This window comes from Bidens hawaiensis, unplaced genomic scaffold (genome assembly GCF_021521415.1).
Source record: "Bidens hawaiensis isolate Kalapana, Puna unplaced genomic scaffold, B.hawaiensis_p1.1 tig00022662_1, whole genome shotgun sequence".
Classification (NCBI taxonomy): Eukaryota; Viridiplantae; Streptophyta; class Magnoliopsida; order Asterales; family Asteraceae; genus Bidens; species Bidens hawaiensis.
Window position 1 is genome coordinate 93628 of NW_027493530.1, and position 72089 is coordinate 165716.

Here is a 72089-nt window from a genome sequence, read left to right on the forward strand (position 1 = left end):
TTTTCAAAGTTGGAACATAACCTGAATGACCGCCCACCGCCGAAGAATGAAATAATTCCAAAATATCTTTCTTTAACTGGTTGTCATTGCCAATCCACAACTTATTCTTTCTTCTTAGCAGACTATCAGTCCAAGTAACATGAAGCATTGATTGTCCCTGCACCAATTTCTTAATAATGGCTTGAAGGTGTGTATCATGTTCCCAAGAAGTTTTAATCCTCTGTAACAACATAGGATCAATAGTACTCATACCCAATTCAAATAAGGCCAACCCCTGCATTCTGGATAAGCCATCAGCCACTAAATTTTCGGTTCCTTTTTTATACACTATATCATAAGTGTAACCCATTAATTTGGCTAACCAAGACTGTTGAATTGGAGTAGTAATTTTCTGGGTTAATAAGAACTTTAAGCTCTTATGATCAGTTTTAATTAAAGACCTTTTAGCAATAATGATGCCACTGCTTAACAACCATCATAATTGCTAAGAGTTCTTTCTCATAAACTAAAAGAGTAAGCTGTCTTACAGAGAATGCCTTGCTAATAAAGGCAATGGGATGACCTTCCTGCATAAGAACCGCATCCATACCCTTGGAGGAAGCATCGGTTTCAATCACAAATGTCTTTGTGAAGTCAGGAAGAGCTAGAACTGGTGCAGAAGTTAAGGCAAGTTTTAATTGATCAAATGCTTCTTGTGCAGTAATAGTCCATATAAAAGATTCATCCTTTTTCAATAATTCAGTCAAAGGTCTTGCAAAAATGCCAAAACTTTTGATAAACCTTCTATAATAGCCAGCTAGTCCCAAAAAACCTCTTAATTGTTTGAGAGTTTGAGGAACAGGCCATTCCTTAATGGCTAAAATTTTCTTGGGATCAGTTTGTACACCTTGGCCAGAAATAATGTGACCCAAATACTCAACTGTAGCCCCCCAAATGAACACTTGGACTGCTTGGCCATTAATGAATGTTTTCTCATAAGGCTTAGAACTTGTTCAAGATCGATTACATGTTGAGACATAGTGGGACTGTACACCAATATGTCATCAAAGAAAACCAGTGTGGTTTTCCTTAATCAAGGCTTGAAGATTTCATTCATTAAAGACTGAAATGTTGCAGGAGCGTTGGTCAACCCAAATGGCATTACCATAAACTCAAACAACCCTTGGTGTGTTCTAAAGGCTGTTTTATGGATGTCCTTTTCATCCATTCTTATTTGATGGTAGCTAGCCCTTAAATCTAGCTTAGAGAACACGATAGCGCCCCCTAATTCATCCAATAATTCTTCAATTAATGGAATAGGGAACCTGTTTTTAACAGTAGCTTCATTAAGTTGCCTGTAATCAACACAAAAACGCCAACTGCCATCTTTCCTTTTTACTAAGACCACTGGTGAGGCAAATGTACTCTGACTGTTCCTAATTGTACCAGCATATAATAACTCATGAGTCAATTTTTCTAACACATCTTTTTGACCAGCAGGATATCTATAAGCTCTTTGATTTATTGTGACATTTTCATCTTTTAACAATATTCTATGATCACAGTTTCTTTTAGGTGGTAATGTAGTTGGTACCTCAAACATATCTTGAAACTGTTTCAATAGAGTGTCCAACTGAATGTCATGGGTAATTTGGGAAATGGTGGTGTCATGTTGAAAAGAATCACCGCCCACAGTTTGCAAGCTGTATAATTGTGCAGAAGCCACCCCTTATGCCAATAAACTTTTTATTTTCTCAGAAGAACAAAGTTGCATACCATTAGAATCTATGCCTTTTAACTCAAACATCTGATCAACCACCTTAAATTTCATAGTCAACTCTTTGAAATTCCACATAATGTGATTGAGAGTTTGCAGCCATTGTACTCCCAAGACCATGTCATAGTTGCTCAGTGAAATCAACATGACATCAGTGGTGAACCAGTTACCTTGCATACACCATTTAAAGTTTTCACATAAATGAGTGCAGGGTAATTTGTTGCCATCAGCTATGGTGATGCTCAGTTCTTTAATAGATTTGACAGGGCATTTCAACTTAGTAGCCAAGCCACTATTTAAGAAATTATGTGTAGAACCTGAATCTATAAGGATTTGTAAGGGTTTTGTGCCAGTTGACCCTTTTACTCTCATGGTAGAAAAAGAATTCATTCCCATGATAGCATTTAAATAAATGCAAGGATCTTGTAATTCTTGTCTTAATATTTCCACAGGATCATTATACTCCACCTCCTCCATTTCCACTATTTCGATAGAGAACAACTGTTTATTTTTACAAATGTGAGTTGGAGTGTACTTTTCTGTACATCCAAAACACTCACCCTTAGCCCTTTTTTCTTCAATTTCTTTATGGCTTAATTTCCTAGCATTAGGAAGTTTAGACTTCAAAGATGGAGTAGGTAACAAAGGTAAATTCACACCATCACCACTTCTATTGCCATAATCTGTGGTTCTATAATTTGGTAAAGAATTGGATGGCTTAAAAGATCTAATGGGTTGTACTAGAGACATATTATTATCATTTTGTACCCTTGCCAACATGTAAGCCTCTGGTAAAGTTCTTGGCCTAATCAACTTCATAGGATTTCCAATCTCTGGCTTAGTGGCTCTTAAGAACATGCTCACAGCATATTCATCACAAATATCAACCCTAGTCAAAGCTAGATCAAACTCTTTACAGAATTCTTCACGAGATTGATTAGTTTGTTTCAAATCTGCTAAAGAACCCATAGCATACTGATTTAAGCCTAAACCAAATCTGGAAACAATAAATCCTTTGTATTCATACTACAACATTCCTTCAATACTACCACCCTAGATCTAACATGTGACAATCGTCAATTTCAGGTTAACTCCGTTAACTCAACTCCGTCAACTCAAACTTAAAGATCACTGAATCTATAACGTACACCTCATTACATTTAAACTAGGGTTTAAATGACGCTTGACACTTACTACATGTGTAGTCTTTCGGGATTTGCACCGAAACGCAAACGAGTTGACGCAAACAATTGATGAATAAACGAAAAACGTCAAAACAATAATTATGTGATAATTATGTGTTAGACTTATGTGTTATGTGATAACATTGTTATAAACGTTAACTCAATGTGCTAGAACTAGTTAATTAAGCTAGAAAAGTAACATTTGAAAGTTAAGGGACCAAAGTGTATTATATTATTATTATTAATAATAATCACCAAACCCTAACACTCCCTCTTTCCCTCACCTAAGTCGACGGCAGCCCCCCCCTTGCTTCCCTCTTGCGATCGGCCATTCACACACACATACAATCAATTTTCAAGCTTTTCAATTGAAGATTAAGGTGCTAGGAAGGTATAAACGACTATCCTATGCATACTTTATGCTTAATTTCGATTTTAATGGGTTAATTATAAACCCTAGGTCCGATTTTTATATGTGATTGTGTTCATGTGTCTTGTTTTGATAGAAAGATGTATTGATTGTTGAATTGATAGCTAGTATTGGTGTTATTGCATGTTAATCGTTTGTTCTTGATTTTGAATTCAAATAAAACCCTAACCATGGATGTAATGTGCAATTGATGTGCATGGATAGTGATTATGGTGTCTAGGATGTTATATGAAGGAATTATGGTTTATAAATGGCTAATATGTTGAGTTTTGTTGCAAACAGTTTCTGGACAGATTGTGTTGTTGATGTTCAATTGACTGTATCGGGGTGTAAATCTGAAAATTGGTTGAGATTATTGATACTACTGTAAACTAGGTTGAGTCTAGTTTCTAAAGAATATAAATTTGCAATTTTTGGATGTGTAAAAGTTAACCTTTATGATTTTACAAAAACGTTGTGCAAAGCTGAGTTGTTAGACCTGCTGTTAGGTTGTTTTGTAAATGTTATATCTCATGAACAACGAGACCAATTGGGTTGGTTCCATTTCTGGAAGTTGACTTATTGAGTCAGGAACCTAACCCAAGTGGTCTTGCATTTGTTGGATTTTTCATTTAACGGGAATTGCAAATAACATTATGTTGCGCATGAATTTGACTGTTATGAGTTTGCTTTAATGATTTGATTATTGTGAGAAACCTAGGTGGAATAAAAATATAATAAAATATGTTCTGGAAACCTAATACATACATGCTTTTGTGATGATTTTTGGTAAATTAATTGAGATGCTATGATCGGTGGAATAGTACAATCTTTCAAGTAGAATTTCTGTCTCGGTGAAACTAGCTGCTGAATTTTGTGAAAATGCATGAAACATGATAATTGCTAGTTAATTGTTATGTTTTGACCAAATTGCCCCTGCGGGCAATAGTTGCTAGTGATGTACATTATTAATACATGACACGTAAACGATTGTTCACACACGTAGCGTATCACAAATGTGCTTGTTAAGTCACACACGATTCACAAACAAACACGAAACGTGATATTTGCATAGGTACTACATGCCGGGTCTAGAGACTCGTTAATAGTTCCGACACTTAGAAAATCTCTTTGTTGTTTTAGAACGCTAGAGAGAGTTTTTCTGTGACGCGCATCCTTTGGTGATTTATTTTGGGAATTCTTCGCAAACAGTGAGTTTCACTTACCCCTTTAAACTGTTTTAAACGCTTTTCACTTGGGGGAGATAACATACTCCGATAAACGCATTTAAGATTTTGTTAGTAAATTATATATCACTTGTAAAGGCTAAGTGGCAAACGAAACATTTGAAGTCCTACACATCGAACCCGTTAATATTTGGAATAGCGAGTCACTGTTGAGTAGTACTACTGGGTTTGACAAACCCCACCCAACGCTAAACTCGACTGGAGGTCGAACGGGTGTAATTTTGGCTAACGCGTACCATGGTCTGGATGACCTGGTGACAAGGCACTTGATAAACAGTCAACTTCGGTGTCGAACACTTAGTAATACTTGTTGTATAGGCTAGCTACCTATCGATATATAATTGATTTAACACTATCTGGTAACGCAAAACGCTGAACGCAAAACGCTAAACGCAAAACGCTGAACGCAAACGCTAAACGCTTTACTTTATATAAACTTGTGAACTCACCAACCTTGTGTTGACACTTTTAGTATGTTATTCTCAGGTAGCCGAGGCGGGCGCGCGGTATAGGATCATGCATTGCTTGAAAACGCTTTTGTTATGCAAACTATTTTAAAACTGTTATCATTGGGTTTAAGTCGTCCTACGTGACGCAACATTTATTTTATGGTTTTTACGCTTCCGCATTTAATTACTCGTAAACGTTTTTATGGTTTAATTATAACTAATGAATCCGATCCTGTTAGTTCACACCCTCTGACGGTAAAACTCCGTTAGTGGATTTTGAGGGTGTGACATAACAAATGATTGGAGCCAAAGTAAAGCTGCATCCTCTAAATGAACTACAGCATAACGAACCTTGAGGTTTTCAGGAGTGGCATTGATTTCAAAGAAGTGTTCTGCTCTACATAACCACCCTTCTATGTTTTCACCATTGAACTTCAGAAAATCTATCTTGGTCAGACGAATATGGCTGCTATGGAAAGCATGTAGATGTGAATTTTCAGGCTGTTGATTCACACCAGCTCCATGGTTATGATGACTACTGTTTTGATTATTGTTCAACGCCTGGATACTTTGGATGAGCTCGTTCATTTGATTTTCCATTTGTGTCTTCATTGAAGCAATATTCTCGGCGTTCTTCGTGATAGCCGATTCCATGCGATTCAAGACTACATCGTGTTCTTGTACTCGTTGATCCATTGACATATTACGAGTGGTCATGGCTAATTGAAACAAAATTGAATTTAGGGCAAAATTGATTGAAATTGGGGAAATTTGAATTGATTGAACAATTGATCAATTCCTGAAAATTTGAAATGAAATTGGACAGATTTGAATGTAACGAAGATTGAATATTGGTCAAACAATGATCAATTTCAAAGAATTGAAACAGAAAGAAAGAACGGATTGAAGGATTGATGGATATGATGATGAAATCAAACGTTTTCCAAGGAAAAACTGCTTTGATACCAATTTGTTAGCTAAAAATCGAGATAGAGAATCAAGAGAGAAGAATAAACCACAATCAGTAGCTACCTTTCATTTACAGTTATACAACGAACTCAACAAACTAACAACTCACCCAACTATTACAACTATTTACAGTTCAGTCCTTTAACTATTGAACAATGACCAAATGAACCTGGAACATCTATTTTTATACTAACAGAGTTTGATCAACTTCATCGACTCTTTTTCATTAACTCAAATAAAGGAAAATATAAGAGTTTAAATAACCAACATAACTTGACCCTCAAGGAACTAATCTCTAATTTGAAAACGAAATCAAAGACAGAAATAAAAATATAATTAAAGACAAATATAAACTAAATACTTGACCACCAAGTAAACGAATTTATCTTTAGCCCCTTAATTTGATCTCCTCCAAATCGATCTTTCAGATCGAACCGTACCACCATTCTCACCCGACTCTAACCGGTATTGCTAATTTCACACTTGCTCTCAATAATGAGTCGATTCATTCCAGTGATCGAACACATATGATGAAGCTTTGCCTTTGTCATTCCATTTGTTAACATGTCATCCAGCTGCTCGTTGGTATTGCCTTTAAGTACCTTCTCCCGGAAAAAATGATAGTGCACTTTAATATGTTCTGTTCGTACATGGAATGTCGGATTCTCCACCAACTGTATAGCCGACTTATTATCACACCTTAGTCTCACCCCATGGTCAACATCTTGGTTTAACTCTTTCAACAACCGAACTAACCAAACTAACTATTCTGCCGTGATGGCCGAGGCTCGATATTCGGATTCCATAGTAGATAAAGAATGTTGGTTGTCTCTTACTGCACCAAGACACCAAACTTGACCCGATTAGGAAAACATTCCCGGTTGTCGACCGACGACTACTTGGGTCTCCCGCTTAATCCGCATCACAATAACCATGCAATTCAATTTGTTGCTCTTTCATAAATTCAACACCCATTCCCAATGTTGTTGCAACATACCTCAATACTCGTTTGGCTGCATATAAATGCGATTTTCTTGGATTTTGCATGTATCGGCTCAACACTCCCACACCGAATGCGATATCGGGTCGCGTTAAATTTAAGTATATGAGACTACATACTCTTTGTCTATACTATGTTGGATCCTCGACTTCCTTTCCTTCATCCGGGTACAGTTTGGTATTCACATCATTTGGAGTAACTGCTAATATTTTCGGTTTTGCGCCCAACATGTCAAACTTAAAAAACATGTCAGTCGAATATTTTCACTGATGTAATACCATATTTACCAAATCTTAAGCTGGGATATTTGATCGATCGAACTCTGAATTGAGAAAATGCTTAAGTAGTCCCAATTCTTTCATTTTAAACCTCGTGTTAAGATTTTTCTTAAGCCGGGATATTTCGTCTATCAAGTCTCTCGTAATGATTAAATTATTTACATATACGATTACAACAACCCCTTTCATTCATTTAAGTTTAACTAACAAACTCGCATCACGTTGTTCCTACGAATTCATTGTACTGGAGAAACTCATAAATCTTCCTATACCAAGCTCTTGGAGATTACTTTAGCCTATATAAAGCTTTCTTTAGCTTACACGCATACTCGGGTCGAGAGCGTTCCTCGAAACCCGACGGTTGTTCCATGTAAATTGCTCGATCTAGATCTCCATAGAAAAATGCATTATTGGCATCCATTTGCCATAAGTCCAATTTTTACTTGCTGCAATGGCAATAAGGACCCGTACGGAAGTTAATTTTGAAACCTATCTCGTCATAATCAAGACCATATTTTTGAGAAAAACTGCGTGCTACAAGACGAGATTTATACCTCTCGACTGACCCGTCTGATCGTTTATTGACTTTGTAGACCCACCGACATGACAGGGCCTCACGTCTTTAGGTTTTGGCACTATTTCCCAAGTTTCATTCTGGACTACTGCATTAATTTCCAGATTCATGTCTTCGACCATTCAACTCGGTCACAAGCTTTTTTAAATGAACCCGGCTCTACATCATCTTCAATAACAGTGGCCATATTTGCATACCTAGGATTATGTTTTCTTTCTCTTGATGACCGTCGCAGGTTAGTCGTTCGAACAAAACTTGGTGGCTGATGTTCGGTTTCATTACTATTGCTCTCTACTTGTTCAGCCTCTTCATCTGGGTCCGAGTCATTCACAGTTTCAAGTTGCAACTTAACACTTGATGTTTCGAGTTGTTCTTTCAGGCTTTTGGTGTCCGGCAATTGCTGATTTTCGTTAGACCACCATGAAGAATTTTCATCGAACACTACATGACGAGAAACATGGCACTTTCCGGTGTTCAGCTAACAACACTTCCATCCTTTGTGTGGCTAAAAATACATTGAATTGCTTTCTTGTCTAACTTTTGCCTTAAATGACTCGGGACAAACACGTAACAAAAGCACCCAAAAAAGCGAAGATTGTTAACGTTCGGTTTCTTTTTAAACAGTAACTCGAAGGGAGATTTGTACTCAAACCCTGTTGTGGGGTTCGGTTAATTACATATGCCGATGCCTTCATCGATTTAGTCCAAAACGCTCTGGGCATTCTTGCTATGACGCTAACATACTAACACTTCTTGTTTGTGACGATTCTTTCTGTCTGACACACCGTTTTGTTGTGGTGTGTTCGAACACGTTAATTTCCTTCCAATATTACACGCCTTTAGGAAGCCATTAAATTCTCGGCTCGTGTATTCTCCCCTATTATCAAACCAAAGGGTTCGAATTGATTTATCGGTAATTCATTCGGCTTCCATGCAGAATTATTTAAATTTTTTGAAAGCCTCCCTCATCTATTTCATAAACACCCCCAAAGAAAACACGTGTAATCGTCAATAAACATAATTATATACTCTGAGCCGCCAAGAGACTTTTTTTTCATCGGACCACAAACATCCGTATGAACCAACTCGAGTGGCTCATGAGTCTTGTAACTGTCACACCCCAACCTACGGCGTAACATGCCGGGGCACGACAATAATGTATCGTAGCTCAAAAGACACTAATTGCATTACACGTGTCAATATCTAAATTATTAATTTCATAAATCAAGTATGCAAAGCACAAACATTGTTTCAATGAGAATGAAAATCAATAAAAGTAAAGTGAACAATATAGAAGTCTTTTTCTTCTTGCGACTTAAGGTCCATACTACTATCTTCATCCAATATAGCTACTTGCATCATGCGTGAAAATATATATATTTGTCAACATAATGTTGAGCAAGTAACTCACACTTTTTGTTTATATATAATATCAAAAATTACAATTCTTTTGCGATAATATGAAATATTACAACTAGCCTAACAATAATAAATAAAGGCTTTTTCACTCGTCCCAACGGGCGTATGATCATACTAATGAGGATGAGGATGAGGATGAGAATGAGATACCAACAACCATATATCAAAAATAAACACATAGTCACATTCACACGTATAACTAATTGAGCAGTATCATATACACGCAAATAGTGGAATTGTAGTGAATATTATAAAGTTTAACTTGTGAACGCATTGTAACATCCGGCCCCTCGCACCACCAATATTTTCCGCTCTGCCCACGAAGAGCTCACGGATTTGTTTTTGGTTGCCCAAAACGCGTTGGTGATTGAAGAGGCAGGACATTTACTTATGAACCAAGGATCTCTCTTGTCCACGGCCGATGTTGGATTTGCCTAAGAGTGGGACGATGTTGTGTTTGCCAAGGGTGTTACAGACAACCCCCCTTTGGACTCATCGTCCTCGATGAGGCATGTCCCATCATCCCGAACGGCACAAGAGTGGATCTGATACCAACTGTAACATCCGGCCCCTCACACCACCAATATTGTCCGCTGCGCCCACGAAGAGCTCACGGATTTGTTTTTGGTTGCCCAAAACGCGTTGGTGATTGAAGAGGCAGGACATTTACTTATGAACCAAGGATCTCTCTTGGCCGATGTGGGATTTGCCTAAGAGTGGGACGATGTTGTGTTTGCCAAGGGTGTTACACGCATAACGCTCCCAAAAATGTAAAACGGTAAAAAAAGGGATGTGAATTTACTTACCTTAACAAGTGGATTATGTGGATGAGATAAAAATGAGAAAAAAATTATTAAGCTCCTCGGGATTCGCCGACAAGAATTCCTAGTTGTTAAATATATTATTAATTAATTATAAATAAAAAAATTAACAAGGATTACAATGGAATTGAGATTCGATTGGGTATTTAAATAAGTGGAAATATCATAATTAAGTATTACTATCATTATTATTAATTATTAAATATTACTTATTGATAAATAAGTAAAATAGTATTTAATACATATATATTAACGTGGAGGTGTAGAAGAAAATTTATTATGAACAATCTAAAGTCGTTTGGTTTATTAAGAAAACAGTAAAAAAACATTAATATCACCTTTATTATATGTATATTTATTTCTAAATATATATATAATTATATATAAATATAAATATATATATATAAACATATATATGTATACATACATATATATATATATTATAGATTAGTTAAAACATTTTAAGGTTCAAAAACAATAAACAGGGTTTGGTTTATCAAAATATTGTTTATTTAATATTGTATATATATAGTAAATGTAAAAATTTGATTAAAATGGATCTAAAAAAATAAACCTATAAAAACCGGGCCTGGGGGATTCGAATCCTCGCCCCAGGCCGGTTCAATACTTGAGAAAACACACATTGTCCATCATGCCAGCGCCTTAATTTGATTAATCAAGGGAACTGCAAATTTAAATACATTATATGCAGTTTATGTTCCTCCCTAAATCAAAACCTAGAATTTAAATCCGTTTAATTGTTTATCGTTGATTCAAATTGAGTTAGGTTTATCATTTATTGACTAAAAACGACTTAAATGCACGGATTAAACACCATAATTGATGACAAACTGTGTGTTTAACTTAGAGATATGCTCACGGCTCTAGTTGTTTTCAAAAACAAACCTGCACGACTTTATATGGTAAAATTAAGTTACGGTTTAGTGTCGAGATGATGAGGAGGTTGTGTGGCGGGGTTTAATTGAATTATAAATGAGTATTTAGAGTGTTATGAGGATGATTTAAGTCGCGGTTCGTTATGGTTGTAATTGGGAATCAATTGTAACATCTCGGTTTTTCGTTCAATCTATTCAAACCTAATACCCGAACCATTTAAGTTTTCGGGTACTTTTAATTAATAAATATAATATTCAATAAAATATCATTTTTTTATCTTCTTAACCCAACCCTAATTTGCGACTCGTTTAAACTTTCATGGACCACATTCATAGTACTATATTTGGAATCGATCTAGTTAAAACGTTGAGAAACCTAAAACCAGCCCAATCTAATACCAATTGGGCTTGTAAACTTCGTTATAATCCAATTAAAACGAGATATAGCATACATATAACCAGCCGAATCATAACCCTAAATTAATTGCTATCAATGCAACCCTAAACATGGTGTTCTTGAGTCGCAGCCGTCGCATCTGGGTTCATCATAAATCACCCTTAATTCGGCCATAATATGGTAATTTGATTACGTTTTTCTGGTCGTTTGTACGTGATTAATCAAAACCCTAATGTTAATTGTATTTACATAAGCCGTCTTATCGAACCCCGTTTGTTTTCTGGCCGACATCCCTAACTCGTCATGCGACATCGATTCAGTGTGGTTTAAGGTAATTAGTTTATGGATTCTTGTCGTTGTAGATCATTGATCAATAACCCTAATAATAATTTAACAAACAACAACTGGTTAATCGGATTGAAGATCTAGGGTTCTTGATCAATTAGGAAATTATGGGTTTATGTTTATAATGTTTGGTTTTCAGTCTATAAACATCTACTAGCTTAGCTCACTTGGTTGTTTGGTGTGTGGGTTAAACCTTTGAACCGGCCAGGGGCGCGGGTTCGAGCCCCCTGGACGCGGTTTAGTTCTTTTATTTCTTTTTATTGTGTAAAGTTTATTTTAATGAATTATGGATATATTATAATTAATAGTAAATATAAAATAAATGTTATTTTATTAGACCCTCATCCGTAAGCTTATGTTTTCCGCCAACTAATCCCGTTACAAGTATTTGTATATATGTATTTTAAGTATCTATTTATAATAAGTAAACATTAAATTATAAGAACCGGACACCAATATTTATGTTTCTCGTTATTGAATGTTTTTATAAATTTTGCTCATATTTTTTTATATAAATATATGGATTGTATTTATAAAGAACATATTAAATAGATTTTTTAAAGATTCAAGCGAAATATTTATTTCTATTCTACTACATATTTTATTTAATTAATAACACATTATTATTATGATTATCTATTTATTTATACATTAGTATTTTATTTACTCAAATAATCATAAGTATATATTAATAATAGACTTTAACTTATTTAAACCCGACATCATCATTTGGGATTCTTGTCATTGAGCGTCTTTATAAACTTATATTTATTTTATATAAACTAAACGTACTAAAAAGATTTTCCTTAAAAGATTTAAGACAAAATATTTATATCTTTCTACACATTATGATAACTATTTTATTTATTTATTTAAATATCATCATCATCATCATCATTATTATTATCTTAAATTATATTTAATTAAAATATTTATTTAATCATTTATCTATTTAGATTTTGTTATTTCATCTATATCTTATATTTTAATTATCTAAATTATTTAAGTATTTAATACTAAATCATGGGTAATTATTGAGAAATTTATAATTAATGAGACTGTTAATAACAAGCGTAGAGATTAATCGACCAATTAATAAACATCTTAATCCCAATCATAACTCAAATCACTTCGACACTTTAATTCATTATACGCGTTGTCTCATTATTAATTATATTCATACTAATATTATTTAACTAGGAATCATTGACGGTATATCCCGAAGGATTCATCTCTCGCACATCATCACTTGTTTCTTTCGTTCATCCGATCAGGTGAGTAATCACTCCCCTCTTTACTTATTTTTAATCTTTCTGGGGACATATGCGTATCGTATCATATTTATCTATTATCTAGTATTCAAAATCGCAACTGTTTAATCCTTGTGTGTATATCAGTTTATGCCTAACTTGCTATTTGCTTACTTGCTTTAATTGAACCGCATTCGGAGAGGTCCAACATATTCTCAGTCTAGTATGATCATACGACCGTCGTAGTGGCCGGCGTCCGACACATTCACAATGATTTCACCGACACCTCATTTTTGGTAACCAATGCCCATTCGCATGGCAATGGTTTAGCCCTTTCTTTATGGTTGATTGTTTGTGTATGTGCTATGGTTTAACTACTTATCTCACAGGAACAGTTTGTATCATTCTTTATTTACTATATATTATTACTGTTGTGTCTCAAACTGGTGTTTTACTCACTCAACATGTGTTGTTGACAAAAATATATTTTATACGCATTTGCAGGTTACCAGCTTGGATGTTTAGCAAGATGAAGATCACGTAGAGATGCCTTTTAGGATACAAACTTAATTAATCATTGTTACAGTTTCTTTATACTTTATGTACTTAATTGTAATTGTTTCATTTAAATAAATTAAATAGATATTGTCATTTAAATAATGTTGCATGATAGTAACATTTGAAAAGCTGTGAGCAATCAGTTCGCCCCGGCATTTCCGCCGTAGGTTGGGGTGTGACCGATTGGTATCAAAGCTAAAGGTTTAAGATAGGTCGTTAGTGGTGCCTTTGTAACATGCTTAGGAACCCCATACGTGCTTATTTGTTTACCTGATGTGTTCTATTTGATTGTTTACAGCTTATATAATTATTTGTTAGATTAAATACTTATTTAACTATTTAATTAATTGTTTATTTATATTGTCATGCACACACACACAACTCCGAAGCTATGCTTCTCCCTCAAAATATATTATTGCTCCGAGACTATGTCTCAACCTCAAAATATTTTTATAACTTCAAGGCTATGCCTCAAACTTAAAATATTTCTATTGAATTTTATTAGATTGCCTTTTATTGTCGGAAATTTTCTTGAAAATTTCCTAGCTTTGTTTTTTCTTTTTTTCACTTAAAACTAGGGAGCATGACAAGATTCCCCGCCATAGTGGAAATTGTCATGCGACCGCACTTTAAGCGTTTAACGTAATCAGCTAAACGGTTGCGCCCTTTACTGTGTTTTATTGTTTTTAAAATGTCTAGTCGGGTGTAAAACCCATGGGACGCCATGGACACGCCAACTGTACATTTGCAAAATTTGTTATATCTGCGATATTTTGTTGGAACATTATCATCCGTGGTGGTACACGAGATGTTTCAACTACTTATGTTTGAGTTCGTTTATTCGTTAATTAAGTTGGGCCATTCAAATTGCCATGTAATGCTCATGGGAGGCCAACTAACACATTTGTTTTGGTTTTGATATGCTAATAAGTTGGGGAAACAAAATGCCATGGAAAGCTCATGGGAAACCCAACACGTCGAAGAACATTCGTTATTTATTTAATTGTTTGTTTATTTGATTTTATTAGAAACGTTTTATGATTTAATGATTTAATGATTTTATTATTCAGTTATTCAATTACTTACTGCCTAAATCATTTTTGAATCAAGAATTATTGATTCGATCTATTCATACACTCAAAACATTTTTTTTATTCTCCTGATGGGATACAAATCATTCATTCATCAAGACTCGATTATCTCGAGCCAACCAAAACAATTTATACTCTATTATTAAAATTGGTTTTCACCTATTCATCTTATCACGTTATTGTAATATCAATACCTCAAGCGATTTAAATAATATAGCACAATTTAATACGCCTGATATCATATACATTAACCATTAAGCATATTTCGAGCATTCAACCTCAAATTCTAATTTGTTAAAAACATATCAAACATTGATAAAACTTTTTCTCTCATCAAATCAACTCATCAATTATCAATTTAGATTCTAACTTATCCTTATGTTATAAATAAGCATCAGCATAACATATCTAAGTTCGTTTTACACAGTAACCCATATGAAATCTACACAACTATCTAATCTTCTCATTAAATCACATCTTTATTAATCCTAGAATGTTTTCTCAACATTAAACCTCATCAATCATTTATTTTCTGTAGCCGCCTCATGGCCACATGTTAGTCAAGGAGATAGCTCTTGCGATCTCTAAAATATCAACTCAATTTCCAAAACATAAATGCAATCAAATCAATCTTGTTCATTAACTTTTGTGCTAATAAATTCAATTTATTTACCACTACTCATTCTCATAACCACAACAATAACAAACGCAAGTCTAAACATCAACTTCATGTTGTTAATCCAATCAACAATTAATCTCAAGGAAATCATAGTGTCCCAAACAAGAAACCTTACACCGAAATACGCTCGTTACGTCTTATTTATGACTTTCGTCATCCGACTCTATCCTTGTGTCATTCTTACACTCACTATAACTGTTATGGTTATCCCGTTAACACTTGCCGTACACTGCCTACGACACAAGACATCCCACAACGGTCTATGCCGTCGACTTAGCTTATTACACCTGCTACACCTTACCATACTACCCATGCTCCTTTAGCTTAAACCTACCAACTCTATGCCTCTCAGCTTTCTTCATGTAACAAGGTTGTTCTCACTTATTAGATTTTAGACCCACAAGACTTAATTTCATCAAGCCTACCTTAGTCAAACATCGTTTTCCCAAACCTATTCGAGGTGCCTCAACCTCAATTATTTAAGCTTTCATAAACTCAATTAACAAAGGTGTTTTGAATCAAACCAATCGTAGTTAAGTTTTCACACAGAAGATTTTTATCGTCTTCATCATTTTCTTCTAAACGTATTTTGTATTCAATTATACCTTAAATGATTATTTGTCTAAATTAGTTATTTTGGAACAAACCCAACCTGGAAAAATCCATCATTTTAAGTATCTTTTTTTCGCATACAATAATTTTTTTTTCTATCTTTCCAAAGATCAATATCGTTGGTTGTCGTACTTATCTACCTGCCTGGTTTTTATTTAATAAAAAAAAAAATCTTAGGAGTTGATTCGTTGACATTACGTCAGTTAATCAAAATATTTAGATTCTCATAAACTGAAACAAATCTTCAATTTTAAAAGACAAAATTTCGACAATCAGTTATTAGTCGATCATATTATTTAAATTGTCTTTTCTCATTTACTTTCTTATTTCTCAAATTATTGAAAGTGTGCCAAATTCTACCCTCAACCTCGATTATTAATATTTCTGGTACATCATATATTTATTGATATCATGTTACACAATTTATCTTTCATCTTATAAATTTTCGTCGTTGAAATATAACCGTTGTAGTTTTATTATAAATTGAATTCTTCATCATTTAACCAAAATTATCTCCATCATGGAACTTTTCTCTCTCAATATTTAATTAAATTTTCTTTATTAAAAGGAATTTTTCATTTAATTTCCGTGACCACTCATTTCATTTATTGACAATTTGTATACATAAATTGTTGCATTAATATTTTTGCATCCTCAAATTACTACCACCAGTACTTTAATAATTTAATTTACCTCATCTTAAATACACAATTGAGATATTTAAATGTTGTATAAAGTCTTCTTTATATTTCAAGATTTTCTCATTAACAAAACTAAATCCCTCAAAGTCTTCGTTTAACCTTGTTCAAATTTGTACTCACAGTCTTATGAATTCTACCTCGAATGTTGCAATATTTAAAATTTTCACAGGTTATTATTCGTCTACAATTATCAATTAATTCCTTCACAAACTTTTGTTGATGTCATCCTTGCAATCATAGAATTTTTGGTAAGTTTACGTAAATTTGTTAATTGGCTTGTATCCCCGCTCTCTTCACAATTGATCTTGTCGACGCATCATATATCTCAACTTCAATGTTTCCATTCCTCTTAACTTGTAAGTTACTTTAAATTTTTTCACTAATTTCATTAATCAAACTTGAAAGTTCACCTAAATTGCGTTATTAGAAATATTTTATAAAACCTTCTGATTATACACTTATAATAAATCAACTCCTAGTGGTCTTATAATATGTTAACACTTTTCTCATATTTATAATAAATTAATAACTTTTCTCACCAAATCATGTCTTTCAAATATTTTATAAACCCCATGATGGGATGAATTATGTGGACCATCCGACGACCTAAGTAATTATGGAGGCCTACATAATTATCGAAGTCCTCGCATGGAAATCATAATGCGAGCAATTGTGTGTCGTAATATAGAATCGAAAGTAGTATGGGATAACAGTACAAATGTAGAGATGATAAGGACATGGTGGATACGCCGCTGGTACATCCTATATATAAGTGCCCTTATCAGATTTTCATTTGGAGTGTTGTTTTGACTATTCAAAGTTTCCATGTTATGTTAAATTTTAAATTTTATTTAGAATTTTTTTCCTTTCCTTAAACTTTATTCTATCCAAAAACTAAATTTGTTTTGGTATTCTCTAATTTCGGGACGAAATTCCCAAAAGTAGGGGATACTGTAACATCTCGATTTTTTGTTCCATCTATTCAAACCTAATACCCAAACCGTTTATGTTTTCGGGTACTTTTAATTAATAAATATAATATTCAATAAAATATCATTTTTTATCTTCTTAACCCAACCCTAATTCATTAACTTGTATTCATGTCTAAACCGCGACTCGTTTAAACTTTCATGGACCACAATCATAGTACTATATTTGGAATCGATCTAGTTAAAACGTTGAGAAACCTAAAACTAGTCCAATCTAATACCAATTGGGCTTGTATACTTCGTTATAATCCAATTAAAACGAGATATAGCATACATATAACCATCCGACTCATAACCCTAACTTAATTGCTATCAACGCAACCCTAAACATGGTGTTCTTGAGTCGCAGCCGTCGCATCTGGGTTCATCATCAATCACCCTCAATTCGGCAATAATATGGTAATTTGAATACATTTTTCTGGTCGTTTGTACGTCCCTAATGTTAATTGTATTTACATCAACCGTCTTATCGAGCCCCGTTCGTTTTCTGGCCGACATCCCTAACCCGTCATGCGACATCGATTCAGTGTGGTTTAAGGTAATTAGTTTACGGATTCTTGTCGTTGTAGATCATTGATCAATAACCCTAATGATAATTTAACAAACACAACTGGTTAATCGGATTGAAGATCTAGGGTTCTTGATCAATTAGGAAATTCTGGGTTTATGTTTATATTGTTTGATTTTCAGTCTATAAACATCTTCTAGCTTAGCTCACTTGGTTGTTTGGTGTGTGGGTTAAACCTTTGAACCGGCCAGGGGCGCGGGTTCGAGCCCCCTTGGACGCGGTTTAGTTCTTTTATTTCTTTTTATTGTTTAAAGTTTATTTTAATGAATTATGGATATATTATAATTAATAATAAATATAAAATAAATGTTATTTTATTAGACCCTCATCCATAAGCTTATGTTTTCTGTCAACCAATCCCGTTACAAGTATTTGTAAATATGTATTTTAAGTATCTATTTATAATAAGTAAACATTATTTTATAAGAACCCGACGCCAATATTTATGTTTCTCGTCATTGAATGTTTTTATAAATTTTGCTCATATTTTTTTATATAAATATATGGATTGTATTTATAAAGAACATATTAAATAGATTTTTTAAAGATTCAAGCGAAATATTTATTTATATTCTACTTCATATTTTATTTAATTAATAACACATTATTATTACGATTATCTATTTATTTATACATTAGTATTTTATTTACTCAAATAATTATAAGTATATATTAATAATAGACTTTAACTTATTTAAACCCGACATCATCATTTGGGATTCTTGTCATTGAGCGTCTTTATAAACTTATATTTATTTTATATAAACTAAACGTACTAAACAGATTTTCCTTAAAAGATTTAAGACAAAATATTTATATCTTTCTACAACTTATGATAACTATTTTATTTATTTATTTAAATATCATCATCATCATCATCATCATTATTATTATTATTATTGTTATTATTATTATTATCTTAAATTATATTTAATTAAAATATTTATTTAATCATTTATCTATTTAGATTTTGTTATTTCAACCATATCTTATATCTTAATTATCTAAATTATTTAAGTATTTAATACTATATCATGGGTAATTATTGGGGAATTTATAATTAATGAGACTGTTAATAACAAGCGTAGAGATTAATCGATCAATTAATAAACATCTTAATCTCAATCATAACTCAAATCACTTCGACACTTTAATTCATTATACGCGTTGTCTCATTATTAATTATATTCATACTAATATTATTTAACTAGGAATCCTTGACGGTATATCCCGAAGGATTCATCTCTCGCACATCATCACTTGTTTCTTTCGTTCATCCGATCAGGTGAGTAATCACTCCCCTCTTTACTTATTTTTAATCTTTCTGGGGACATATGCGTATCGTATCATATTTATCTATTATCTAGTATTCAAAATCGCAACTGTTTAATCCTTGTGTGTATATCAGTTTATGCCTAACTTGCTATTTGCTTACTTGCTTTAATTGAACCGCATTCGGAGAGGTCCAACATATTCTCAGTCTAGTATGATCATACGACCGTCGTAGTGGCCGGCGTCCGACACATTCACAATGATTTCACCGACACCTCATTTTTGGTAACCAATGCCCATTCGCATGGCAATGGTTTAGCCCTTTCTTTATGGTTGATTGTTTGTGTATGTGCTATGGTTTAACTACTTATCTCACAGGAACAGTTTGTATCATTCTTTATTTACTATATATTATTACTGTTGTGTCTCAAACTGGTGTTTTACTCACTCAACATGTGTTGTTGACAAAAATATATTTTATACGCATTTGCAGGTTACCAGCTTGGATGTTTAGCAAGATGAAGATCACGTAGAGATGCCTTTTAGGATACAAACTTAATTAATCATTGTTACAGTTTCTTTATACTTTATGTACTTAATTGTAATTGTTTCATTTAAATAAATTAAGTAGATATTGTCATTTAAATAATGTTGCATGATAGTAACCTTTGAAAAGCTGTGAGCAATCATTTCGCCCCTGCTTTTTCGCCGTAGGTTGGGGTGTGACATCAATTAGTTGTCATACGTGATGTTTTACCACAATTAGAGTGTCGGTGTGACATGTTTAAGGTAACTAAACGATTTGGTAAGGTCGATTCCATTGATTTTGCCGATAAGTAAGGTTCAAGAAAGATGTGGGGGGTATCTGTTGTCGATGACAATTGGAGAAGGAGGGAAAGGAAGTTTTGGGTTACTATTGCTAGTTGGTTCTTGTAATTTGGGATTGGGTGCATAAGGGGATAATTTGTTTGTTAGGGGTTGATTTTGCCTATATCTCATAGTTTTAACAATAATTAAACATATAAGAGAAAATAATTATACTAAATGAGTGGGAGATTTTATAAATAAATGTTACCCAAATACGAACCGAGTCGGTTACGGTTATAAAATAAGAAAACGAATAACTGAAATGTTACAGCATTCCCTACTTTTGGGAATTTCGTCCCGAAATTAGAGATTAAGCCGTAAAGAAAAGGTGCGGGTACTTGGTCATCATTTGGTCTTCACGCAACCAAGTGAACTCGGGACAACGTTTAGATTCCCAACAAACTTTGACGAGCGGAATACGGATACACTTGGTTTCTTTGTCCATATGATCCACGATTTAATCATATTTCTCAATAGGGCGCATAGATTCATCAATTCAGACTTCGTCAAGAGGTATCGGAGATTCCCCTCAGCGAAACACTTCTTGAGATTGGAAACCTGAATTGTTGAATGAACATTTGAGAGCTCATTGGGTAGATCGAGACAAGCAACTCTACCAACCCTTTCAATGATATCAAATGGACCAACAAAACGGGGAGATAGTTTATTCCATTTACCAAAACGAACTACCCCTTTCCAAGGAGATAATTTAAGGAGAAATCGATCACCAACATTGAATCGAGAGGTTTACGACGCTTATCAGCGTAGATCTTTTGACAGCTATGAGTGGCAAGAATATTTTTACGAATACGAGCGATCCGATAGGAAGTTTCTTGAAAAAGCTCGGTTCAGTGACTTCCGATTCACCAACCTCGTTCCAAAAAATCGGGGAACCACATTTTCGGCCATAGAGAGCTTCAAAAGGTGCCATGCCAATACTAGTGTGAAAACTATTATTGTAGGAAAACTCTGCAAGTGGTAAGTGAATATCCCAATTTCCACCAAAATCAAGTAAGAGCGGAGCATATCTTCGAGAGTTTAAATTGTTTGATCCGACAGACCATCGGTTTGCGGGTGATAAGCGGTGCTTAGATCAATACGGGTACCCAAAGTGGTTTGCAACAATCCAAAACTGAGTTAGGTAAACCAACCATCACGATCAGAGATAATTGTTAAAGGTGTTCCATGGAGGCAATCGATGTTTTTGACATAGAGTGGAGCTAATTCGCTTACGGAGGACTTTGATCGGAATGTTATGAAGTGAGCCAACTTGGTCAAACGATCAACAATCACCCAAATACTATCATTGCGACCTTGAGTAGTGGGGAGTTTGGTAACGAAATCCAAGGCTATACCTTCCCATTTCCAAACGGGGTTTGGAGCTTTCTCGATCAAACCAAATTGCTTTTGAAGCTAGGATTTTACCTTAGGCCATGTGTAGTGGAGGGGCTATAATTGGGGGCGAATTGTGACACATGACACCTAGTCAGCAAGGAGTGGAAATTTGTTTTTGGGGTGTAATAGTGTAGGGTCTATAAGTTGGGCCCACAGTTTCTTTTTTTATTATTTTCTTTTTATAATAAACTAAACAAATAAAAACCAATTTATTTAAATAATTAAATAAAAATGCATTAAAATTAAAAAGAAATACAAAAAAAATTAAAAAACATAACTAATAATGCATTAAAATTAAAAAAAATACATAACTAAAAATATTAAAAAACATAACTAAATAAAATACTAATATCCATAATATTCGCGCATTTTTTCCATTAGTTGTCGTTGCAATAATGCGGCCTCTTCGTGTAACACGGCCGCTTTGAGGGTTTTGTATTCTTCACTCATTTCCCGCAATTCCAACATTTGGGCAATCTTTTCGTGTTGTTCGTCGGTTTCTCTCATGGCCTCGTTGAGTTCCTCGACACACTTTTTTTTTGTTTTTTGACGATTTCTCTCATGGTAGCGGCGAGTTCCACAAGTGTCGGTTGGTTCGGGTTGTTTGTAGGATTCATTTTGCTAAATTTTTTGAAGAATTTGGGTATGAAATGTGTATGAAATGGAGAAGAAGGTGTATGTATATATATATAAATAGTTTAAATTATTTTTTTTTTTAAAAATATTTGACCGTTTTACAATGGTCATATGAATATAATAATAATAATTTTTTCTCCACCCGGCGACAAACTAACCCCGCCCCCGCCCCTTTTCGCCCAAATATCTCCCCCGGGGGCGGTGTTCTAGCCCTTTGTCGCCCCAATTCGCCCCCAACTCTCGCCCACTACGTTTGGCCTTAGAACAAGTGAGGCATTTAGATACATACACCACGATATATTTCTTCATTCCGGGCCACCAAAATATTGAACGGAGATCGACAAACATTTTATCCGCACCGGGACGAATAGAGTATCATGACTTATGAGCTTCATCAAGGATGAACATTCGAAGACCATCACTATCGGGAATCCATAAACGATCCAAATAATAGAGTAAGCCATTACGTTTGGTTTCAAGTTGGATTCCGTTGCCACACGACATCTCGTTGTGTAGGTTACCCTTGGTGACGGAGATGTGTTGTGCGTTGATGATGTGGTATTGGAGGTCATATTGGATGGTAACATAATAGAGCAAGAAAGATTTAATATGACTCTTACAGCTAAGAGCATCGGCCACGACGTTCGCTTTCCAGGGGTGTAGCAAATTTCGCAATCGTAATCTCTTAACAATTCAGCCCATCGTCTTTGTCTCATATTGAGGTTCTTTTGGTAGTAAATGTGTTGTAAACTTTTATGATCAGTGAAGACCATACATTTCATGTTGTAAAGGTAGTGTCTCCAAATTTTCAAGGCAAGCACAACCGCACCAAGTTCGAGATCGTGCATCGTGTAATTTTTTTCGTGAACCTTGAGTTGACGCGAAGCGTAAGAAATGACCTTGTCTCTTTGCATAAGAACACAACCAAGACCTTGAATGGAAGCGTCACAAAATCACCGTTTCCATCTGGAAGAGAAAGGATTGGAGAATTGCAAAGCATGTTCTTAAGAGTTTGAAACGCTTACTCTTGATCAGAACCCCATTCATAAACTTTCCCTTTGTGGGTTAGTGCGGTAAGGGGTGAAGCAATCTTCGAAAATTTGTGGATAAAACGGCTATAATACCCAGCTAAACAAAGAAAAGAACGAAGCTCCGTTGGAGAGGACGGGGTCATCCAATTTTTAAGGGCCTCAATTTTAGCGGGATAGACGTTAATACCCTTTTCATTGATGATGTGGCCAAAAAATGAACTTGCTTTAGCCAAAATTCGCATTCAGAGAACTTAGGATAAAGTTGTTCCTTTAATAAAAGTCGAGAATGCGCGGAAATGGTCTTTGTGCTCAGTCTTGGATTCAGAATATATCAAGATATCGTCAATGAAAACAATCACGAACTTGTCTAGGTAAGGTTTAAAAAGAAGACTCATAAGGTACATGAAAACAACGGGAGCATTAGTCAACCCAAAAGGCATAACTCGGAACTCAAAGAGGCCATAATGAGTACAAAGGCAGTCTTGGGTATGTCATTTTCGAGTTCACAGAGTTGGTGATAACCCGAACGGAGATCAATCTTATAGAAACATGCGGCTCCTTGGAGTTAATCCAAAAGATCATCAATACGTGGAAGGGGATAACGTTTCTTGATAATAAGCTTGTTGAGCTCAAGGTACTCGATACACATATGAAGATTACCATCTTTCTTCTTATAAAAAATGACGGTGCGCTCATGGAGACTAACTTGGGCGAATGAAACCCTTGTCTGTGTGTTCTTAGATATGGTTAGAGAGTTCTTGCATTTTGGAAGGTGCAAGATGGTAAGGTGCTTTGGCTATGGGGTTTTTCTGGGTACGAGGTTAATACAGAACTCCACTTGACGAACGAGAGGGAGTCCAAAAACGTTATCGGGAAAGACTTTGTGGAAGTCGTAGACAATCGGAATGTCAGAAAGTTTCTTTTCTTCATCGGATTTTATGGTGACGTGGGCTAAGAAGGCGACATACTTCTTACGTAAGTAACATTGGGCTTCAAAGCACGCCATGATGTTTAGCTTTGAGAAGGGTCTTTCTACCAGAAAGTTTAGAATCATTCCCCCATCGATAGGGATTCGAATGAGTTTCTCAAAACATAGGATTTCGGCATGGTGGAGAGAGAGCCAATCCATACCAACGATGACGTCGAAGCCACCCATTTTCATAGAGATAAGTTCGATTGAGAACTTTTGTCCATTGAGAGTTAGCGTGCAATTCCGAATGACGGAGTCAATAGTGATCTAACTACCGTTAGCTATCTCTATCGTGAAAGGCTTAGATAATTTACTACGGGGCACATCAAGTATGTATTCAAAATCAAAGGAAATAGAGCTCCTATTGGCTCCCAAATCAATTAATATCGAGGTATGATGCTTATTGACTAGAAAGTACCATTCACCACATCATTCGAGTTTCCGGCTTGTTGAGTATTAATTGTGAAAGCTTTTCATGAGTTCCTTCGGGTGCTTGGGTATGAGAAGTCGAAGCTTGAGAGGTTGGAGCTTGGTAGGCTTGCATGACCACGGGTTGGGCTTGATGAGTTGGATAAGCCATGAGTTGGGGTATTTGAGGTTGGTAAGCTTGGACTTGATAGGCTTGACAGGTGTAGTAGGGTTGCAGGGCAACATAGGCTTGATGAACTTGAGTGTGTTGAGGAAATGCGTTGCGGAGGTGATTTGGGTCGCCACAATTGTAGCAAGCCTTAACAGGGTTAACGACTCTAGCACGAGGGATAGATCGGTTGGTTTGGTTTACTGGGGCGAACAGCGAAAGGGAAGGTTTCTCACGAGGTGCTTCTCGACAATATTGGGTATGGTGTCCGAATCGGTTGCAATCGATGCACACCCAACACGTGGATTGGGCTGGATGGTGACGTTGGCAAGTGTTGCATTACGGGTGTGGGCCGATGTAGGGCTTCTTGTTTGGAGGGGCTTGTGATTGGGCTAGGACATAGTTTTGGGAGTTTGGTTTCCTTTTGTTGTTGCGGTAATTGGATGATTTGTGGTTATTGTGTTTGAAGGATTCGGGCTTGGAGAAATCGGTCTTGGACTCTTTATTGGGCTCGAGTGCGCGCTTATCGTTGGGTTTCTTGGAATTTTTCCTCGTCAAGGTCCTGACCTTAACGTGGTTCTCGGTAAGAGTATCGGCTAAGGTAATAGCATCATGAAGGGTTTTTGAGTCACGGCTCAGTACGGAATCTTGAATTTGCAAAGGCAAACTCAAGATGTACTTGTCAATGGAACGCTCATGGGGACCATACGTGCGATGAGTAGGCTTTGTTCTTGGAAACGGTCATTATAGGTGGTATTATCACCACCTTCTTGCTTCAAAGTCCAAAATTCCTCTTCCAACTTTTGGAGTTCATGTTTCGGGCAAAAATTCTTGAGCATAAGTTTCTTAAGGTCATCCCATGTGAGCGTTTCCCACCATTCCACCAAGTGAGGGCACTCTTTTTGAAGACGCTTGACGCGTAGGTCGTCTTTTTTTTTTTCCTCCAGACACGCACAATGGAGGAACACACTCTCCATTTTCTCAAACCATTGGACGAGGGTGGTGGCGCCCTCGGCCCCAACATAGTCGGTTGGGTTAGGATTGGTGAATTGTTTGAAGGAGCAAGCAGTTGGGTTTGGGTTAACGAGTGTGGCAGTAGCATTCACGGCTTGTAGTTGAGAAATAAGGATAGAAAGGGCTTCCATGATTCCCCTTGTGATGGTGCTAATCTGTACGAAGATCGAGCTATCGGGGCTGCGTCCTGAACCAGATCGATTCTGAATTCGACTTGTAGTTGAGGAGGTAATCCAGGCAAATCTTTAGTGAAAACTTCTGGGAATTCTTGGACTAAAGGAATATCGTCTATTTTTCGATCCTTAGCCTTCTGTCGACCACATTGACGAGGAAATCCAGACATCCTTTTTCTAAGAATTTTGCGGGTTTTCGTGATACTAGAGAGTTTCAACTCTGTGTTACTCCGATCTCCATGAATAGCCAAACATTCACTAGTTGGGGTTGGTAAACAAACTAGATTTTTGGAACATACGATCTCGGCTCCATTCTTGGATAACCAATCCATTCCTACTACTATGTCAAAACTTACTAATCCTACGGGTAAAATATCGATTGGGAACTTATGTTTTTCTAATAGAATATTACATTCGTGAACGACTTCACTAGTCTCGATTAGTTTTCCATTAGGTAATTCAATTGAGTAACTGTTGTCTAACTTACTGGGTTTAATACCAAGCAGGGGTTCAAATTGGTTAGAAACAAAGCTTAAGTCGGCTCCGGTATCAGATAGTACATAAGCGTAGTGATTATTAACGAGAAACCTACCGGTGACCACGTAAGAGTCTTTTCGGGATTTCTTCGCGTTCATTTTGAATCCCTTGCCCCTAGCGTTTTGACTTTTGAGTTTGGGGCATTCTCTTTTGAAATGCCCTACGACACCACATTCGAAACATCCGGGATTTTGGTTTCCCAAAGTAGACGTCGCGATTTTAGTGTAGCAATCGCGAATCATATGGCCGAATCGGTTGCATTGGTTGCATTTCCAGCATTCACCACCATGGAATTTTCCTTATTTGTTACAAAGGGACACATGTCCCAAGATTCCTCCAGATCCTCTTTTGTTTGCAGCAAACATTCTTCATGCACCTTGGTTTCTCTTGAACTGGCCTCCTAAGTTACCATTCCACTTCCATTCTCCGGGTTTCTGGTTCTCGGTAGCTGCTTTTCGTTCAGGCTCCGTGGTAACAGTTTTCTTCCCAGGGTCCTTCAGGATTCCCATTCGGACTGCATCGTAAGTAAGGGATTTTGCTAGTTCTCGGGCTGATTGAATGGTGGTTGGTTTGGATGAAGTGACCATCCCTCGGATCTCAGGGGCTAAACCCCAAATATACATTTCGACTCTTGCATATCTGGGCGTGACCAGTCGCGGTACCATGTAACATCCCGTTTTCTGGCATCGGTTAATAAATAAAATATGACTTATTATGAGTTGGGCTTGTGTTGGGTTAAAAAGGTATGAGTTATGGAATTGGGTTAAAAAGGAAAGATGAAAAGACCATGGGCTTGAGCCTATGATCCATAATATATAAACCATAATTTCCCATTAATTCATTCATTTCACGTATTCCATACACCACCCAAAATACACACTTAAGCTCTCTCTATAGTTTCTGTCTTCCCCTTAACCGAACCCAAGAGGAAAACCGAGCATCAATCCGAGGTAATGATAGTATGATATTATATGAACCCAAACCCGCTAGATTTAGTCGCGAAACGACTAGCCGACACCCTTAAACTGTTAAAGTCGCGAGATCCGGGTGGAATCGGGTGTAAACCGATCAAAATACGAGCTTAGGGGTCACCCTAGCTCAGATCTGGATCGAGCGGGACGAAAAACGGTGAAAATGATGCAAAAATACGCTTTTCCGGCCACTATCCGGTTTTCTGGCCGTGACGACGCCGGAAAGGCGGCGGGTACGAGGATGTCATGTCAGAGAATTTTTCTGACATTCTTTGACATAACCCTAATTCGTTAGCGCGGGACTAACGAATGAGCCTTAGTTCGTTAGCGGGGAATGACGAATTAACCCCAATTCGTTATGTCAATTCGCTAAGGAAAAACTAACGAGTAAGCTTTACATCGTTAAGGCCATTAGTTAAGTGAGAAATGAACCCCATTCGTTATAAGGTTCATTTGATAACCAGACCAACCGAATAAGTCCAAATTCGTTATGAAGATCAGTTTGTTATAAGGTCCAATTCCTCATGAAGGCAGATTCGTTAGTCAGTTCGTTATGAAGTAAAGAATGAGTTCATTCGTTAAGGACCCCATTCGTTAAGAACTGGGTAACAAACTAAAGTTTGAAAGAATGACAGAAAGGTCCCTGGAGTTAGATTAAAATGGATTAATTACAAAGAAGCTCTCAAAGTTTATGACTTAGCAAATAAAATAATAAATTAGAATTCTAATGAAAAATGTGTTAAGACAGTTAATAGAAATAAAATTTTTCCAAGTTGATCTGGCAGCTCAACCCCAACCAAGGGCTCTGCCCCTTGGATCCTGCTAGGGGTTGCCAACCTTAGAACCCCGCTGCCAGGGGCGCTGCCCCCCGAACCCCCGTTCGTCAAGGGTTATAATAAACTAGAAATACGATATGGGTAGTGATAGTTAATTGATACGTGTAAAGACCTTGGATGGTAGTGCGGTGACGGTTTATGGTGATAAAGAAAGTTATGGGTTTAATGTCATTTCGATGATAAGTAGGATAATAGGGTTAAAGACCTTGGATGGTAGTGCGGTGACGGTTTATGGTGATAAGGAAAGTTCTGGGCTTAATTTCGATGATAAAAGCCGAAGGATTGTTAAGGAGAGGGTGCGGTGCTTACATGGCGTATGTTGTCAACGCTACAGCCGAGACGAAAGAAATGAAGGATGTTCCTATCGTGCGCGACTACCCGGAATTATTCCCAGAGGATCATCCGGGGTTGTCACCGGAGCTAGAGATAGAATTCCAGATAGATGTAGTACCTGGAGCCCAGCCCGTCGTGAAAGTACCTTACAGACTAGCACCGTCCGAAATGAAAGAACCGATGTCTCAACTGCAAGAACTCCTCGACAAAGGTTTTATTAGACCAAGTGTTTCCTCGTGGGGCACACCAGTGTTGTTCGTAAAGAAGAAGGATGGAAGTATGAGAATGTGCATAGACTATCGCGCGTTGAACAAACTTACAGTAAAGAATAGGTATCCTTGCCAAGGATTGATGATCTGTTTGACGAATTGCAAGGTTCAAGTTGGTTCTCCCGAATAAATCTCAGATCAGGCTATCATCAACTGAAAGTGAAAGAGGCAGGCATTCCTAAGACATCGTTTTGGACGTGGTATGGACACTATGAGTTCCTCGTGATGTCATTTGGTCTAACTAATGCTCCCGCATCATTTGTGGACATGATGAATAGGGTGTGTCGGCCGACGTTGGATAAGTCAATTATCGTCTTCATTGATGATATATTGATTTATTCAAAGAGTGAGTCTGATCATGCCGAGCAACTTAGAGAGGTATTGGAGACTCTGAAAAAAGAGAAGTTGTATGCTATGTTTTCAAAATGCGCGTTCTGGTTACGAGAAGTGCAATTCCTAGGTCACGTGATAAATCCAGAAGGATTACCGTGGACCCAGCTAAGATTGAGGCGATAACGAATTGGAAGACTCCACAGAATCCGATTGATATACAAAGCTTCTTAGGGTTAGCTGGCTACTATAGGAGATTCATCAAAGGTTTCTCCAAGATGGCTGCACCATTGACTGGTATGACTCGAAAGTCTGTAGTATTCAGTTGGGGAAAGTTCCAAGAAGAAGCTTTTGAAGAATTAAAGAAAAGACTCACGCAAGCTTCAATCCTTGCTTTACCCGACGGTGACGAGGATTTGGTTGTTTGTGTTGGGTTTTAACAAGATTATCAAAGTCCATATAACCCATTATATGTAAAAACGCAGCGGATTAAAGTTTTAAATCTTGTTAGTTTATTAATGTTAAAACCGATTTTAAGATAAAACCCAAACCCTGACCCAAAAATGGACATGCATGATATCAAAACTCAAAAACAAGAACATGCAAATTAGCATTTCTACCATAGAATGTTTATTATTATTACAACCTTTTAAAAGTAAGTAAGATAAAGGTAGATGATGATCTTTGAATGAAATCCTTCAAAACCGAATACCTCAAGCTTGCATACCCTTCAAGCCACTAATCAACACCTTGTAACTAGGATTTTGACCTCCCTTCTTGGCCCTCTTTTGGCCAAAATTGAGAGAAAGAAGAAGAAGGAGTTCTTGTAAAGTTGAAAGCTTAGAGAGAGTTAAGTGAGAGAAGAGAGTTGTGTTCTTGGATAGATGTAATAACAAAACAAAATTGCATGTGTTTTGGTTGGGTGAGGCCTAAAGTTGCCGGCCTTATGTGGGTCCCACCATGGGTTTTGAATTTCTAATTTTGTTAAAATATCACATGCATCTTGTACTTGTTACATGCAACATAATATACATGTTATAAAGCTGATGCAACATGCACACACATAACTCTTTTAAATGGTACTTAACCAAATAAATAACATTAAAATTAATCTCTCTAAAATAAAATATCCATATAACTTATTATCCTTTCAAGTGCAATTTCTTAGGAAACCAATTCCCAAAATCAAGTGTTGATATTTTTTTACTATGATCACATCATTTAAACAAATATCTATGGTGTTCGTCAAGCTTGTTATTGGGTATGACCTGACTTAGATCATAACGCACTAGCCACATCAATACTGTATGTGTCTTGGGCAGACCGAGTCCTACAATCTCCCACTTGCACAAGATACATAGAAGATTTATGCAAATAGTGAATACCGCTTAACTATGGTTCACTACCCCTAATACGTATGACGAAGTGCCATTCAATAACATTATCCCCTTCAAGTCCCTTACTTGAAATGATTTACCTAAGTGCCATTCAATAACATTATCCCCTTCAAGTCCCTTACATGAAATGATTTAGGTAAATTAATCATTTATCCCTTTGTCACAGATGTCATGTCAAATCCAGAGGCATAGAGTGATCATTCCCTGTTGGTTTAACTTAGCAGGCCTTACACATCTCACTTCAACGAATAAGAAGGACAAATCCCTTGTTGACTACATACGTCTCTCACAATCACCTTGTACTACACCCGAGCCTAGTCTTATGTACTATCATGTTTTAGAACAGTGAAGAACTAAGTCAAAGTATAATATTTGGTCAAAATCAAGACCCAATATGTATCTTAGGTCGGAGGATATTATGATATTCACCTTTTACTCAAATTTTACTTATGATCAATCACAAAGATTCCATGTAGTAATATTTGAGAGCGGGTCAATCCAATATTTGTACCCCACAAATATCTATGAACCTTGGTAGCAATCCTTGCTCTATATTCAGACCTTATGAATATCCACCAATCTAAGTTCATAATAGTCTTACTTTCATACTTGTTCCCACAAATATGACCGACTACGGACATTTAGAATAATTAACTTATTCACGGATTTAAACATGCTAAAATGGAACATAACTCAAAATGTCATAATCATAAACCATAATCATGTTAATGAGTAAAACTACAATTGTTCCGATATCCAAATACAAAATTAGATCAAATCCAATCACTAGAATATCGAAGTCCTAAGGCAAGAGTGTGACCTTCATGCTTTGGCTTTTCAAGGAGCTTCGTGATTGGATCCGCAATGTTTTGATCAGTGTGAACTTTGCAAATACATATTTTTCCCTTCTTAACTTCATCCCTTATGTAGTTGAACCTCCGCTCAATGTGCCTCATCTTTTGATGTGCACGAGGTTATTTGATTTGAGCAATCGCACCCTCGTTATCACATAAGATCTCTAGAGGGTCCTGAATGGTACGGACCACCCCTAGGTCGGCAATGAACTTCTTTAACCACGCAGCTTCTTGTGCTACCAATGAGGCTGCAATGTATTCAGATTCTGTGGTGGACAACACAACCACATCTTGTTTCTAGCTCTTCCAAGAGGCTGCCCCACCATTCATAACGAAAACATATCCCGATTGTGATCTAGAATCATCTCGATCTGCTCAGAAACTAGCATATGTGTAACCTTTAACAACAAGCTCTTTTTCACCAGATCTGTATATTAAAAACATATCCTTAGTCCGTCTAAGGTATTTCAAAATACTCTTAATAGCCATCCAATGACTATCTCCAGGATTCTGCTGGTATCTACTCGTCATGATCAAAGCGCATGACACGTCCAGTCTCGTGCATATCATTGCATACATGATGGATCCTATAGCTGACGCATATGGGATTCCTTTCATCCTTTCTTTCTCATCCTTTAAGCTTGGACATTGAGACGTACTCAATATCGTTCCTCTTTGAATAGGTACTAGACCTTTCTTAAAGTTTTCCATCTTGAACCTTTTCAAGATTTTATCAATGTATGCACTTTTGTTCAAACCTATCAACCGCCTTGATCTATCTCTATAGATCTTTATTCCCAGAATATAGGCGGCTTAACCAAGATCTTTGATGGAAAAACAACTTCCAAGCCATATTTTACACCTTCCATGGTTGGAATGTCATTTCCAAATAGTAGTATGTCATCAACATACAATACGAGAAAGGTAATGATGCTCCCACTAGCATTCTTATACACACAAGCCTCATCAGCGTTTTTGATGAATCCAAATTTCTTGATCTCTTCATTAGAACGGTGATTCCAGCTTCTAGATGCTTGCATCAATCCATAGATTGATTTCTTTAACTTTCATATGGTTGTTAGGATGTTGTGGATCAACAAAACCTTCGGGCTGAACCATATAGACATCTTCTTCAAGATGTCCATTTAGGAAAGAGGTTTTGACATCCATTTGCCAAATCTTATAGTCATAGTATGCGTCTATGGCAAACAATATCCTAGTTGACTTTAGCATTGCCACAGGCGAGAAGGTCTCATCATAATCAACCCCTTGAGTTTGAGTGAAACCTTTTGCTACAAGTTTTGCTTTATAAGTATCCAAGTTTCCATGCATATCGGTTTTCTTCTTTAAAACCCACTTAGTTCCAACCGGTTTGGAGTTAGGTGGTGGTACAACCAAATCCCATACTTGATTGTCATGCATGGATTGCATTTCAGCGTTCATGGCTTCAGGCCATTTATCACAATCGGATTGTGATATTGCATCACGGTATGTGGTGGGTTCATCCGAATCTACCACATAGCATCCATCCATGAAAAATCCATATCTTTTGGGTGGATGACTAGTTCTACTGGATTTGAGACCGTTTTGTGTGTCTTGATCAACCATTTGATCATTCTCAACAACCTCTTGTTGATTGCTAGTGTCAACCAAACATGTATCGTCTTGTGGTTCTCGATCCTCCTCGAGTTCCAGCGTTCTACTAGTTCCTTCCATAAGGAACTTAGTTTCCAAGAACTCGGCCTTTCGAGCAATAAATACCTTTTTCTCGGTTGGATTGTAGAAATAATATCCCATAGAGTCGTTGGGATATCCTACAAAGATACACTTAGGGGACCGACTCTCTAATTTGTTTTGAGTGTTGTGCTAAACATAAGCCTCACAACCACATACCTTTAAATATGATAATGATGGAACCCTTCCATGCCATATTTCAAAAGGTGTCTTATCCACTTTCTTGGTTGGGGCCATATTTAGAATACGGGCGGCCGAGATCATAGAAAAACCCCAAAATGATAGAGGCAATGTGCTTCTAGCCATCATAGATCGAACCATACCAATAGAGTTCGATTTTTCCTTTCGGACACACCATTATGTTGCGGTGTTCCGGGTGGAGTGAGTTGTGAGATGATCCCACAACTCCTAAGATGTTCTTGAAACACATCATTGAGGTATTCTCCTCCTCTATCCGAACGAAATACCTTAATGGTTTTATTGAGTTGATTTTGTACTTAATTTTGGAAGACATTTAACATTTCAAAGACTTCATCTTTGAATCTTAGCAAGTAAACATACCCATAGCGACTATAATCGTCGATGAAGGTGATGAAGTATCTTTCACCATTTCTTGTCATTGTTCTAAAAGGACCACATACATCAAAATGTATGATACCTAATAGGTCTTTTTCCTTTTCGTTAGTTCCACTAAAGGGTTTCTTGGTCATTTTACCTTGTAAGAAAGATTCCCATTTATCAAAAGAATCATCTTCATTTGATTCCAAAAGACCATTATTTTGAAGTGTATGTATGCTTCCCTTGTTTTTGTGACCAAGTCGACAATGCCAAAGATATGTTTTACTCAAATCCATTTTGAGTTTCTTGGTGTTTGATTGGTACAACGAGTTATTAAAATATGTGATATCATGAACCAATTCATAAATGCCATTATAAGTTAAAGCATTAAAATAAAAGATATCATTCATAAAAACATTAATAACATTGTCCACAAATTTAAAATCATAACCATATTGTCTTAAACATGAAACGGAGATAATGTTCCTAGTCAAACTAGGAGCGTACAAAACATTATTCAAAATAACTTCCAAACCATTTGGAAGTTTTAGAACAAAATCTCCATGGGCTTCAACTTCGACTTGTGCTCCATTTCCCATGTAGATATTTGTATCTCCTTTCTTCAAAACCTTATTTCTTTTGAACCCCTGCAACAAATTGCAAATATGAGTTCCACATCAGTTATCCAATACCCATGTGTTATTAGAAATAATATTAAGATAAATATGGATCATGAAAGTTGTACCTGAGGTTTGCCCCGCATTCCTCATTGCTTTCAACTCCTTGAGATAGTTTGGACAATTCCTCTTCCAATGTCCTATCTCACCACAACCAAAACAAGGGTCCTCGGAGCTAACATTTAGCTTCTTCTCCTTCGGTTTGGATGGGTCCACTTTAGTTTTTCCCTTTCCCTTTCCCCTCACATTGACGGGTCCCTTCTATTTGGCAACTTTTGCTTTAGGTTCCTGGTGATTCCTTTTCTTATTGCCACCTTCATTGATCATGAGAACCGGTGAAACCTTCTTTCCCATTCCCGTCTCAGCTGTTTGAGCATTCTGTGATGTTCACCAATGCTCTTGTCCCATCCATTCATGTTATAGTTCATAACAAAAGACTCAAATCTTTTAGTTAGGCCATTGAGGATCAAATATGTGGCCAACTCTTTTGAGACGGGAAAATTAATCCGTTTGAGACGATCAATGTGGTTTTTCATTTTAAGTACATAGGAGGAGACAGACTGGGTTTATTCCATACGGAATGCATGAAGTGCTCGAACCGTTTCAAAGCGTTCCACCCTAGCTTGTGTAAGGAACATTTCCTTAAGTTGGGTGATCATGTCGTATCCCCATGATTCTCAAAATCTTTTTGAAGCTCAGGAATCATAGTTCCCAACATGAGGCAAGAAACTTGCACCGAGTCCTCTTGGTACTTAAGCCATTCGTTATAGGCATCAACATCCATTTTGAGTTTCTTGGTGTTCGATTGGTACAACGAGTTATTAAAAGATGTGATATCATGAACCAATTCATAAACGCCATTATAAGGTAAAGCATTAAAGTAAATATATCATTCATAAAAACATTAATAGCATTGTCCACAAATTTAAAATCATAACCATATTGTTTTAAACATGAAACGGATATAATGTTCCTAGTCAAACTAGGAGCATACAAAACATTATTCAAAATAACTTCCAAACCATTTGGATGTTTTAAAACAAAATCTCTATGAGCTTCAACTTCGACTTGTGATCCATTGCCCATGTAGATATTTGTATCTCCTTTCTTCAAAACCTTATTTCTTTTGAACCCCTGCAACAAATTGCAAATATGAGTTCCGCATCAGTTATCCAATACCCATGTGTTATTAGAAATAATATTAAGATAAATATGGATCATGAAAGTTATACCTGAGGTTTGCCCCACATTCCTCATTGCTTTCAACTCTTTGAGATAGTTTGGACAGTTCCTCTTCCAATGTCCTATCTCACCACAACCAAAACAAGGGTCCTCGGAGCTAACCTTTAGCTTCTTCTCCTTCGGTTTGGATGGGTCCACTTTAGTTTTTCCCTTTCCCTTTCCCCTCACATTGACGGGTCCCTTCCATTTGGCAACTTTTGCTTTAGGTTCCGGGTGATGCCTTTTCTTATTGCCACCTTCATTGATCATGAGAACCGGTGACACCTTCTTTCCCATTCCCGTCTCAGCCGTTTGAGCATTCCATGATGTTCACCAATTCTCTTGTCCCATCCATTCATGTTATAGTTCATGACAAAAGACTCAAATCTTTTAGTTAGGCCATTGAGGATCAAATCTGTGGCCAACTGTTTTGTGACGGGAAAATTAAGCCGTTCGAGACGATCAATGTGGTTTTTCATTTTAAGTACATAGGAGGAGACGGATTGGGTTTCTTCCATACGGAATGCATGAAGTGCTCGAACCGTTTCAAAGCGTTCCACCCTAGCTTGTGTAAGGAACATTTTCTTAAGTTGGGTGATCATGTCGTATCCCCATGATTCTCAAAATCTTTTTGAAGGTCAGGAATCATAGTTCCCAACATGTGGCAAGAAACTTGCACCGAGTCCTCTTGGTACTTAAGCCATTCATTATAGTCATCAAAATCGTCAACGTTAGGTTCATCCGGAATAAGGTCGTCCAACACATAGGATTTCTTTTCTTGCTTGAGAACAATTCTCAAATTTCGAAACCAATCCATGAAGTTGTTGTAGTTGAGACGATCCTTTTCAAGTATAGTTCTTAGTGATAGGTTCTGGACGGGTGGTATAATTGCGTTCAGTGGGTTGTTGTTTTCGGCCATCTATGAATTTTAACAAAGCTCAATTTTAGTATTTTTGATATCATTAATAAATTTTAATCATTAATACCCTTTAATGTTTCCAAGACAATTAATGATTAAAATCTAGAACCCAACGTTTTATTCAAATAGTAGTTAGGTGACCTTTATCCTACTATTCAAATTCACAAGGTAGTCAACGTTTGACGATTGCAACCCTTTGCAACTTCTAGCTTTATGGGATCGGTTAAACATCATATGTTTAGTTGGCATGTGTAACGATTCCGACGAAACCCGGTATACCCTAACCGGTAGATAATAGTTACGTCATATTTAATGTCGGATACATGAATTACCATAGTAATTATACGAGAATACAGGGTTCACTGTATGGATTGTACGTAAGTTATTGAAACCCGAACGAATCTAGGGTTCAATTATAGACGAGATATATGATATGTAGTGATTTTACGAAGCATTAATGCTTCGGGATAAGTAAAGTACGGCACAGAAAAAGAATTTCGATTTAATGTACGTCGGTACGTTAAACGAAACCTTTAATACCAAACCGAGCAAGAGACGATCGATCAAGCCGAAAAAGATGCGCAATAATTAATAATATGATGTTTTAAGTTAATAAATGTCAGGGTTTAAGTTTTTAAAGTTCCTAAATCGGTTTATATAAATTTCATTTTTAAGCCGAAAAACGACCGTTTTAGCCTCGTTTTAAGCCGAATTAGACATTTAACCGAAAAACGAACTGAACCAGATTATCCAAAACATTATCTGGATTTCGAGAATCCAAACTTGTGGCTAGAAATGAAGAGGTGGGTCCCACCCCACCCCTCCAAGAGGCCGATCGGACACCACCTCCACAAACCCACTTCATTTTCTTTTGTTTCTCATCAAACACTCCAACAATCTTCAACTCTCTCAAGATCATGATCCAAAACCGAGAGTTCTAGCAAGAGAAACAAGGTAATGATCGAGTTATTCACGTGTTCATCTTCGTTTCTTGAGTTTGTTTGTAAGAAAATGAGGTTTCAAAGATGAAAACCGATTCTTGCATGATCAAGTGATGTATACGGGTTATACAAGGGATCTTGGTCCAAGAAAGGAGTTAAACGGACCAAAAACGGATTTTTACGGTTAAATCTTTGTTTTTATAGCAATAACCGAAACTATAGTGTAAGAGGCTTGATCGTGAGTGTAACTTGCTTGGTATTGTGGTATGTTGATTGTAGGCTCTGTATGTAGTGGTAGATAAGGCGGAAAGACGAGTTTGTAGCTTGTAGTGGCGGAAAACGAAAGGTATATTCGGTTATGTTCGGTGTATGTGTTTTGGGACAGATTGTTGATGGTTTAGAGTTGGGTCATGAAATTTTACAGGGATATTCTACACATGAAAATAAGAGTTCTGTGAATTTTTGGTAATTTTTGGACAAAGGATGAATATTTGGTGAATTTAATGCTCGGTTTTGGCCAAAAATGGTGAAAAATAGTTAAATATCATGAAAACTTCTGGAAAATTGCAGATAAGCTTTTTATATCATTTATAAGTCACACACAAAATTTGAGGTCAGTTGAAGAAGTCTAAGTATGCTTTTCGGTTAAACGAGTTCTAGGGTTTTCTAGCTCGGTTTTAGTGAAAATGGCATGTAAAAGAAGATTTTGGTTTTGGAAAAATTACAGGGGACTATGTGGATGGCAGGGGACATCCAGGAAAAATTTGGGATTTTTCTAAGGTCGTTTGGTATTTACGACATATTTAGTGTTTAAATGGTGTTTAAAAATAGATAAATAAATTTTAAATATAAAATTTATTTCTGGAAATATTTTTATAAAATTTCCCACTGTCAAAAAGTGATTTGTGCAAAATTTCAAGATCCGAGACTAAACGGATAATTATTTGTGCTAAGTATCAAACTTATAAAGTTAAAACGCGTAAACCGGTAAAGTTCGTCTAAACGAGCTGACTGGTGTATAAAAACCCTAAAAATGAACTATTTTCATATAATAGAGTTAAACAAGTAAAAATGAATCATCCGAAAATAATTCGGATGATTTGAGTAATTTTTGTCCGATTTAACAGTTTCCGGTGCGCTAAAGACGGAAACGGGTCCCGCGGCCAATAGGGGCGTCTAAACCGAGCTCAAATTTCACAACTTTACTTAAACCATCAGTCAACGACTATTTTCGGGTCGTGTGCGACCAAACTCATTTTTGAAACGTGAAAAACAAACTAATAGTAATTGTGACCATAGAACTCTAAACCATATCACAATCTGAGTCTGTAGAAGTGTTTCTGGGTTAACATTGCCCCCGGAATGGGTACAGTACAGGGTGGACAGTGTCCCCAGATGTACCGGTTGTTACGGTTAAAGATTATATAAATAATATTTGTATAATAACGATCGTAGGGATCATATTACAGATTGGACGTGTTAATTGATAATGATTGTTGTTACCTGCTTGCATGTGCTAAGGTGAGTTTCACGAGCCCCTTTTTTCTGAACTGTTTTCGAATATTTTCTCGGGGCGGAAGCATGTTTTTACTGAAATGTTTAAGTACATACTGAACGCATGGATTTGCGTGGATTTATATATATTTTATTGTACGGGAATCGTACGGAAATGTACTAAGATGGTAATTGTCTGAGTTGCTAACATTCTAAGGCCCCGGAACACGAGTGATTAACTGAAAGCCGGTAGAGTGTGGATAGTACTATTGGTCCGACAAACCCAACTGGTCCGGCATGGATTTGCTGATGTTTCCAAGCCAGTTGCACATGTCTATATTGGGTGTTATATTTATTTTGCTATGTAATGTTAGGCATAGCGGTTTGGGGCAGGTTCGTGGGCGGAGTATGCCACGGGGTTGTGTGTGATAGTCAGAGGTTTCACTTGAGGGCTCAGCATAATTACATCGATAATACTATATTTTGATAATGATTTATCATGGTTTACTCAAATTGTGAAACTCACCAACTATTCGTAGTTGACCCGTTTTCTCACATGCTTTTCAGGTACAATTAAGATGAAGTGATTGCTTTCGTGCTAAGTGCTTGATGTGTGTAAGATTTGCATGCAGGATGTTAGGATACATTATAACAAATAGAATTGTGTATCGTATTGTATGATGTGTGTATCACCTAGACGGTAATGAAATACAAGATAATGTAATTTGAAGTATATTAATGTATTCAGTTTTCTTTATAAACAATGTGGTTGATATCAGAGGTGTCTGTTGCATCCCGTTTACGTTTCCGCTGCGGTTGCGGGGTGTTACAGCATGTTTAATCCCAATAACACCTTTGTACGCCATTCTTCGGTGACCCTATTTACATGGTTTCCAAATCAAGTCATCCTACTTACACACACGTGTGAGTTTACACATACAAGTGGTTAGGTGACCTTTATCCCACAAGTATTCTAAATCCACCTCAAAATCACAAGTTTCCTTAAATGCGGTTTGGTGACCTTTATCCCACATCAAGTTCCCAAGTGATTCGAGTGTCGTATAAAAAGATGGTGTTTAACTTGTTTAAAATTTTAAAGGGATTTTATGTTTTCTAAATTCTAGTTTTGGAAAACATTTATGTACCTTGCATTTGCACGCATTCAAATGTATGGTGCATTAGTTTGAAAACCCATTTTTCAAAATTCCTTTTAATAAAACCCATTTTATTATGAAATCATTAACCCTTTTAATAAAATCAATTTTATTACAATGACTTCTAAGGAATCAATTTTATGCAAGTTTGTCGGTTTTGATTTGTTAACCATCTATGTCCTAATATTAGATATAACAATATTAAATCAACCAAACAAGCATAAAATAAACAACCACACAAATATGTTCGTAACCAAAGCCGTTTCTTTGGCAACACTTGTTGATCGAAACAAGTGTGCCAAAATGGTCAAGGGTGAGGGGTATGCAACACACATGAGAAAGAGGCTATGAACTCCCACTTGATCCCGCATACTTATGCTTCAAGTCCCTTTCCTTTTGTGTTGTCTTTTCTTCTTTTACTTGGGGTTGCTTGGGCTCCAACCTTAGCTCCTAGCTCCTTTGGGCCTCCAAATTTGGGCTTTGGTCATTGGGCTTAAATCCCATCTTGGGCTATGAAACCCATTTGGGCCCTTTAAGGCCCAAAACCAAAACTCAAACTTTTATGTATCTTCTTTTACAAAATTTCCCCTAATGCAATTTTCTAGTAAAAGAAATACATCTATCCTAATTTATTTATTACAAACCAAATTAAATAAATTACAAACCCAAATAAAAATATTACAACCATATCGAATATTGAAAAATACAACACAACCATACAACCAAAAATCACAAGGGCCAAGGCTCGGTTATGAACATGCATGTATCCAAAATATACATGCAACAAACTTAAAAGACAAAAGGTTCCCTTTTAACTAGGATTTTCAATCAAGGTTAATTAAAGCTGAAAATGCCAGGTTTTGTCCAAACAAAAATCCCAATCATCCAAATGACATTAGTTTTTCAAGATATCCACACGCATGTATAGTATGATCTTGAAAAACAAAGGGGTAACCTTCTTCCTAAAATTTTTGGCCAAAAGGTTAAATACACCAAGAAAACCGAAAATTTTATATCCAATGAAGCATGCACCCATTTAAGAGGCTCTTGATGCCATTGTTGGGTTTTAACAAGATTATCAAAGTCCATATAACCCATTATATGTAAAAACGCAGCGGATTAAAGTTTTAAATCTTGTTAGTTTATTCATGTTAAGTCCGATTTTAAGATAAAACCCAAACCCGGATCTAAAATTGGACATGCATGCTATCAAAACTCAAAAACAAGAACATGAAAATTAGCATTTCTACCATAGAATGCTTATTATTATTACTACATTTTAAAAGTAAGTAAGATAAAGGTAGATGATGCCCTTTGAATGGAAGCCTTCAAAATCGAATGCCTCAAGCTTGTCTACCCTTCAAGCCACTAACCAACACCTTGTAGCTAGGATTTTGACTTTATTTTGACCTCCTTTCTTGGTCCTCTTTTGGCCGAAATTAAGAGAAAGAGGAAGAAGGAGTTCTTGCAAAGATGAAAGCTTAGAGAGAGTTAAGTGAGAAAAGACAGTTGTGTGCTTGGATGGATGTAATAACAAAACAAAATTTCATGTGTTTTGGTTGGGTGAGGCCTAAAGTGGCCGGCCTCATGTGGGTCCCACCATAGGTTTTGAATTTCAAATTTTGTTAAAATATCACATGCATCTTGTACTGGTTACATGCAACATAATATACATGTTATAATGTTGATGCAACATGTACATGTATAACTCTTTTAAATGTTACTTAACCAAATAAATAACATTAAAATTAATCTCTCTAAAATAAATTATCCATATAATTTATTATCCTTTCAAGTGTAATTGCTTAGGAAACCAATTCCCAAAATCAAGTGTTGATATTTATTTACTATGATCACATCATTTAAACAAATATCTATGGTGTTCGTCTAGCTTGTTATTGGGTATGACCCGACTTGGATCATAACGCACTAGCCATATCAATACTATATCTGTCTTTGGGAGACCGAGTCCTACAGTTTGTACTGATGCTTCACATCGTGGGTTAGGCTGTGTATTGATGCAACGAGGAAAAGTGATAGCTTACGCGTCTAGACAGTTGAAAGTCCATGTGAGTACTTATCTGACACATGATTTAGAGCTAGCAGCAGTAGTGCACGCCCTTAAGATATGGAGACATTACATGTATGGTACTATGTGTACCATTTCTACGGATCATAAAAGTTTAAAGTACTTCTTCGTGCAGAAGGAACTGAACATGAGGCAGAGAAGGTGGTTAGAATAGATAAAGGATTATGACTGCGACATTAAGTATTATCCTGGTAAACCTAATGTGGTCGCCGACATGCTAAGTCGTAAGAATGAGGAAGCCATTGCAACAGTGAAGTTGTATCAGCTGATTATGAATTCAAGTTTTTTTGAAGAAATCATCAAAGTGCAGTCAGAAGTAATGGTAAATGAAGGGCTAGTAAAGAAAGAAAGGATTTTCGGTTAGCAAGACGAATTAATGGAAAACACTCATGGTGTTAAGACTAGGTTTGAGCGTATGTGGATTCCACGCCATGGAGATATTAGAGATCAAATCTTAGATGAAGCTTATAAGTCAAGATATTCAATTCATCCAAGAACCACGAATATGTACCAAGATTTGAAAAGAGACTATTGGTGGCCAGGAATGAAGAATGATATGGTAGATTATGTTAGTAAGTGCTTAACTTGTTTACATGTCAAAGCTGAGCACCAGAAGCTTTATGGAAAGATGAAACCTTTGGAGATAACTGAATGGAAATAGGAACACATCACCATGGATTTCATAACTAAGCTACCTCGTACAGTTAAGCATCATGATACTATCTGGGTGATTGTGGACCGTTTGACCAAAAGTGCTCACTTTCTGCCTATACGAGAGGCTATCTCGTCAGAAACATTAGCAATTTTGTTCATCAAAGAGGTTGTGTCTAAGCATGGAGTACCGTTATCGATTGTGTCTGATAGAGATACTCGGTTTACTTCGAAGTTTTGGAAAAAAGTTCCATGAAGCTATGGGAACGAGATTGAACATCAGTATGGCGTATCATCCTTAAACAGATGGACAGTCTGAAAGGACGATCCAAACCCTTGAGGATATGCTATGTGCATGTGTTTTAGACTTTGGAGGGAGTTGGGATGATCATTTGCACTTGGCAGAGTTCTCCTATAACAATAGCTACCATTCAAGTATTGGTATGCCACAATTTGAGATGATTTATGGTAGACGATGCAGAACCCCGGTATGTTGGGGAGAGATTGGTCAGAAAGAAATGGGAAGCCTAGAGGTTGTTCAAGACCTGTCTACAAAGTTTGATCAGATTAAGGCAAGAATGAAAGCTGCCAAAGACCACCAGAAGTCGTATGCTGATAAGCGGCAACGACCGATTGAGTTTAACGTTGGTGTGATATACATCTATTTATACATCTCGAATCCCATGTAAAGTTGTGTTTCTTTAATGTTTCATGTTCGGTTTAGTTCGTGTTTAGTTCATCTTTTATTAATTTAGGTTTTGAGTCAAGTTTATTATATGTTTACGTGTTTTATATCTTTTGGTGTCTTGCATGTTAAACTTAATTCTTTCTATCTTTTCATGCGATGTTTAAGTTCGTTTTGCTCGTTATTGATTACATGATTGCTCCACTTAGTGTTTGGATTTGTTTTCATGTAGATGATGATTTGTAAGCCAAGAAAAGAAGTTCTAGAAGTTACTTATGGTTGCTTGAGAGTCAAGGAAGAGATCCAACATAAACAAGCAACAAATAACAAGAAAATCCGGAACCTCCCCCTAAGGCACGCCGTGCCGCCTGACGAGGGTGGCCAGGCCCGGTCGCGCGGCGCCTAGGGATCACTGTTCACTCGTTTTTGCAAGTTTTAAGGCCCAGCTCGTCGTATATATATATATATATATATATATATATATATATATATATATATATATATTATAAACCTAAATGGAGGAAGCACTTTTGGCAGCCGATTTTGAAGATAGAACAAAGGTTTTGAAGGTATTTTGAAGTATGAACCAAGGAGGATCGAGAGTGCTTTCATACGGGTGTTCAAGGTTCAATTGATAAGGGTTTTTACCGCTATAACTTTCATTCCTTGTTTATTATTTGTCTTGTCTTTCCTCTTTGTTTTTAAGACTTGTTTAGGATTGTTTTCAACAATGATTCTAGGATAGACTTCATGTCTACCTAGGTTTGATTAGTGACAATATTCTTGCTTATTGTGTTGATCCTTGTTCATGATGTCGTGTTTAACTTATCAAGTTATCTAGGGTTTAGTGTTTCGTGAGATTTCTTGCTTTAGATACTATTAATTAACCCTAATTGATGACTGTGAAGAAATCAATCCAACTGATTGCTTAATAATCTAATATTCATTCTTTTGGATTATACTTGATGCGATTGAGGGTCCTTTAGAGTTTGTTAGATGAATATGTTTAGAAATTAGTTTCCATATCATATTAGTTATCCATTGCTTGATGATTGTGGATGCATGGGATTCTTACCTAGGTACATTCCTTCTCTTATTGGTTTCGATCTTGTGTTCGATTGCTTGTTTCTAGTTTACTTATTCGTTTATTTTTCTTAGTTTAATATTAGTTTAAAAAACCCCCCTCAAAACATTTATAATAAATAGTTGTGTCGTATGTCGAGTCTAATTAGCTAACTAATGTTATTTATAGAGTCCTGTGGGTTCGATATTCCGGACTTACTTAGCTTTAGTACAATTGATCGGTTCAATTGCCAGTGTTTTGTATAGTTGAGTCTGAAGTCTAGTTTTTATTACTTGTTTAATTTAGTTAATATTTAATTGACTGTTTTTAGCACACCAAGTTTTTGGCGCCGTTGCCGGGGACTCTTGGCAATTGCGTTATTTAGTTTTAATTGGATTTATTTGATATATACGTGCTATTTGTTTTATTTTCGTTTGAGTCATAGGAGTCTAATTAAATTTTAGTTTAATTTAGTCTTAGTTTTTATTTTTAGTCTACTCACTTAGTCCGTTGCGTCCTTAAGGTTTATGCCACATCTTCATTCGCAAGGACCACCGTTAGATAATCTGGATTTTTCTCCGTTCAAGACCGAGACAAGCTCGTCAGCAGAGAAACCACCATCGGAAGCTATCTCTACACCGAAATCATCACCATCCAGTTCGCCACCGGAAAGTCCGAGAAGTCAACCAGACGTTCAGATGGCCGACAATAGAACAATCGTTGCTCAAGCCTTCGATGGCTTAACTGGAAACCAGTCATGCATTGTTGTTCCCCAGATCGATAACCCCAACTCGTGGCAAATTCCGTCGTACGTCATGAACAACATCGTTCAAACCAATCAGTTTCATGGGAGTGATGACGAGGATGCACCAGCTCATATTAACCGACTTTACCTCGTTTCGAAAACTTTCAATTTACAAGGTGCTACTTAAGATGCTCTATTCTTACATCTATTTCCGTTTTCACTTGCGGGTAAAGCTGCTATTTCGCTTGACACTCAACCACCTGGCATGTTTACTACTTGGGAGGCGTTACGTTCAGCATTTATCAAGAAGTACTTCTCACCTGCTAAAGCGGCTGTTTCTCGCGATCAAATCCATTCTTTTCACATGGAACCGAGGGAGAAATATTTTCATGCTTGGGAGCGTTTTCAGAACATGCTAGCCCGTTGCTCCCAGAATGGTCTCACATCATGGGCTCTTGTGGAAAAATTTTACAATGGGTTGAACTACGAAACCCAAGTTCTGTTCGACACGGCCGCGGGAGGAAGTTTACTAGGTGAAGAAGAATGTCGCCGAGTGTAATGAGATGTTTGAGAGCTTTGCTAAATATTATTATGTCAAAGAGCCACATCGCGGGAATTCCACTCCCGTCACTAGTAAATCATCGTCCGCTCTAGGTGTACACCAGGTTAATCTGGATACTAGTGTGGCTGCTGCTTTGGAATCACTAACTAGAGAGGTTAAGGAGCTGAAGGCCAAGGGGAACAGGTGTAAGTTTTGTAGGGGTGGACATGGTACGTTGGAGTGCCCGGTGATGAATTAACAGGTCAATTTTTTTGGTGGTCAGAACAGGATTCCCAATACCTATAATAACAACAATCAGAGTTGGAACACTTACAAGAACCCGAATCAGAATAATTCTAACTGGCGTTCGTCGGGTGCACCACTCGGATTTCAAAATTCTTATAATCAAAGACAAGGTCAGTATTTCAATAATAATAATAATACCGATGGTACTAATGTTCAAAATAATGTGCAGGATTCGAATGGTGGAATTGGGCGTTTGGAAGAGATGCTGAAGCAAATCTTGGAGAGGGATCAAGTTACACAGAAAAATTTTGCTGAACACCATTTGCTCTTCAAGAATCAGCAATCTTCTATTCTCTATATTCAAAGGAATGTTGGTGACATTGCTCGTCGTTTTGAAGAAAGGCCCGCAGGTCAGTTTTCGGGTATCCCTCAAATTAATCCAGCTGCTCAATTGAAAGCCATCTCCACTCGTAGTGGTAGGGTTTTTGGTCCGGAGGTAGTTAGTAGAGAAATTAGGGAAGATGGGGATGATGAGTTGATAGATGAGGAGATAGAGGTAGAGGCTCTAGGTAAGTCACAAAGTACAACACCAATCATAGAGCTGTAAGTTAAGAAAAACACCAATAAGAAGCCGGTTGGAGTCCGGCCACCACCACACACCATTGACCTAGCCTATGTCCCGTATCCCGCTCGTCTAAAGAATCAAAAGTATACAAAAGATTACGGGCATTTTCTTAATATATTTAGCCAATTGAATGTCAACCTTCCGTTCGTTGAAGTCCTCCAGCATATGCCTAAATATGCCAAATTTTTGAAAGACCTTCTTAAAAGAAAGGTTAAGTTGGAGGAGCTTTCGACTGTACCACTCAATGGAGAGTGTTCCGTAGTATTTATTAATAATGTACCGGAGAAATTACCCGACCCCGGTGTTTTTACCGTTCCATGTCTTTTCGGAAGTGACACAACGTGTCAAGCATTGGCCGATCTAGGAGCTAGTATAAACCTCATGCCATATTCTTTATATGAAAAACTAGACCTAGGAGAGCTCACCCCCACTCGTATGACGTTGTCTTTAGCCGATCGTTCCATTAAGTATCCGAGGGGTGTCGTAGAGAATTTGCTCGTTAAGGTAGATAATTTTGTTTTCCCTGATGATTATGTTGTTTTAGATATGGAGGCCGACGAGAGAGTTCCTATTATTTTAGGTCGTCCATTCTTATGTACTGCTAGGGCGGTCATTGACGTGTTTGAAGGTAAGATCACTCTTAGAGCCGGTGATGATAGTGCCACCTGTAAGTCCCCTCTGGGGCGTTGCTGATCGATACGAGATCCGCACGAGGTCTAGGAGTGCGGAATCCTCCTAGACTCGTTTAATGGTGTAGAAGACGAAGAACACGATTACACATAAACAAACACACGAACAAACACACGAATGGAATAAACGAATCTGCAGATACTTTATATAATAACCAAACCACGTTACAAACCGAACAAAAACAAAGACGCGGCCGACCCGAGGTGAGCTCTACCTCGGGCCGTCCCACACGACTCTCCTTCTCTGTTTCTCTCTAGACAATTGAACTGATCACCCAAAATTCTAACTTTCTGGATACTAAACCCTAAACAAGACACACATATATATAGATAAACCAACTTCGCGGGCTTGGGCTTGGGCCAGTAGGCGAAGTTGTTCACTTCGCCTATGGCGTCTCCGCTGGTCAGAATTACATAGCGACGGTCACAAAATGCACCAACAGACTCCCCTTTGACCGTTGCTCTCAATTATAACAAACACAAAAGATCATCTGTTACAAAGCATGCACCAACAGACTCCCTCTTAACTGATGATCTTCTGTTTGCTCCTTCTTGTAGGACTCGATTGCACTGTGATCTTCAGACTTGAACTTCACATACACATGCAACATCCATCCTGTCTTCAACCAGCCGTGTCTAAAACTGTCTTGTAGCTCCACAAATCTACCAATCACCCGACGTCTTCCATCCCAGGCGAACTTGTGTGACACAATATTGAAAACCAAAACAAACAATCTAAGACGATTACAGACACATACAAAACACGAGATACTGAACTACTGACATTCTGCACCAACAGACTCCCCCTTGGCATTAGCTTCATATCTCTATCTTCATTCTCATGTCGTAATCCCAAAAATCTCGTGTCACCCTTCTTCAAGCATGAACGCCCTCTCTTACACAGACAGAGACCACCCTCTGGTACTTCTTGGCTTCATCTTTCCATGCAGGAATATAGAATATCTTCTTATCGTTTAGCACCTGCAAGTCAACTTGAGACAAATTTACCAAGTGCATGGGATCATACACTCTCAGAATTTCTTGTTCATCTTCATCTTCCATAACCGCTTCAGCTGTTTGGCTATCAACGTACCACCACTTGAGATTCTTTAAGACATCCTTGGGCATTAACTTCATCGGCACATCTTTCTAACACCGAACCGGCTTATATTTCATCACCATCCAAGGTTTGCCATCAGCTCGCATTCCCCTTTCCTTATCTTCAACTAACTTCCCTTTCTGCGGCTTTAACAATTCAAACTTCTTCTCTTTCACACTTTCTTTCCACACAATCTTCCCAATTATTCTGGCCATATTGTCATCACTCCTATTAATCAATCCCAGTTTAGCCAAATCCTTCACCTCACACTCAGGCAAAGTATTGAGAGATCTCAACATCCTCTTAAAGTACTGAATCCCATCAAAGCGTTTAATCACAAATAACTTCAACTGCTCATCATACAGCCAGCAAATAATACCCTTCTTCGACTCAGCATACCCTTTGATATTGTAACTCTTTTAGAACATGGTTGGAACCGCTGGCTTCTTTGTCTTTACAAACCACTGAGCGTAGCCTTTTTTCCATCTCGGCTGCTCTTCCCACTCAGACTCATCTGACACATCCATATCTTGACTCACATTCACCTTATCAACGTCTGGAATATCATGTTCTACACTGTCATCCACAATCTCTCCCTCTTCAATCTCACTATCAATCACAATCTGTTCTCCTATCTTTTCAATCTCCTCAGTAGTTAACACATCATCATCACCCAACATTTCCTCATCATCCACAACCACAACATCTTCACCACCTGCCGTACCAGTTGACTCCCCCTGAGATGTGGACGTCCCAAGAGTTTGTTCAGTTCTTGGCAACTCACCACCTGCACCTTTTGATGCATTGGGATCATCGTCTCTATCATGACTCTTCTTTGTTCTCAACTCGTCGCCCTTGCAGCTCGTCTCCCCCTGAGATGCTAAGAACTGTTTTAGATTATCAAAAAGTTTACCGTGCTCAACAAGGAGGGACGATTGGATTAGATTTTCTGCAACAAGGCGCTGGATAGCTTGAGTCTGAATTAGATTGATTCTTGACTGTTCAGCAACCACCCTTTCAAGAGCCGATATCCTTTCAGAATCAGACAAGGTAGCATCAAAATCAAAACGCATATGAGAAACGTCTTGAGCATAAGGTGGAGGTATTCCCAAACTGGCTGGAGTATCAGAAGCAGGCTGAACAGTAACCACGGGTGGTATTGTGACAGATAACCCCGCAGTAGCAACCAGCGTTGACTCAACAAATCTTGCAACAACCTCCGATGGAGTAACAGTAGGAGGTGGCAAGGAAACAATCTCCGGAGTCGAAAACTGAAACGTGGTTGGTGGAATACCAAATGATGATGATGTTGTCACCACGGGAACACTGTAGGTTATCGGTACTGTCACAGACACAGAAGCAGGAACCATAGTCATACCAGATAACGAGGGTGGAGAGAAACGAACCACCCGTGAGCTTTCACCAGCTCCCGAACCCTCACCAGTTCTGACCCTCTTGGATCGTCGTATCAACTGGTCTAATTCCTCCTCGAAGTCAAATTCACTGTCATCCGAGTCTTTCTTTCTCTTTCCATGTATTCTTTCTTGTCTGACCAGAATCTGTTGTGCTTCAGCAATATCATCAGCGGAGGAGTCAGAGTCGGTTCTCTCAGAATCTGCTACAGACGTAGCTACCATCGAAACATTTACACCAGAAGCCTCAGCTACTGGGGCTTGAACCTCAGCAGCTGGATCAATTTGTTCCATATCAAAGAACCCTTGGCCACCAAAGGCAGTTTCAAGATCGACCTGTTCCTCCGGAGCTACAACAGGATCAGCATGCAGTGCTTGCTGTACCACAGGTGGAGGTGGTTGAGGAACATTTGCCTGATGCGGTGCCGGGTCTCGAAATTCATCTCCTTGAGGAGCAATATAATCAGGGTTCACCAAATAACAAACAATGCAGTGTGCCGCGGACGAAGCTCTGGTTTGCTGCGAGCACTTGACGACCTTCATTGCGTAAAGATTCTCTTACTTAAACTCTTAACATAACGGATGGGACGTCGTTGAGGTAGCGTAGGGGCTACATGATTCAAAATCATCTGTAAAAATCTCGGGTACATTAAAAATCTTTCACGAGCGACCGCGCGTCTCTGACGATCGATTTCATAAAACACCATCTGACTGAAGCTGTAGGGCTTGTTGTAAGTCAGGGCTGTCATAGCAGATTGCATTGTTGCCCCCATACCTTCAGTACCAGCTTTACGACCCGACATGCACACAATCATCACGTGCATCAGAAAACGCCACTAATCCAATAAAAATCCCTTTCGCCTTTGAATGTCACCCAAAGGACCCGAATAGCCCATACGTAGAAATGCACCATCTCTGAATGGAGCTGGAAAATCTGTTGGATCATCTGTAGTTTCAGCCCCGAACTGCAAAGCTGCCCTTATTTGATTTGCCAAGAATTGTACGACTTGATTGTTTACTGTAGTGCGCATAACCGGAGGATCAAATCTACAGTCATATTCTACCGTTCGCCAAAAGTCTTCAATATTTGGTAGAGAAATGGGAAGAGTAGTAGTGATGGCGTGGAAAATCCGTGAGCGTACGAGGAAGGAATGATCTCACGATAGTCATCGATACCACTGGCATCCGGATCCAAAGTGATATACATGTTTTGACCCGGAAAGAGCTGTCGGTTGTTGTCACCACCTTCGTCACCACCAGCACCACTAGCTCCTGCTACATCAGCCATATCTGCACAACAAACGGTCTAAGTTAGAACATCGACAAAGCAGATCATAACTTCGCCTGTTACCATGAGCGAAGTTATGATAACATCTTATGTGCAGGCGAAGTTATCCATATGGCGAAGTTGAGTACAACTTCGCCTTAACCCTAACTTCGCCTGATAACAAATTAGAACTGTTAAATAATATTAAGCAGCAGGCGAAGTTAAACCGTAGGCCAAGTTGAGTATAACTTCGCCTAACCCTAACTTCGCCTGAGAACAACCAGACTAAATAATTAATTTAAAAATGAGCAGGCGAAGTTATGCCTAGGGCGAAGTTGAGAACAACTTCGCCTAAACCTAACTTCGCCTGTATCTGAAACGGCGTATAATTTTTATCTGATCAAGGATTAGTTTGAAGAATTTGAGAATCAAAACATGAAGGGATAGTCCAATCGAGATCTTAGAGGAACAAATGGGTTACAAACACCTTAGAAACATGAAGTTTATCGGGTGTTAAAAGGGTTGCATGAACTAAGTTACGAATCGGACCAAAGAGGCTACTGATTAACACCATTAATATGAATTACAGGTTAAACCGATTCTACACACCTTTAACAACGGACAAGAAATAGATAAAAAAGAGTTCGATTCAAGGATTAAGTTGGCCGAGGTTGGTTGTTTGGTTATAAGTTCGCTAGGGTTTGAAAGTTTGTTTAGAGTTTGACCAGTTGACCCCTTATATAGGTTTGAGAGTACTCAGGCGAAGTTAAGGTTAACTTCGCTTACCCTTAACTTCTCCCCTGAACAACTTTGCTCCTAAACCTTTCCAGTAAGTTCGCCTAACTTAATTTACAAAACAGGACCTTATAAATTTGATCAAAATGCAACTGTCTTTTAAGAACCAAGTAACCAAGTTTTAAACCACAAAACCAGATATGCAATGAAAATTTTAGTAATTAAATAAACGGGATCAAATTTCAGTCTTGATGAGAACTTGCATGTTTTAGAAAAGATCCGAACAGGAATCATACTAATTAAGTGGCTGTCACATAGATCCATGTTCAGCGGTATTATGACATAAAGAAACAGGTTGTAAGCAGGTATAAAACTTAGTATGGTTTTCATCGCTTCTGTGATATGGATTAGGTTCAATTGAGCTCAAAATTTAGATGGACATCACATGAGAGATTGTGATGCCTCCTATCTATTCTCAAAGCGTATTTGGCTTTCCCCAAGTCACCCCGAGTTGATCTCGACCCGTAGTGTCTAATTAAACAGTAAGTATATATCGATCTTTAGAGTCTTCTTCCCGATCTCCTTCTTGCCTCTTGATTGATAATTGTAACAACATAAGCTTCAGAAGGCTTAAAAACATTTTTTTTTAATACTAAAGATATTAATACAGCTTCAAATAATAGAAAACTGCAAGTCCCGAATCTGGATCATTGCAGGTACTTGACACACCATCTTCTCGAGAATCAGAACACTCACGGGCTCGTGTATGACTGGGTAATCACTTTTCTGCCTATCATTCAAAAAGATGTATATGGAGACATGCACAACTCAGAATGATTCTCCACATTAAATCGAGGAGATTTAGTTTGTATCACTTCTACTTTTACGCACCATACAAAGCTACCATAACTTACAATGGCTGTTCTAGAGTCTTTTAGGCTTAATAACTTCACTAGTTAAGCACACAGAATTACTTTTTCTATCACTTTCCAAGGTTGGATCAATTTTCTTTTAAACATTGTATTGAAACTTCTTACGAAGTTATAGACTTGAAAAATTATATCATCTCCCTAAAAAAATTTTTAAATTCTATCGCCCCGATCAAGGCAAAGTCTTCAGGTAAACGGCTATCCTGAAGATCCAATGGATTAGCTGGACCGACCACATACGAGTATGTGTCCTTCTAACTAAGTATGAACGACTGTTTTTCTGCGGAAGAATAAAAACCCATCATAAACCGCCCCGGTCACTTTCAGTCATCTGGTTAATGGCTATCCTCATAATCTACTAGTAGAAGTAAGGACCAAACATATCCGAAGATGTGTCCTTCAAACTGAAGCAACCGACATAATTCTAAGTGATAGTGATGTTTTTTTTAAATAGAACGGAAAACAAGGTTACTTGGGATTGATCATCCCGTTCAGCTCAATAAGATTTTGAAAACGGGATCGGTCAAACGCTTTAGTAAAAAGATCGGCGAAATTATCAAAGAATCAACCTTTTCAAGTATAATTAATTTCTTCTCAGCACAATCCCGTATAAAATGATGACGAATGTCAATATGTTTAGTTTTGCTTTGTTTGACGGGATTGTTAATTACTGAGATTGCAGCGGTGTTATCAATGCAAATAGGAGTTTGAGTGAAATTCAGACCGTAATCGCGCAATTGCTGTTGTATCCATAGAACCTGGGAGCAGCAGTTTGATGCTGCCATGTACTCTGCTTCGCAGGTGGAAATTGCTACATAGGTCTGTTTCTTGCACTGCCACGACACCAATCTTCCTCCCAGAAACTGACATCCACCGGTTGTTGACTTCCTGTTCTGATTGCAACCTCCATAGTCAGAATCTGTGTAAGCTACCAAATCCAGTTCTCCCCCTTTCGTGTACCACAATCCCAACTTAGGCTTGCCTTTGAGATACCGTAATATCCTCTTCACTCCCTTCATGTGAGATTCTTTCGGGCTTGCCTGAAAATGAGCACAAAGACAAACTGCAAACATAATATCAGGTCTAGATGCAGTTAAATACATTAAAGAACCTATGATTGCTCGATATTGGGTGGGATCCACGTCTTCATCACTGTCAGAATCAGCACCCAGTTTGTGGTTGACGCAAACTGGAGTATCAAATGGGGTGCTATCGTCCATCTTGAAGCGTTTGAGCACATCATGGACGTATTTCGTTTGATGAATAAACATCATATTTCTTCTGATCTACCTGCAATCCCAAAAAGAAAGTTAGTTCTCCCATGGCGCTCATTTCAAACCTCTTTTTCATGACTGCTTCAAATTCCTGACACATGGTGACTTTTGATGCAGCAAAGATGATGTCATCCACATAGACTTGAACGAGTAGAAAATCTCCCCCTTTTCTCTTGACAAACAGCGTGCTATCGATCTTTCCTCTTTAGAACCCATTCTCAAGCAAGTAATCGGACAAAGTTGAGTTCCAGGCACGAGGGGCCTGATGTAGCCCATATAAAGCTTTACTCAGTTTGTACACATGATCAGGAAAATCTGGGTCAGGGAATCCCGGAGGTTGTTCAACATACACCACCTCATCGACTTTACCATTAAGAAAGACACTTTTCACATCTAACTGGAACACTTTCATCTCTTTATGTGCAGCAAATGCCAAAAATAGTCGAATTGCCTCCAATCTTGCCACAGGAGCAAACACTTTGTTGTAGTCGATTCCTTCTTGCTGATTAAACCCTTTTACTACCAGCCTTGCCTTGTTCCGTATGATTATCCCCTTCTCATCTCTCTTACATTTAAAACCCAAGTTGTACCAATAACATTTACATTCTTTGGTTTTTCAACTAATTTCCATACTTCCATCTTCTCGAACTGTGCTAACTCTTCTTGCATGGCTTCGACCCACGAGCTATCCTTTAGAGCCATTTGATAATTCTTCGGTTCAATCTGGCTGATGAAGCAGGTGTACAAGCATTCATTTATGATACCCGTGTCATTAATGCTTGCGTAAACACATGTGTGTTCATCCAAACTTCTTCTTGTTTGAACACCGTCATACAGATTACCTATCACGTTCTCCAAAGAGTGATTTTTGTGAATTCCAGTAGTCTGAACCGGACCGACTTCCAGATTGTTTTCTAAATTCGAAGAGAGTTCATCAATGGGTGATTGATGTTGAGAGTGAAATGGATTGTAGAATTCTTCTAAGTAGAGGCAACAGGAGTATCAACTGCACTTGACGAGGAAGGTTGACTTTCATCATATCGCGGACGTTGCACAATATTTTCCTCCTCGTCATACAGAATCTGTGAAGCAATTTTCTCATCAACTTCTGCAAAATCCAAGTAAGGCATTTTAAAAGATTTGAACAGTTTATCATAGTCGAAAGCTTCAGCGGGTCCTATGCTAGGCTTTGGTGATTTGTAACTCGTAATGTCAGTGTTACATACCACCTCAACCTTGCTGTTCGATAAATTAAAGACTCTTCTGTTGGGTGTCCCAACAACATATCCGACTAAGATACCTTCGTCGGCTTTCTCACCAAATTTTGAGTTTGTCTTTAGTATCGAACATGGGGACCCGAAAGGTTCGAGACCATTCAAGTTTGGCTTTCTACCATGCATAAGTTCATAACAGGTTTTATTTAATCTTTTAACAGTTAAAACACGATTAAGGATATAACAGGCTGTGGCAACAGCTTCAGCCCAGAACACCACGGGAAGTTTAGCATCTGCCAGCATGGTTCTGGCTCCTTCGATTAGCATTCTATTCTTCCTCTCAGCTACCCCATTTTGTTGCGGAGTATACGGGGCGCTGTACTGATGTTCTATCCCTTTCTGTAAGCAGAACATCTCTATCTGATAGTTCTTGAACTCTGTACCATTATCACTCCTGATGTACTTAACTTTCCCTCCAACAATATTTTCAACCTTGGTAATCAAGTTAATTACCAAATGAACTGTCTCATCTTTTTCCTTCAGAAAGTATACCCAAGAGTATTGTGAGTACTCATCGGTTACAACCAAGCAGTATGACGTTCCACCTAGACTCTTTACATTCACGGGACCAAAGAGATCCATGTTAAGTAGGTCTAGGGTACTGAAAATTGAGTTAACCTTCTTTGAGTGATGAGGTTTTTTGTGTTGCTTTCCTTTCTTGCACGACAAGCATTGATCTTCAAAGTTAAAATTCTTCAAGGGAACTCCAAGCACCAGCCCATTCTTGACAATGTAATTCATTTTGTGAAGATGTATATGTCCCATTTTTCGATGCCATAACTCTGACTCCGACTCAGTTGCCTTTGACAGAAGACATGACTCTTCTGTTGTCATCTCAGTTGACCTCATATCCATTACATACGTGTTCTTTTTCTCTTGTAGCTTTCATCACCACCCAGGCCTCTGGTATCTTGAAACCAGGATAAAGAACGATTGCCTCGTTCTTAGTGAAATGCACCGTGTATTCTTTATCACAAATCTGAGACACACTTAGCAAGTTATGCTTCAACTCTTTCACAAAATTCACCTTCTCTAACTTCATTCTTCCATTAGTCACAGTTCCAATACCACTGATTCTACCTCCACTCTCTCCAGCGAAACTAACCCTTCCTCCTTGAAGAGATTTCCAGTCACGTAACAATTTCTTGTTACCAGTCATGTGCAGGGAACAGCCACTGTCAACAACCCACAGATTTTTTACAGCTCTGTTTGACTGTTCCTGCACAATTAAAGAACTAGATTAAAATCTGGGGACCCAAGACCTGCTGGTCTTGGGTCGATTAAATCTGTTGACCGGCATCTAGTAGTTTGGTTGCCTAAAGTCAGTTTGAGGATGGTTTCTGTAATTTCTGAAAGGAAACCTTCTCGAGGATTGACTATGAAGCCATCCGAGCCTTAGTGAATTTACTGAATTATAATTGTTGGTTTGGTAGTTAACTGGGGAAAAATGAGACCGATTTCTTCGAAATCTTGGATTAGTCCAATGTCTGAAATTTGGTGAGTTCGCATTCTTACTAGTATCATAATTAATATTCCTTTTATTCTGAGTTTTCGGAGGCCTCATACCTCTAAATTTTCTTTGGTTCAGAGGACAATCAGCAATAAGGTGTCCTACTTGATTGCATCTGAAACAACTTCTGTGTTCAATTTTCGTCTCAACAGTTGTTGCAGATGTTGAGGATGCATTACTACCCGTTTGTCTAACATATGGTGGGACGAACGGGTTTAGGGAAGAATTCTTTTCATTTGGCTTATATTCCTCCCCACGTTTTAGTAACACTACCTCTTCTTCTATGTCACCCGATTCGGATGACTTGTCCGAATTTGATGAGACAGAGCTAGGAACAGAAATTTCAACATTAGAAATTGGTTTACTCGTTTCGCTCTTATCAACTTCAGGTTCTTTGGTCGAAATTTTGACTGGAACTGTCTGACTAATCTCAACATTCGCAGGTTGTTGATTACTAGGATTATAAGTATAGTTATTGTTATACGGTGGTGGAACTTCAGAAAATCCAATTCCCCCTTTGTTAACTGGGGAACGTTGAACACTTATGATGTGATCAAGCATTGCTGAAGAATTTCTAAATTGTTCAATTTTTCTGTTTAGTTCCACCACTTTTACTTGGTATCAGCTATCTGTTTATCTCTTTCAGCAATTAGTTTGGTTTTTTCTTCTAGAACTTCATAACTAAGATCAATTACTTGTATTTTATCATCTAGACTGGCTTTAAGACTTCTGATATCCTTTTCACTAGCTTTTATTTTTACCGAGTAGCTGTTTTCTCTAGTTTTAGTATAGTGATGATCTTCTTTTAACGTTTTAAATTGTGCGTCCAAACTAACAAACTGATCAGTTACTGTTTTCAATTGTTCAGACAGATTTTCACATTGTATACAATGAAGTTCAGAACTTACCTCAGAGAGCTGATCGTTCACTTCTGCCATATATGCTTGATTTTCTCCCGTCTCCCTCTCACTTCCTCCAGTTTCGATGTTTACCAAATTTGCCTGTTCGAACACTTCTTCAACGTGTATATTCCAGTTGTATCCACCATTCTGTCTAGATACCATAGCCCTATTTTCACTACTACCCCCATTCTGTTGTGCAGGCCTGTTCTGACTTCGTTCGACTATCTCATTTGTACATTCCTTAGCAAAGTGACCATTTTGTTGACAGTTGTAACATCGAACCTTTGACTTATCAAACCCTGGTCTTTCTCCAACGAACTTTCTACCCGTTTTCTTCATGAATCTCTTTACCCTTCTTACTATCATAGCTATCTGCCACTGCTGGTCCATCTCTTCCAAATCATCAGCATCGATCTGATCATAGTCTTCATCCAACGTTGCAGGGTTGACTATTTTACCTTTGATGTAGTTCTCATAAGATGCAATGAAGGACGCATAGAGAGCAAACTGCTGTTCGGCTGATTTAACACTCATGGGCATCTGTGAATAGTTAAAGCTTGGAACATTTTACGAGAAATTTCCAGTTGTGGCTTGAGGTTTTGAAGAATTACTGCCTCCAGCTACGAAACATACGTCGCCATCCATATTGAGAATCACATGCCATCACGAGTTGAGTTTGATTCTCCCTTTGAGTAGTAGGCAGAGGATTCTGATTTTGAATTTGAACTTGGAGTGACTTTCGCACCATACATTCCCGGATCCTGAACCTGATCAGTTGGTGTCTCTTTCCGAACCATGTTAAGTTCAAAATTTCGTAACTTATTGACTGCTGTTTCCAAATCAATATTGGCAAAGTCTTTATCTTCTCTCATCAAAACCGTGTACATTTCCCATTTCGGTGGAAGAGCATCAAGCAGTTTCTCTACTATCTCATCTTCTTTATATTCAATGGAGTAATTACTAAGTTCGGTCATCAAGTGATAATATCTTGTGATGATATCATCAAGTGATTCATTTTTCAAATACTTGAATACAGAGAATTGAGTTTTTAGCAGCTTTGTCTTGGAAGCACGTATCCCCACATTACCTTCATATCTATTTTCTAGTGCTTCCCATAGCTCTCTAGCAGTTTTGTACTTCTTGAAGGTATGAAGAATCTCTTGTGGAAGAGCCATTGTTATTGCTGCATGAGCTTTACTTTCTGCCTCATACATTTTCTTTTCCTCCTTTTCCATCTTACTATACTTCTTAATTTGGTCACGACCTTCAAACAAGGATGTTGGTGGAATGTATCCGTCTTGAATGCAAACCCACATCTTAGCATCTTGATATTTCACATACTGTTTAAACCGATCTTTCCATGCAACGAAATCGGTACCCTTAAGCATTTTTGGAGCTTTAGTTGCTGAACCGGCTTCAACCTCCATTTTTACCAGTTCTGTAATGTTTATGGAAGTCATAGTTGAAAGGAACACAACTCGAAATACAAATAAAGTTTTTTTTTTTTTTTTTTAACCAGTGAACAGATGGCGAAGTTATTATAACTTCGCCTATTGATAACTTCGCTTGTGCTTCCTAACTTCGCTGCTCAAATTCGCTTGTTCTCAACTTCGCTTTTACTCAACTTCGCTTATTCTCAACTTCGCTTGCACTATAACTTCGCTTAAACCCTACAAACGATGACGGCAACTTCGCCTGATGAACACAAGGTTTTTGTAGGTTTTAATTGGACGTATTGCGAGGTATGCGAAGGTGTAATGGGTTATATTTGATGGTGGGAGATGGGTAAGACACAAAAACTAGGTATTTCAACGTAAACTCGTTCCGCGAATAGTCGAACAGAACGATCTTAACACCCATGTGATATTCCCGAACCACACAATCACGAGCAAATGCTCTGATACCAATTGTAGGTTCCCAGCCGGATTTACACAGGAGTATCTCGTAACACGAGGGTGCGGAATCCCCACGTAATACGATACGAGCGTAAGATATATGATACGTTGAACCGATAAGCAAACACACGTTACAATACTAATAAACACGATTGTATTGCAACCCTTCAACACGTGATCTCAATTATCACTTACACGTTCTGGAAAAACTTTTACAAAACAAGCCGAAGTTGAGGTTTATATAACCTCGACAACTTCGCTTGTCTACAAGTTCGCCTACATCCCAGGCGAACTTGTGTGACACAATATTGAAAACCAAAACAAACAATTTAACACGATTACAGACACATACAAAACACGAGATACTGAACTACTGACATTATGCACCAACACCACCTATTTGGCTAAGTCCATGAGACATCCGAGTGGTCAAGATGGTCTCATTGATCCATGTCACCTAGTTTACTCAGTAGAATCATTTATCTCGGGCATGGATCCTAGTCTTGATTGTTCCCGTTCGGTGAGTTTAAGTGTGGGAAAGAAACCATAGGTTTTTAGTTCTCAGGAAATGGTGAAGTGTGTTGGAGAAACGGGTAGTGGTAAGCGAAAGTTTGAGAAGGTTCGTGGTGTTAAAAAGAAGAAGACAAAGATTGACGAATGGTCAGATCGTGATTCGATATCTTCGAGGGCATTGGAGTTCTACTGAGATGTAGGAATCTCCACTCGGTCTGCCACGTGATTCGCATAGCATGGGTTCTTGAGTGAAGACTCAAGTGTAGAGTTTGTAAATTTTCTTTCATTTTATTTTTATTTTTTTTTTGAGTCGCTAACGTAGTTTTTTGTAGTTCGAATTTGTTTTATGTTTTTGGGTTTTGCGAGTTTGAAGATTGTATGAGCTAGAGATGCGATCCCCAAGAAAGAATTTAATGAAAAAAACAAGTGTGGGGATGGAGTAGCCGAACTGTATACTTTATGTTTTATTATTATTTGCTGTTCATTATTCATGTTTTCTATATTTGTGGGTTGGTGAAGCACTTTAATTGCATAATATCTATCAGTTTGATAAGATACGTTTTTAGATATGTTTATTTTGTTAGGCCGCTTACGTTCGTGGATGAGAAAAGGAGTTACCATATGCGGAGCACGTTCGTAGTTGGAGGACATTCATAGAAGAAGACTCTAGCATCATGTTTCATTCGCATATTACCAGCTAAGTCTTTTGTAGCCCGTCTTTATTTTTATTTTTATTTAAGTTGTCCTTATCCTTGCATTGAGGACAATGCAAAATTTAAGTGTGGGGATAGGATATTTGAGTCATTGTTTAAATCGAGTTTATATTTAAAAAATAATAAAAAAAATAAATAAAAATGAAAAATGTTTTATAAATGTCCCTTGAATTTAGTTTTTTGCGTTAAAGTTGGAGATGATGATTTTTATCGGGAAATAGGTTTTTCAAACTACTAATAATATGAGATAAATAAAAGAAAACGCACTTAACTTGGGATGTGTCGGTAGGCTCAGCCTTGAAAATGAAAGGGCAATTTGATAAAATGGTTAAAACGGAAATCTTTTGTGGATAAATCGTTTTGTCCGTGGATGATAAGTAATGAAAGGTCGGGCCATACTCAAGCCTCAATTTTTGGTACGAAAAGTGGAAATATTATAAGTTTTAAAAAAATTTGAATACGTTATCAAATGATGCTTGGATAGGTTTAACGTTAGAGTATACCATGTAGCATGTGATATAAATCTTAAACTGTTAGTTTAGTGTTTTACACCTCATTGGCGTATGGTTTTATAACCTTAAATCTTGTATTGATGAGATGCTTCGGGTCCGAAGACCATGAGTCTGTATGCAATCTATTCATCTGGGTATTCACAATTCCTAAGTGGGGTTGTGGATATTTAAAATAAAGCCAAAATGAGCAAACCCTTATAAGTCTTTAAACATGATCACAAAAATACAAAAGTACAAATACACTATAGACTTGATAATCCACGTTGTTAGCCATGTGGGGTCCCCTTGCCCGCTTCTCATTACCATTAAGAAACGGACCACAAGGGACACACTACATGTAATCCCTACAGATGAAATTTTGCATGCTCACCTATGGTGATGGGTTCGGGGTATTGCTTGATAACGGGGGTATGTCATGTTGTGGGGAACACTAGCTATTAAATAATTGAACCTTAATCGTATCTAATGGCTGCTTGGTAGACTTTGATGCTTAAGCATAGGTGGATAAACAATACCCTTAATCGTCTTAACTATTCATGAAAAAAATAGACCAACAAAAGTTTTAATTCTGCTAATTTTGAGGTTTAAGTCAAGTTGGGGTGTTCTGGTCCGGTAAAAGCTGAAAATAAGCGAGTCTTAATTGTGTAAACCACTGAGTACTAATTATCGAATATTATTTGTCCTGGTAAAGATTAAGGCATGGGTTTAAGTGAACAACAATATCGGTGATCGCGATTTTTGCGCTTTTCTAATCTTTAAAAATTAACCTATATGTTTTTAAGACTTTACTTTTCCGATTCTGATCCAACTGCATACGACTTTTTCAGGGACGATAAAAGAGTAAGTGTGGGGATATTTTATATACATCTATTTATACATCTCGAATCCCTTGTAAAGTTGTGTTTCTTTATTGTTTCAAGTTCGGTTTAGTTCGTGTTTAGTTCATCTTTTATTAATTTAGGTTTTGAGTCAAGTTTATTATATGTTTACGTGTTTTATATCTTTTGGTGTCTTGCATGTTAAACTTAATTCTTTCTATCTTTTCATGCAAAGTTTAAGCTCGTTTTACTCGTTATTGATTACATGATTCCTCCACTTAGTGTATGGATTTGTTTTCATGTATATGATGATTTGTAAGCCAAGAAAAGAAGTTCTAGAAGTTACTTATCATTGCTTGAGATTCTAGGAAGAGATCCAACCAAAACAAGCAACAAATAACAAGAAAATCCAGAACCTCCCCCTAGGGCATGCCGCGCCGCGCGACGGTGGTGGCCAGGCCTAGTCGCTCGGCGCCTAGGGCTCACTGTTCACTCGTTTTTGCAAGTTTTAAGGCCCAACTCGTCGAATATATATTATTATTATACACCTAAACGGAGGAAGCACTTTTAGCAGCCGATTTTGAAGATAGAACAAAGGTTTTGAAGGTATTTTGAAGCTAGGAACCAAGGAGGATTGAGAGTTCTTTCATACGGGTGTTCAAGGATCAATTGCTAAGGGTTTTATCGCTCTAATGTTCATTCCTTGTTCATTATTTTTCATGTCTTTTCTCTTTGTTTTTAAGACTTGTTTAGGATTGTTTTCGATAATGATTCTAGGCTAGACTTCATGTCTACCTAGGTTTGATGAACATGTTTAATGCATGATTCTTGCTTTGGACAATTGATTTGATTATGGTTTCGTTATTTTAATAGTAAAAGACTTGATTTTGCTTTCATGATGCATATGAATGTTTATTATCTTGATTGATTGTTAATTATAGCTTCACATAAATCTTTTATCTCTTGATTTTGTTCTTTAGATTTAGGGTTTATGTTTAATCATTACTTGGTCTTTTGATTATTATGGTTGAATAAGCCTATTAGATTATAGAAGCTAGATGATAGTTGGTTAGGGTTTTGAATGTTCTGCTAAATTCCAATAGCTGTAAGGTGAGGAGTTGTTCATGTATCTTGGTCAATCGCATGTTATGATAGATTAGTGAAATTATTCTTGCTTATTGTGTTGATCCTTGTTCATGATGTTATGTTTAGCTTATCAAGTTATATAGCGTTTAGTTTTTCGTGAGATTGCTTGCTTTAGATACTATTAATTAACCCTAATTGATGACTGTGAAGAAATCAATCCAACTGATTGCTTAATAATCTAAAATTCATTCTTTAGGATTTTACATAATGCGATTGAGGGTCCTTTAGAGTTTGTTAGATGAATTCGTTCAGAAATCAGTTTCCATATCATATTAGTTGTCCATTTCTTGATGATTATGGATGCATGGGATTCTTACCTAGGTACATTCCTTCTCTTACTGGTTTCGATCTTGTGTTCGATTGCTTGTTTCTTGTTTACTTGTTCATTTATTTTTCTTAGTTTAATAAACCCCCTCAAAACATTTATAATAAATAGTCGTGTCGTAAGTCAATTCTAATTAGCTAATTAACGTTATTTATAGAGTCCTGTGGTTTCGATATTCCGGACTTACTTAGCTTTAGTACAATTGATCGGTTCACTTGTCAATGTTTTGTGTAGTTGAGTCTTAAGTCTAGTTTTTATTACTTGTTTAATTTAGTTAATATTTAATTGACTATTTTTAGCACATCATGGTGACAATGTGATGCTGAAGGTCTCTCCTTGGAAAGGAATTATCCGTTTTAGGAAATGGGGAAAGTTGAGTCCGAGATACACTGGACCGTTTATGATTATGGATCATGTGGGGGAAGTGGCTTACAAGCTATTTATACCTGAAGAGTTAGAAGGAATTCATTCAACCTTCCATGTTTCTCATCTGAGAAAATGTCTAGCTGATGACACGTCTCACGTGCCATTAATAGATATTGAGGTTAATGAACGATTAAACTACATTGAGCAACCGATAGAGATTGTCGACCGCAAGGAGAAGCAACTTCGTCAAAAGGTTATACCCTTAGTGAAGGTGATATTGAAGCATCGCAAAGGATCGGATGCCACTTGGGAAGCTGAAGAAGAGATGCGCAAGTTTTACCCTAAGTTGTTTAAGTAATAGTTAGGTTTCGGGGACGAAACCTCTTTAAGGAGGAAAGACTTGTAACATCCCGTTTTCTCGTTTAGGTTAATAAATAAAATATGAGTTATTGTGAGTCGGGCTTGAGTTGGGTTAAATAGGTATGAGTTATGGACTTGGGTTAAAAAGGAAAGAAGAAAAGACCATGGGCTTGAGACCATGATCCATAATATATAATTTCCCATTAATTCATACATTTCACATATTCCATACACCACCCAAAACACACAGTTAAGCTCTCTCTCTAGGAACTGTCTTCCTCTAAGCCGAACCCATGAGGAAAACCGAGTATCGATCCGAGGTAATGATAGTATGCTATAGTATGAACCCAAACCCGCTAGATTTAGTCGCAAAACGACGAGCCGACACCCTAAAACCGTTAAGGTCACAAGATCCGGGTGGAATCGGGTGTAAACCGATCAAAAGACGAGCTTAGGGGTCACCCTTGCTCAAATCTGGATCGAACGGACGATAAACGGTGAAAACGGTGAAAAAATATGCTTTTCCGGCTACTGTTCGGTTTTCTGGCGATGACGGCGCCGGAAAGGCGGCCCTGGAAAGGTGGTGGGTACGAGGATGTCATGTCATTGAATGTTTCTGACATTCTCTGACCTAACCCTAATTCGTTAGTGGGGGACTAACGAATGGGCCTTAGTTCATTAGCGGGGAAATGATGAATTAATCCCAATTCGTTATGTCAATTCGCAAAGGAAAAAGTAACGAATAAGCTTTAATTCGTTACGGCCATTCGTTAAGTGAGAAATGAACCCCATTCATTATAAGGTTCATTCGTTAACCAGACCAAAAGAATAAGTCCAAATTCGTTATGAAGATCAGTTCGTTATAAGGTCCAATTCTTCATGAAGGCAGATTCGTTAATCAGTTTGCTATGAAGTAACAAATGAGTTCATTCGTTAAGGACCCCATTCGTTAACAAATGGGTAACGAACTAAAGTTTGAAAGAATGATAAAAAGGTCTCTGGACTTAGATTAAAATGTATTAATTACAAAGAAGCCCTCGAACTTTATGGCTTAGCAAATAAAATAATAAATTAGAATTCTAATGTAAAATATTTTAAGACAATCAATGGAAATAAAATTTTTCAACCCCAGCCACGGGCTCTGCCCCTTGCACCCTGCTAGGGGCTGCCGCCCCTAGAAACCCGCTACCCCTAGACCCTTGTTCGTCAAGGGTTCTAGTAAACTAGAAATACAATATGGGTAGTGATAGTTAAATAATACGTGTAATTGTTATACAGGTAGTCGCGCACAGCTAAAGAAAGGGATAACTGTTAACGGTGAAAGTAACCGAGTTCATGTGAGTTTCTAGCCCCATTCCTTGTTATGTTTTCGGGGCTATTTGCATACTCGATATGATTAGTTAATACATTTATCTTATGTGATAAGTGTAAGCCATATATGTGTATGTGAAAGATATGAATGATTGCTTGTCGGTACATGAACGATCTTCGGATATTGCATGCATTGTCAAGGTTATATTTAAAATACGAATGTTATATGCAATGTATGGATGATATTAACAAATACAAAGGTATGGCAAGGTACAGAAGAAAGGGACTGAGCCCTGATAATACTCGAGGCAGAAAAGGGACCGGACCCTAATAATATTAGAGGCAGAAAAAGGACCGAGCCCTAATAATACTCGAGGTAGAAAGGGATCGGACCCTAATAATATTCGAGGCAGAAAAGGGACCGAGCCCTAATAATACTTGAGGCAGTATGGCGTAATGCTCTTTAAAACATATAAGTATGTAAAGTATGAATAGATGTAAAGTATCTAAAGAAAGATTGGAAGGAAGGAGAAGGTAGATGGATGCTATGTATTGTATGTTATTTGATTAACTAAAACTAACTCAGCGTAGCTGACTTTTAGTATGCACGCAGGTGAGTAGGATGAGACAGCTAGCTTGAGGACACATGGTGGAAGAATAAGAAGCTGGTATTCGAAGACCTATGACGTTTTATTTAAATGATGTTTATGTTTGAAAGACAAAAGATGTTAATTGAAATGAGTTTTTGTAATGACTTGAAATGTTCTTTGAAGTTTTTATATTCGGCGAAAATTATATTTAACTATGATATTTAGAACTGTGTTTATGAGTAAATCCAACGCCCAATGTAGGGCACCGTTAATGGAGCCTTACATACCAGTTGTGCTAATGCATTGAATCGTGAGGTATAACCTTCAATGTTGGCTCCCCCCATCTTTAACTGCCAGAATTCATATTCGATCTTCTGGAGTTCGTTTTGAGCACAATATTCTTTTAGCAACGTCTCTTTTAATTCTTCCCAGGTTAGACGGTAAGCGGCATCTTCTCCTAAATCTTGAATTATGGAGTTCCACCACTCGAGTGCTTCATCACGGAATGAACATACCCCATATTTTATCCTTTCGAGAGGGGTGCAATCATTGATTTTCATGACAGATTCCATTTTCTTGATCCATCGGATAATTTCCAAAGGTCCTTTGGCACCGGTAAATTCTTTCATTCCACAACCTTGAAAAGTTTTGTATGAGAACCCGTGTACCATGCTACCTGAGGGATTTTCATTTAGAGTTTCGGTCCTAAGAGTTTCTCTGGTTCCGTTATTAGTTGTGTTTCGGGTGTTTTGGCTTGAATTATGGTTAGCCTCACGTTGGTCGAGTGTCGTGTTTACATTTTGAGCGATTAATTGAGCTAGTTCTTCTTGTAAAGATGGTAATCCGGATGCTTGGTTGGTAGTAGTTCGTCTTATTTTAGGTGCCATGATTTCTTTTAGAAAAAGAATATAATTTCTTAGTTTTGGAAAAAATTTCTTTTTCTAAAACATGATCATACAAAATTAGGTGTAATACATGATCATACAAAATTGGTAACAATAGAACCATACAAGGGGAGGGGGGGTTTCTGTTGTTACCAAAACATGATCATACTAAATTAGGAGTAATACATACTACACCTTATTGTCATCACCCACAATAGCTACAAGTACCCCAAACACAACAAGTTCATAGTTAGTTACATAACATCCTAATCAACTACAAGCACTACTTGTGAGCCCAATCTAGTGTTGGCACATCAAGTAGTGCACATGTTACACCCCAACCTACAGCGGAAATGCCGAGGCGTGAACTGATGTCACAGCTTTCAAGGTTACTATCACGCAACATTATTTAAATGACAATATCTTTTAATTAAATTAAATTTCAAATAAATCAAATACAAACGAAAACATAATCCATAATTATACAACTGATCTTGATTAATTATTTCTAACTTAAATTCTTCACTAAGTCTTCACCAACCTGCATTAAATTCCTATGATAACCTGTATATGCGTATAAAATATAATTTAGTCAACAACACATGTTGAGTGAGCAACACACCAGTTTAGTTGTACATATAGTATATATAACAAAATACGTAGCTGCAACAAGTCATATGAGAATAAAATTTAACCAAATGAGCAAGTATAACTGAGATGTCGAGAAGCACAAAGGCTAACGACTGGCATATGATCATACTAGACTGAGATTATGTAGGACCTCTCTAAATGCGGAAGCATATAAGGAAAATAAGCACATAAACAAGTAAGGTATAAGTTGTTAACACATAAGACAATAGTTGCAGTTTTGAGTATAAGTATATATGAGAAATATAATTTACGCATTACCCCCAAAACATGAGAAAATGAGTAAAATAGGGGAATGTGGTACTCACCTCAAGGATAAACGAGGATGATTAAGGTAGTGAGAATGGGAGAAGGAATTACACGCGAACATTAAAGCCTATGAGAAAACGAGAGTAACGAACTCTCTAAGTGCATGATTTAACTAGATAATTAATAACAAAGAGATATTATATTAATATTATATTTATAAGGATTTATTATTAAACTATCATTTTGATTTAAGAAAACATAAAATATTATTTTTTAGTTTTATAAATAAAATTGCTTGTTTTGTATATATATATATATATGTGAATGAAAACGTGTCTTAGAAAAATATATATATATGAACGAAAACATGAATTAATGAGTATTAAAAGGTAGGTTTTTAGTAAAACTATCTTGTTTAATTATTATTATTATTAACTTGTTAATTACTTGAAAAATATCAATTTAATGAAAATCTTTAAAAAGAAAACGGGTGCGGAAAGGGTCGAACCCGCGACCTCCGCTCCGAAACACTTGTGTTTTACCCAGCATACCATAAGTGATGTGCAGATAAGACCCCAGTTCGTTTAATTATAAACACCTACTGTTCAACTCAGTTTCAAGCACAAACCCTAACAATTGATTTGATCAAATTAGTTATGTTTGATCAAATCAACCATGGGGATAATGATGATTATGATATCGTGATTCAAACCATGAGTTTAATTACCTCGTACAAAGAACAAAAGAGGGAGAACAAGATAGAAACAGAGCCGGCAATGGTGATGACGAACGAACACATGAACAGCTATTAAAATCCAGTTAAGCAGAGGGTTAAGGACGGCTAGGGTTAGGATATGATAACTGGAAGTTTAATTGCGTTATTGTAATCGTTTATATGTATCTAATTCGAGTGAGGGTCGGCATAGTTAAAATGGTAAAACGAATCATTATTGACTGATTAACCATAATTACGGTGTCGGTTTAACAATAAATGGAATGTATAATACGATATTGATCCAATTTCCATATCAATTACGGGAATTGAGGTGCAAGTAACAATAATTATAAACTGTTTCACTGAACGGGTATGGATTTTGGTCTACGGGTCTGGGTATACCAAATTTTTGTGAGTTATGAAGTAAATTGCACTTAAGCCCCTAGTGATTGAAGATGGGTACACAAGGAGGTAAAAGTTTAAATTTTGGGTTAAATATGCCAAATTGAGAAAGATATAATTATAAATAGTTAAATAAATATAATAATTAAAAAAATTCAAACTCGATAAACGAATAACCCGAACATTGAACCGAGTCGGGTAAAAGTATAAGTTCGAAAACCAAAGTTGTTACAGTCTCCCCTACTTTAGAGAATTTCGTCCCGAAATTAAAGGATATTATAAAAAATCATTATATTTTGAGGAAATGAAAATTTTAAAATAAAATTTAAAAATTTATCATAGTAGAGAACTTTGAATAGTTAAAATAACGCTCCAAATGCAAATCCAATAAGGGCACTTTTATATAGGATGTACCAGCCGTGTATCCACCATGTCCTTGTCATTTATACATTTGTACCGTTATCCCAACAACTTTCAATTCTCTATTATGACACACAATCTTACGCATCATGCTTTCCATGCGAGGACTTCGATAATTATGTTCTGGACCATAATTATTTTCATCGTCGGATGGTCCACATGATTCGTCCCATCATGTGGATTTACAAATTGTTTGATTAAAAACATGACTTTGAGGAAACAAAAGTTTTAAGAAGTTTTAATTTAGAACACTAGCAAGTCACCAAGGTATAAAATAATTTCAAAGTTGCAGTAGATTTTGATAAAGCAAAGAAATTTTAAGACGACTTTTAAACGTAACGATAAAAGTATTTAAAGTTTAAAAAGGGGTAGCTTATAAATAGTTAAGGTTAATAAAGGTAAAGAGATAAGACATAAGTAGGCTTCAATAAAAAATCTATTTAATCAAATGAAACTTTATTTATTAGATAAAAGATAAATAATCAAAATACGGAAATAATTCAAGGCCATAAAGAGGCGTCACAATACGTAATTAACAAGAAGACAAAATAATATGAGATAGGTAAAGGGAACGAGAAAGGTCTTCATGATCGTTGAGTAGCTTAATTGGCGTGACTTGAGGCACCATGAGAAGTTGCAGGAGTAGTAGCAATTAAGGTAGATTTATTCAGCATTGCTTGGAAAACTGGAGCTTGGACAGTTTGCAAGAGAGTTGTTCGGTGGAAATATGTCTGGTAAACTAGAGCTTGTGGTTGCGAGGTTTGGTAATGTTGGGTTAAGTAAGGTTGACCTTGATTGATGGGAGGAGCTTGAGGAACATGAGGTTGATGGGTTTGAGCCTAGTAAGCATGGGTTGAGTAGTATGGTGTAGTCGCAGATTAGGCTTGATGAGCTTGGGTTAGTTGAAGGCACACATTACGAAGGTGATTTGGGTCCTTACAATGGTAGCTAGCACGGGTATTAGGAACATCAGGTTGAGCAAGAGGGGTAGGTTGTTGCGGAACAGCTTGTGTAGTAGGCGGGACAGAACATGTGTTATCAAGTTGGCCATAACGGTTACATTGGGTGCAACGACGGCATAAGGATTTAACCGAGTGATGGTGATTACAAACGGAGCATGAAGGAAAACGACTGAGGTAAGGTTTCTTGTTTGAAGAGACTTGCGGGTGGTTAGGATTTGTTGCAGCAAGGTTCTTATGTTTCTTGTTGTGAGGAAGAGAGGTGGTAGATGATTTGTCGTTACCAGGACAGTGGTTAGTGGGAAAAGTTGAATCGGTTGCATTAAGGTTCCGAATTTGGGTTACAATCCTAGGGATAGCAACAGTTAACTCTTTAGCTATACAAGCAGCTATGCGGTGTTCGTTAGAATCAAACGATTGATGTCGAGGATGACGATGGTTTCTTAGATGAGACATTCAACGAGGACCAAAAATAAAGATTTATAATATGAAGGATACGTTGAGGATATCATTAGAATAATAAAATGTTTAAGTATGTAGATAACTTATAATAACGTTTCTCGTAAGAGGAATTGCGTCATGAGGATTAAAAGTAAAAGTTTATAAGATGTGTGTGTGTGGGGGGGGGGGGGAGTACATAGCGTAGGTAGTTGTTAAATGATGTAGTCAATATGATTAATGTGTGATGACTACACGAGGAGTTAAGTCAGTTTAAAATTTAGATTTTTATTAAGTTTACAATAAACTAACGAAATATAAAATGTGGATGTTGACCTCCTATGAGCTTTCCATGGCAATTTGAATGGCCCAACGAAACTAACGAATAAAAAAAACTGAGTTGGACAGCCCATGAGCGTTACATGGCATTTGGATTGTCCCAAATAATTAACGAATTAACAATACGATATAGTTTGTCGGCCCAATGAGCGTTACATGGCGTTTTAACAGACCAAACTAAATAATGAACAAATGAGAGAAATATGAGTATTTGGAGCATTCCGTGCACAACCACGTATGATGACTCCAAAAAAAACATAAACCAAACTGAGAAATGGATAGTAGGAGTGCCCATGGGTTCCATGGATTTTTCACTCAACTAACCATTTAAATCCAAAACACAATAATTGGGAAAACCGAGTTTAGCCACGAACCACCATGAATTCGGTTTAAAAAAA

General features: G+C 37.2%; 1 protein-coding gene across 1 annotated transcript; it reads right to left on the reverse strand.

Moving 5' to 3' along the window:
• Positions 1-26042: 26042 nt before the first annotated feature.
• LOC143565936 (uncharacterized) lies at positions 26043-26762 on the reverse strand. The gene has a single exon (XM_077052767.1). The coding sequence runs from the start codon at positions 26760-26762 to the stop codon at positions 26043-26045; it is 720 nt and encodes a 239-aa protein (XP_076908882.1).
• Positions 26763-72089: the final 45327 nt, after the last annotated feature.

Excerpts from the sequence above, each read along its gene's own strand:
- LOC143565936 (XM_077052767.1), bottom strand. The coding sequence starts at position 26,762 with ATGAACGCGAAGAAATCCCGAAAAGACTCTTACGTGGTCACCGGTAGG.